The following is a 60,948-nucleotide window of genomic DNA, read 5'->3' on the forward strand; positions in this document are numbered from 1 at the left end:
GGACCCTCGTTCATCATCGATCCATCATCATCAGTCCATTCCACCCAGCGAAAGATGCGCGCTGGAACTAGAAAATAATGGCGTATGTAGCCATACTCTATTGGCTTTTACACCTGTCACCCGTGCCGCATGTTGGGAAATGAACGAGGGTCTAGACTGGTAATGCTCACCTTACTGATAGCTTCCGCCTAGAATGTAGTGACTACAGTAGTATTTTGAGTATTTGCATCATGTATTTTAGTGTTTTAGTATTTGCATCTTAATTTTGGCGACAAAATACATATATGCAACGCATGCACTCTTGTTCCAAAGAAAAAAAAATCAAAACTTCGAACACAACTTTTTACTAGGATTCTTATATTTGTATTGAAGCTAGAACCGGTTTCAGCTTAAGCCATATTTCCCCCCTTAGTTTAGAAACTCTCCATCAACTTTAGTTTAGAAACTGTTGTTCATCAACTTATATAGAGGCAGCTCTCAAGTTGTGCATATATATATATATAGTCTATTCCACTCGCAGTCGCAGCGTTTTGAATACTATTCAACTCACCGGCGGCGCCACCACCCAGAACTCCGGCGAATGGACATTATAACCCAAATCAGCCCCTAATTACTACTCCACCCGCAACACCACAATTAATGCAATTACGGTTGATTTTGCTTTAGCACGGAGGTGTGGTATTGGAGAAAATATCGGGACTGTTTATACCTCTCGGGAATTGAGCCATTAACTGCTATCGATTTTTCCTCCAAATCTCATCCTGTTCTTGGCCCTGCACACTGCCTGGCGATTTTGGTGGAACTGTGAAAGTGATCGGTTGCTCTAACCTAAGAGCGGGAGGGGGTAAATTAGGTACTAATAAAAAACTTGACCTATGGCTCCAACTAGATTGCACAAAACTTAAATTAATTCAAGCTATCTAGATGTGCAACTAGGTTGTTCTAGTGTGAAACCCCTATCCCAAAAGAATTATGCACCCTATAGCCTTTCCTAACAACAAATTATTCTATGAAAGTAAAGGCACAAATGTTGCAAGTATTAAATGCGGAAGCTTAAAGAGCGGGATAGGAGATAGCAAACTCTTGACGCGGGTGTTTATCCCGTGGTTCGGTTAGCCACAAAGGCGCACCTACATCCACGTTGTTGTATCACTCACTAAGAGTATTGCTACTCGGCCACAAAGTCTCTTCCGTGAACACAATCACGGTCACCTTGGTCCCAGGTTCCACTAAGGAGCTTCTCCACAAAGGATGGGGGTCTCCACGTCCCCCGCACAAAGATGTCGTCGCCGCTCCACACCAAGTCGGAGGGTCGATGACATTGCCGGCGAGCCTTCAAAGCTCCAAGGTGCCGGCGCACCGAAATCTTCTTTTGGTTCAGTTAAGAACCACAGCACAAAGGCTCTAGGCCTTGCAAACTCACTCACTAAGAGCTATCCTTTACACAACACTCTCAAAGTGTGCTAAGTGCTAAGGATATGATCACTATGCTCTTGTATGGCTTGGAGGTGTTCTTGAGTATGTGTGGGAAGTCTAGCAACCCTAGCAAGCTTCAAATGGACGGGGTGGGGCGTATATATAGGCCACCAAGTCTTGTAGCCGTTGCTCCAACAGTCAGCAGAAAATCTACGTATCATCGGATGAACCGATGCCTCTGGCTGGGGTAGCGTCGGTTCATCCGGTCACTCATAACCCGAAGTAGCCGTTGAACTCTTGACTGCTGACGTCATTACACCGATGGCATGCACCGATGATTCACCGGTTCAACTGGTGCTGAAGACTTGGCTCTTTCGCGACTTGCATCGTCTCTGGAACACAGTACGCCCAATGCACCGATGCCCCTTTTTGAACCATCGGTTCGACCGATGCCTATAAACTGACTTGGCTTCGATTTCCTTCTGCACCAAAATACCATGGCATCGGTTCTTCCGACAACCATCGGATGCACCGATGTTCATGCGTCGGTTCTTCCGGTGCCTAACTTTGCCTATCTTCTCTTTGTCATCACTTGAACCTAAAAGCTTGAAAATGATCATCCTAACAATCATATTAGTCCAAGTGTTGTGTGTGTCATCAATCACCAAAACAATATATTGAAATATGGCATAAGAGGTCATTTTCGCTACAAACTGCCCTATCCGCTTGACACTGGAGCGGCCACACCACCAGATTATCTCGGCACGGCGGATCCTGACCAGTTTGCTACCCGGCAGGCGGCAGCGGGCGACGCTCGCTCGACCCCTGCCCCGCCGCCGCCCTATCAGATGCGCCCGGCAGGATAAATCATCGGTACACCCAGCAACTGGGATGGAATTTATCCTCGCCATCCGTTCTGAGATCTGTGGTCTGCTGTGGATGTACATGAGATGTATTTTATTTTTTTTCTATACCGTATAGCACCCGATTTCTGGAACAATTCAGTTCGAAGGGACGTAAAGGTGCTTTTTCACCATGATGAGCTGACATAAAGTGCATCGACAAAAGGGAACCTGCATAAAGCTGCCCTCACACTCTACCATCCCACTTGCTCTGAGCACCCATATGGACCACTCATTTATATTTTATAGTACCGAAGTTACCGAAAATTTTCATGGATGTACCGCACTGCTACACAATAAATTTAGCCAACTCTCTTATACAATGAAATAAAAGGTACCACTTTGTTATCGCCATAAATTAACAGGGTTAATTAATGGGCCGCGAGTGAGCTGGGCTTAATGAAGAGATTGAAGAAGGCTTACGAATCGGCTCCTGCGCGAGCATTTGGGCCATGTGGGTCATGTATCCTTAGATTTAGTTCAGATTGAGTTAGAGATAGAGTCCGATATGGACACATTAGTTTAGATTGTTTCTCAAGTCTCCGGACTATAAATATGTACCTTATGGTATTCGTAAAAAGAAGAACGTCATCACGTCTCGCAAACAACAACTCTCGGCGCATCGCCACCCCTAATCTTAGGATTTCAACCAAGTAAGCGCCATGCTGTCCTGATCGCTTCTCGCGATCAGGGCGGTGTTATTCTTGCTTTTACCTTGGTATTACTCGTACTGAAGCGTTTTTATGGCGAGTAGTACTAGTTATCTCGATGTTCGTAGCATGGCATTTAGTAGATTCATTATGCTTTTGTTGCTTACCATCTACGAATATCATGTTGTCTCTGTGCAGTCATGTTTCAATCTTATGCTAATTCTTGTTGCATAGAATTAGTTGCATGGAGGCAACACCTTGCTTCTCTTCTATCCAGTAGATCCAATCTGTTACGGTTTGTTCTTATTTTATAAGGATTAGCTCATATCTGCTAGGTTAGGCCCTGCAAACGGATTGGATGTTCCGGTGATGTAAATGATGCTTTATCTTAGCCTTGATAGGGATTGTTCCGGGAATCGGCTCTTGCTAGTTCTTAGGCCTCTGTTTTCGGTTATGGTTTAGTTATCTGTTATGTTCGCTAGGCCTAGTTACGCATAGGATGTTCCGATCTAGCAGTGAGGCTTTTACCGTCGTGGATCGAGTCAGCTAGATTTAATTGAAGCAAGTTTTTCCATAATTATTTGCTTTATTCATCAATATCCGGATAGATGCAGATCCAATCTGACACCGGGACCCGATCGGCTCTTTAAAGCTGATGCAAGAGTCGTTCCGGGGAGCCGACCGCGGCTCGGACTTATATTTCCACGTGTTTGTGTATGCAGGCAAATCGTTGCAAGCACGTTCGCACCTTCCTGATCGGGTATAGGTCAGGTGGCACGCCTTACATTCTCCGGAATCCTCGGCGTGTGCTAGATTGCGGGCCGTTGACGAGGAAGCAGTGCCTGCCAGCGCCCCGGCGACCTCCCGGCTCTTCGTGTTGTCTGTCGCTACTCGCCGGTGGGTTTTGATCGACAACACACTTACTTCCAGCATAACAAATTAAAGGTATCAAAAACTATAATTCATCGGTACCACACTGTTGTCCTCTTGTTTTCTCGAAGTTACGAAAAACTTCCATGGGTGTACCGTCACTGTTATATAATAAATTTATCCAATTTTCTTGTACAATAAATAAAAAGGCACAACTTATTTCTAGCATGACAAATTAAATATATCAAAATCCATTATTCATAGGTACCACACTGTTCTCCTCGTCCTTTCTCATGCATTTATTTTAATATTAACTATGGTACTACACAGTATACAACAGTATACACTATGGTACCACACAGTATACTACAGTATACACTATTGTACCACAAAGTACCACATATTCATTCATAGGTACCAAAAAAGAGTTTCAGGTAGCTTGAAATGCACTTAAGTACAACAGACATAATTCATCTTCATGCTGGTCGACGGCAAGCCTATGAACAGGATGTTGGTCGACACTGGCGCCGCAGTCAATCTGATGCCGTACTCAGTACTGCGCCGATTGGGTCGTTCTACTGCTGATCTCATCAAGACCAACGTTATGCTCAATGATTTCAACGGTCAACCGTCAGAGGCGCAGGACGTCCTCAATGTAGAATTGACAGTTGGCCGCAAGACTGTCCCAACCTCATTCTTCATCGTCAACAGTAAGAGTACATACACAGTGCTGCTTGGGAGGGATTGGATTCACGCCAATTGTTGTGTTCCTTCCACAATGCACCAGTGTTTGGTCCAGTGGGATGGCGATGAGGTGGAGGTGGTCCGTGCAGATGACTCCAGCGAGGTTTCGCTCGCAGACATGAATGCCTGGGATGCGGTAGGGCAAGAGCCGATCTTAGGGATCGCGCTGGAAGATTGTGATCGGATCGAAGCGACAAAAAATGGGCTGAGGCTGGTCTTATCCACTGGCCTCACAGAGCAAAAACATCCTGGCAAGCTACGGAATCCAGCAAGATTAGATAGGCCAGTCCCAGCGACCGGCCCCAAAAAATGATGAGTAATATATGTTTGGAGTTAATGTTGTTACATCATGTACAAATAATGGCCTGTTCCGTTAGCTGGCCAGTTAATGTGCATTCAGTACCAAGGATTAATTTAGAAACGGCCGACCCGTGCGGTCGGCCAAAAATTTTCTTTTGTCATCTTCCCGTGTTTGTTGCCGACGTGGCAGATGGTGACGAGTCGCCTGCATCCACAGTCGATTTAACAGGCGACGGCAAGTTGGGGTATGGGTTTACATCAGCTGATGATTTGGAGGAAGTCGATATTGGTCCCGGGGATAAGCCGCGACCAACATTTATCAGCAAGAGGCTAGACCCGAGTCTGCGTGAGCCGATGATTGCACTCTTGAGGGAATACCGGGATTGTTTTGCATGGGATTATACTGAAATGCCTGGTCTAGATAGAAGCATCGTTGAACATCGGCTCCCGCTTAAGAAAGGATTTCGGCCGTTTCAACAACGGGCAAGGCAGATGAAGGCTGAAGTCCTGGAGGAGGTCAAGAAAGAGGTGCAAAAGATGCTGGACGCAAGGTTCATCAGGCCGTGTAGGTACGCAGAGTGGATCTCTAGTGTGGTCCCTGTACAGAAGAAGGATGGACGATGGAGAGTCTGCGTGGACTTTAGAGACCTCAACAGAGCAACGCCAAAGGACGAATATCCGATGCCCGTGGCAGAAACATTGATCAACGCCGCTGCCGGTCACAAAATGCTGAGCTTTAAGGACGGCAATGCCGGCTATAACTAGATCTTCATGGCCCTAGAAGAGATAAGCAAGACTGCTTTCAGAGTACCAGGTGCCGTCGGCTTGTTCGAGTACTTAGTTATGACCTTTGGATTGAAAAATGCCGGTGCAATGTATCAACGCGCCATGAATTATATTTTTCATGATCTCATCGGCAAGCTAGTAGAAATCTACATTGATGATGTCGTGGTCAAGTCCATGTCAGCTGGGGGGCATCTGGAAGATCTGCGTAAGGTTTTGGAGCGAACTCGGAAGTTTGGGCTCAAAATGAACCGAAAGAAATGTGCCTTTGGCGTGTCAGCCGGTCAGTTCTTAGGATTCCTGGTGCATGAGCGGGGAATCGAGATCGGCTTGAAGAGTCAGGAGGCGGTAAGGACAATGAAACTGCCTACTATGAAGAAGGAACTACAGAAACTCATCGGCAAAATCAACTTTGTCAGACGATTTATATCCAATCTGTCTGGGCGTATCGAGCCGTTCATGGGTCTGGTGAAGACCAAGTCCGATGATGAATTTCACTGGGGGGCAGAGCAGCAGCAAGCTTTCGACGAAATCATGGAATATTTGTCAAAGCCTCCAGTTCTGGTTCCTCCACGGCAAGATAGGCCTTTCTACGTGTACTTGTCCGTGGGTGACACTTCCATCGCCTCAATTCTGATACAGAAGCATGACGACCAAGAGAGGGTTGTCTTCTACTTCAGCAGGCGCATGTTGGACGCCGAGACCAGGTATCCTGAGATCGAAAAGCTTTGTCTTTGTTTGTTCTTTACATGTACAAAGCTTCGACATATTTTGCTCTCGGCGGAAACAATTGTCATATGTAAATCGGATGTCATCAAGCATATGCTGTCGGCTCCTATTCTAAAAGGCCGACTGGGAAAGTGGATGTTTGCATTGTCAGAATTCGATAATATCAACCTTCAAAGGCAGTCAAGGGGCAGGCACTGGCGGATCTCATTGCAGACAGAGTCAACACTGATGTATCTGCACTTTTTGTATGTGCCTGGGCCATGTTCTTTGACAGATCGGCTTGTGATGATGGGTGCGGTGTGGGAATTCTGTTGGTATCACCTCATGGAGCGACATATTCTTTTTCCATCAGAATGGCTACTCCATGCACCAATAATTTAGTAGAGTATGAAGCCGTTCGCAAGGAAATGGAATTACTCTTGGAAGCTAGTGCAGAAGCGGTAGAAATATTTGGGGATTCCAAGCTTGTGATTTCTCAGCTCACGGAAGAATATAAATGTGAGAGCGAGGCTCTTTTTCCGATATGGATGCAATGCCGTGAGTTGATGTCACAATTCAGGTACATTAATTTCCACTGGATACGGAGGACTTTGAACAGTGAAGCCAATGATTTGGCACAGATGGCTTCTGGATACAAGGAAACAGCCGCTGGAGTCGATGTAGAGGTTCAGTTTCTAGAACCCGGAGACTGGAGAGCCGATATCTTCAATTATTTGAAGGATTCAGCTCGGGGGCGCACTCAGAAGGATAAGACTCAAAGCCATGAAGTATGTTCTGATTGGGGATGACAAGTTCTACAGGACTTTGGAAGGGCTGCTGCTTAAATGTCTGGGACCTGCAGAGTCGAATCGGCTTTTAAATGAAATTCATGAAGGAGCCTGCGGCACTCATCAATCGGCTCATAAGATGAAATGACTGATTAGGCGATCGGGATATTACTGGCCTACCATGCTTGAAGATTGCTTCAAATATTACAAGGGATGTCAGGCATGTCAAAGATTCGGCAAGATTCAGATGGTGCCGGCTTCAGTAATGAATCCTATTATTAAGCCATGGCCGTTCAGGGGTTGGGCCATGGATATGATTGGCCAGATTAACCCGCCGTCTAGTAAAGGTCACCAATGGGTGTTAGCTGTTACAGATTATTTCACAAAATGGGTAGAGGCGGTACCCATGAGGTCGGTGGCATCAAAAGATGTGATCAATTTCATTAAAGAGCACATCATTCATAGGTTTGGGATCCCTCAGACCATTACGACCGATGGAGGTTCGGTCTTTATATCGGAGGAATTCAGGAAATTCGCTGATGACACGGGGTTCAAGCTGATCAGATCATCTCCATATTATGCCCAGGCTAATGGACAAGCTGAAGCATCCAACCAGAGCCTGATCAACCTGATCAAAAGAAAGATCGATGAATATCCTAGGCGCTGGCACGAGGTGTTGTCAAAAGCTTTGTGGGCATATCAAATTTTGTGTCACGGATCCATCAAGACGTCACCATACCACTTGGTCTACGGCCAAGATGCTATGTTACCATGGGAGATTACAGCCGGATCAAGGCGTGTTCAGTTTCATAATGATCTATCGGCTGAAGAGTATGCAGCCTTGATGAGCGACAATGTCAAAGATCTTACAGAGCTGAGACTTTGGTCGCTGAAGAGGATTAAGGAAAACAAGGCTAAAGTTGCTCGTGCATACAACAAAAAGGTCAGGCCAAAAGAATTCCAGCTCGGAGACTTAGTTTGGGAGGCAGTGTTACCATTGGGAACCAAAGATAGGAAATATGGCAAGTGGTCTCCAACTTGGCACGGGCCGTACAAGGTTGATCAGGTTTTGCCTGGAAATGCCTACATACTTGAGGAGTTGGATGGTGTCAAGGTTCCTGTGGCTGTTAATGGCCAACACCTCAAGAAATATTTCCCGAGCATGTGGGAGGGCGAATGACAAAAGCCGATGAAATCCATCCAGCTGTATCATGAGAGGCCAACACATTGAGTTGGTCAGTAAAGAAAAATATCATGAAAGGCCAACAGTTGAGTTGGCCAGTAAAAAATATATATATCATGAAAGGCCAACACGTTTAGTTGGCCAGTAAAAAAATCATGAGAGGCCAACACGTTGAGTTGGCCAGTAAAAAAAAGAGAGATAATATGTGATAAGCGAGACAGCCGGTGTGTGACCATCGACTTAAGATGTTTTAAACAGTTACAAGTTTAAGGTTAACAGGCAATACTAAATGTTCCTTGAGCTTATCCATTAGTTCAGGAATTCTTCTATGACATGGATGGCTTCTGTGCGGACGGCGTCTGCTCGTGCTATGATTGCTTCGTCATCCTTGTCATCGCCTGTTACTATCTGCCGACTCAAGGTGCTTATCTCTGCAAACTCTGTTTGTATCTGCTTGGTCATTTCCTGGGTTTCTTGCTTGGGTTTTGCAATGGAAGCTTCCTCGGCCTGGATGAGTTTCTTGGTGGTGCGGACCTTTTCTTCGAGTTCTGCCAATTCTTTCTTCAGGAGATAGAGTCGGTTCATGTTGGCAGACACGTCGGCTTTGATGTCTAGGGTTGCCTTCTTCTGGTTGAGGGCCTTGCACTTTTGAGCAATGTCAGCTTTTAGAGAGACTTGAGAACGACGTGCTTCTATTCTTTGTTGTGCTCTATTCACTTCTACCCGAAAGAATGGAAGATTGCTGGCTGGCCAAAGCTTGATTTGTAGCGACTCCGGGAGTTGGGATTCTATTTGCTCGAAGATGTTTTTTATTTTGCTGGAATCACCAACTAGAGCAGTAACTAGAGCAGAGAGCAGACGCTTGATATTCTGAAGCTGATTTGTAATTGTAATCGGCTGCTGTTGTGGCTGCACTTCTGCATCCGGTGCATTCAGACCCATTGATGCTGGGTCAAAGGAGAGCAGGTCTGAAATATTGAAGCCCTGCCGATATGGTGAAGATTAGTTGGGAGCGAAGTGCGTTAATGGGGTGATCAGCTGATTTAAATCGGCTCATGAAGTTACCTGTTCTGAACGAGGAGTGATGATCGGTTCAAGTGCAGCCGATCCGGCTGGTTTGGAGGTGATAACAGGGGCTTCGATTATATCAACCTGTTCATCATGCACGTCTATCAGAGCATTGGAAGTTTCAGTTGCTCCAGTGTCAGCTTTATGAATGATGACTTCGTGTTGTACTGAGCTACTAGTATTAAGGTTGTCTTCAGCTGCGTCCTGGAAATAAAATTACAATCAACCAGAGTATATATGTATGCAATAAGGGAGAGGTTTTGGTAAGATGGATTACCTGGTTGGTGTTAGACTCTGACGGACTCGGGGAAGCTTGTGCTGATTTCTTGATGACTCGCCTCGTGATCATCTTCCTTTTCTTAATTGGCACTCGGGGGGGCAGCACTTGCAGAAGTTTGTCTTCGTTTAGAAGCCGACTGGAGTAAGTCTGGCTGAACAACCATTATTACTTTCTTCAATGATGGCGAACCCTTGCAAAAGAGGACATTAGGAGCAGTTGGAAGAAAGTGGAATGGTTCCCCATTATTGGCTACAGGTTCTGGACCATCTTGTTGCTGTAAGTAAAGTGAGCAAGGATTAGACAAGTAAAAGGATAGAGGACTCAGAAGGGATAAAGTGCACAGATTCAGTACCTCTTCCTCGGGAATTACATATTCGGGATCAATTTGCTGCAGTCGATGACCTAGAGCTTTTCTGAAAACATGAGTTTTCCACATTCCCCACCATGTGCAGAAGTCGATTGATGAGGAAGTGAAGGACAGATCGGCTGGTATTGGAATGTAAAGGTTGTCAAACATGCTGTACATCTTGAACTGGTGAGACCGTCAGGTAGATCGGCTCTACTCTCCACCAAGTGGTGAATATGGAAGTGGGGAGGGACCTGTCCTAAGCCAAATTGCCGAGCTGCTATAACTGGTTGATAGGTTTCATAGCCTGGTTTGATAATTCTATTCGAAGTACTCATGCCAACAGGGAGGAAACCAGGTCGAATCATCAGGGAGTATAGATGCCGAGTGCTGTTGTCATCGGCAAAACTATCTAGTCTGAAGGCAGTTGGGTTCTCAAAAGCTTCAGATTCAGTGAATGGAAAATAAAGGGGATTCTCTAAGCCTTTATAGAAATCTCTGAACCAGTTTGCTGCATCTGTTGGATTCAGTTTGCTGCCAGGAAGGCTGAATAAGACTTGGCCATAACTAGTGCATCTAATTGGTTAGCCGTTTTCATCGGGAAAGGAGTTCTTGGTTAGGCTTTGAAAGTTTGGGATCTGATGCTGAAAATAAAGTTGTGCCCATAACTGAATGAACCACCAAGGTCCTCCAGTTCTGAGTTTCCTTTGGTTGAGCAGATTGGTTGTCATCAGGTGGAGATATCTGTATGTTTCTCCAAGGAAAAGTTTGCCTAGGCCAGTGCGGTTGCCATGGGCCAGGTGGTAGGCCAAAGGAAGGTAATTCTTAGTTGAAGCTAAAGAAGGACCACATAAGATGAAATGTTCTAACCAAAGATTTAAAAAGGCTGTGTATTCCTTTTCAGTCACTGGACCTTTTGCTTTCATATGCTGGCTCATATTAGTGCCCCAGTTTGTGCAGTTGACCTTGGATGAAAGTTTAAAGGGAACTTCTGTCATATTGTGGGCAACAGGATTAGGAGATCCAATGTCTAGGCCAGTGATCATGTTGGCATCTAGCAGAGTAGGGGTCATGGGACTGTGGCCAAAGAGGAAACAGTTCAGGGCATCAGACCAAAAATAGCCGATGGTTTTCAGAAGATTTTCATCTTTGTCAAGAGGTGATAATGATAAGCTAAGTGCATCGGCTATGTTCAATTCCTGCCACAAGGGCATGTAAGTTTTTGCTACTCTGCTGTACCATGTAATCCAGCTCTCAGGAGGGTTAGGCCAGGCTCTTAAGCAATCGGCCCAGAGGTTCAAATTAACATTTTGACTTACGAAAGGGATCCTATTTGCTTCACAAGAGATCAAATCTATGGGATTTTCGTAAGCTCGTGGGCCAAGACAGAAAGATTTTGGATTGGAAGGATGCGGCAGAAGGATGTCTGACACCTGAAGTTCAGAGATTTAGTAATTTATATATGGTGTCATGTTTCAGAGTTTAATTTGTTCAGAGGCTTAATAAGCTGAAAAGAGTTAAAAGGGTAAACTAAATATTACCTTCAGACCGCAGATTGCCGCATCGTCAATTGCAGAATTTGTTGTCTGAGCTGCAGAGTTTGCCATGGTTCAGATCTGCTGGCTTAGGTTTTGGTTGATTTTGCGGATTCTGGTTCGAACTTCGGATGCTGGCAAGTTTTTGCTCAAATTTATGGAGCAGGATTCTCGAATTACGCTCGGGTTTGGAGTGTTTAGTTCGAATTGGATTCAGAAGTGGAGGTGGTGTTCTGTTCTTATACGAGTTACTTCCAATTTTGAATTCTGTCGGCTCTTGGACATTAGTAAAGCCTGATGCGATGCCATCGGCTTTTTTGGGAATAATCCAAACAGACGAGATGAAAAGAAAGGACTTCATTAAAAATTGGATTTTTACAAGCGAGAAGCTGATTTGACAAAGGATAATTCCTTCGTCTTTACAGTCTTAATTCTACTCTACCACCTACACCTACTGCTCGTAGGTACCTAGTACCTACGGCGTTTGGGGCTTCGGGCCGGCGCATCCCCGTCGTCGCTGTCGTCGTCATCGTCGTCGTCGTCGTCGTCGTCGCTGGCGCTGTCGAAGGCGCTGCTACCAGCCGCCGCCGCTGCCGCTCTCTTCCTCGCTGTTCTCCTTGGAGGACCCGAGGAACCGGAAGGACTTTCCGCCCATCAGTTCGTCCTTGGAGGAGGAGCCGATCTCCTCTTCCGAGGAGGAATCGGCTCCATCCGAGGAGGAGTCTTCTTCGTCGCTGCTCTCCAACTCCTCCTGGAACAGGAGTTGGAGGTCTTCTCCTTCGGTCTCGGGCTCGTCGTCTTCAGAGACGATCCCGAAATCGAACTCCTCTGCATCCCAATGCAGAGGAGCCAGCGTCTCGTGTGCCGCCGCCGGGTTGTGCTCCGGCGTCGGCTCCCGACTCTATGGAATGGAGTCGAGGGAGGAGGCAGAAAGGTCCGAAGAAGAAGGGGAAGAAGGAGAGGAAGAAGAAGAATGGCCGATGGTGTTGGAGCCGGAAGAGGAGGAGATCACCATGGCTACTGGCTGCTGGAGGATTGGGGTTTTCTGTGCTACTTGGCTTTGGAGGAAGATGAATTTGTCGTGAAGAGAGCCGATTCAGGGTGAGATTAATTAGTAAAAAGATGGAAGACGGATGGGTAGTTTCACATTCTACGAGGAGCCAGTTGCAGAGACGTTGCGTCTTCCTTGGTGGTTGCAGCAGTTTTTAATGAGCATTAACGCGAAGATGAAGCGACGGAGTGGTTTTGGAATTATCATTGCCAAAACCAGGGGGGCATGTGTTATCGCCATAAATTAACTGGGTTAATTAATGGGCCACGAGTGAGCTGGGCTTAATGAAGAGATTGAAGAAGGCTTACGAATCGGCTCCTGCGCGAGCATTTGGGCCATGTGGGCCATGTATCCTTAGATTTAGTTCATATTGAGTTAGAGATAGAGTCCGATATGGACACATTAGTTTAGATTGTTTCCCAAGTCTCCGGACTATAAATATGTACCTTATGGTATTCGTAAAAAGAAGAACGTCATCACATCTCGCAAACAACAACTCTCGGCGCATCGCCACCCCTAATCTTAGGGTTTCATCCAAGTAAGCGCCATACTGCCCTGATCGCTTCTCGCGATCAGGGCAGTGTTGTTCTTGCTTTTACCTTGGTATTACTCGTACTGAAGCGTTTTTCATGGCGAGTAGTACTAGTTATCTCGATGTTCGTAGCATGGCCTTTAGTAGATTCATTATGCTTTTGTTGCTTACCATCTACAAATATCATGTTGTCTCTGTGCAGTCATGTTTCAATCTTATGCTAATTCTTGTTGCATAGAATTAGTTGCATGGAGGCAACACCTTGCTTCTCTTCTATCCAGTAGATCCAATCTGTTATGGTTTGTTCTTATTTTATAAGGATTAGCTCATATCTGCTAGGTTAGGCCCTGCAAACGGATTGGATGTTCCGGTGATGTAAATGATGCTTTATCTTAGCCTTGATAGGGATTGTTCCGGGAATCGGCTCTTGCTAGTTCTTAGGCCTCTGTTTTCGGTTATGGTTTAGTTATCTGTTATGTTCGCTAGGCCTAGTTACGCGTAGGAAGTTCCGATCTAGCAGTGAGGCTTTTACCGTCGTGGATCGAGTCAGCTAGATTTAATTGAAGCAAGTTTTTCCATAATTATTTGCTTTATTCATCAATATCCGGATAGATGCAGATCCAATCTGACACCGGGACCCGATCGGCTCTTTAAAGCTGATGCAAGAGTCGTCCCGGGGAGCCGACCACGGCCCGGATTTATGTTTCCACGTGTTTGTGTATGAAGGCAAATCGTTGCAAGCACGTTCGCACCTTCCTGGTCGGGTATAGGTCAGGTGGCACGCCTTACATTCTCCGGAATCCTCGGCGTGTGCTAGATTGTGGGCCGTTGACGAGGAAGCAGTGCCTGCCAGCGCCCCAGCGACCTCCCGGCTCTTCGTGTTGCCTGTCTCTACTCGCCGGTGGGTTTTGACCGATAACACACTTACTTCCAGCATAACAAATTAAAGGTATCAAAAACTATAATTCATCGGTACCACACTGTTGTCCTCTTGTTTTATCGAAGTTATGAAAAACTTCCATGGGTGTACTGGCACTGTTATATAATAAATTTATCCAATTTTCTTGTACAATAAATAAAAAGGTACAACTTATTTCTAGCATGACAAATTAAATATATCAAAATCCATTATTCATAGGTACCACACTGTTCTCCTCGCCCTTTCTCATGCATTTATTTTAATATACACTATGGTACTACACAGTATACAACAGTATACACTATGGTACCACACAGTATACCACAGTATACACTATTGTACCACACAGTACCACATATTCATTCATAGGTACCAAAAAAGAGTTTCAGGTAGCTTGAAATGCACTTAATTACAACAGACATAATTCATCTTCATGCTACATGAAACACCCAAAATTTTACGTGCTAACATATTAACATCAATAAAAATATAAATATAAATTCTTCCATGTATATCATATATTGTGCAAAAATCACTCTAATTTACATTCTGCTGGTTGAGAATATTCTACAAAAATCACTCTAATTTTCGTTAGTATGTAACGTGACCAAACCGAACATTTTGAGCAGAAGAGATAAAAGAAATTCTCAACACAAAGAGATAAAAGAAATCAAAATGAGATCAAGCAAACAAAAATCTTCTTTGCTGCCTCTGTTCGGGCCTCCTTTTTCCCAGTTGCTTGTGCTCATGCGGACGACGAAATCAGCAACCATCTCTTGCGCAAGCCACTGGAGCTCCTCCCAGGACTGCTGCACGGCGGCCTCGTCGTGCTTTTGGATGCAAGGAGTCAACTCACCTGGGGACTCCTTGCGGTGGCAGCCACAGGCGGCGCAGCGGAGCGCGTCAGCGGAGCCTGTATTGTTTTTGGATTTTTAAATTATTGGTGTTGCGATAACCAGTATTGTTTTTGGATTGTGCCGATCTATTTACTATATTCACAATTTGGGTGAACGTTTTTTTTTCCAATGAGCTCTCAGCGGATGGTGCTCGGCGAGAAAAGTTTTGTCTTGATCACATGGTGGGTATATGCTTCCTTGTCCATGTGTGTGTATTTGAATTGGTCTTGTGGAATTTGTTGGGCAAAGACTAAAAGCGACAATTTTTGCCGCAATTATTTCTTGGTGTCCTGGGAAGCTATCTCCTAGTTAGAATTCGTCTCGCGATTTCAAGAAGCCATCACACATACTAATCTAGCATCTTTTCCCTTGAGCATCTCCTATCACTTTTTTGGGTGAAAAATTGTTTTGCGCAAATATCATCGAGTAGCAAAATGTAGGTTAGATTGATTGGCAGCAACCCGTCTATGTATAGTGAGAATTTTTATATTTGTTCTTACTGTCAAGAACTTCTCGATTTTCTGGAATTATGAACACTCAAAAATGTGTTCAAACCTATGTGTACAAAGTAACGAGCAGCAATTTTCTATATTGAGGAGTACACCATGGTACTTTCATTTCATTAAATATCATAGCACTGTTGTTTCAACACCAAAGAGTATTTGTACAACTGAGTACATAGTGGTGTGTTTGTTCAACACCAAAGAGTATTGGTACAGCTGAGTATCTAGTGGTACTTGGATCTGATGAATATTATTAATCGGTTATCCTTGGTCGCAGTTAGCATTTTAAGATGGTGTACCAATATGTTCAAAACAATTTTTTTGTCTATTATTAGTAGTGATTGATATATTCAAAGAAGATCAATGCAATAAAAAACTTGTGACTTGGCGAATTCATGTGTCGTCTCCCATTGTATGGCATAGGGGTACCTTTAACGAGGTACAAGGATTTTATTAAACAAGGTACCTTAAACGAGGTACAAGGATTTTATTAAATTTGAATATAAAGAATTAAATGGATCAATCATATCTAATATTAGACAACAACAAAACATAGGGGTACACTGCCCAAAAATATTTAAAATAGTTAGATTGCACATAAATTTAAAGGCGCTAATTGAAAAAGAAAAGATTCAAATAGGAGTACGTCAAATGTGATTAGGGCGGCGGCCATGGCCATGGCATAATCATGTGCAATGTGATTAGGGCTGTGGTACATGTATATCATTTTTTTTTGAAATTTAGTTTTGTGTTATATTGGCATTTTTAAATAATCTAATATACTAAGGATGACTTGGTGTCTGGCATTTTTATCAGGCAGCAAGGATCTGAACCCATCCAAATGACATTAAGCGAAATCCTATTCTGGAAAGAAAAGGGTCATTGTACTCATTGGTACCAACATGATTTTTACATTCAAATTTCAAAAAAGAAATATTCTCCATAACCACACACCAATAAAATAAAATATTTTTATTTATAATCATCTTTTCTCTTATACAGTACAATAAATTAACAGAAACCTAAAATCAAATCATAACCACACTAATCAGGAACCACAATGCTCATTGGTACCACAGTGTTTTTTAAATGTATATCGTGGTACCTTAAACAATATACACTACTAGCAACAGACTCTATTATTTGAACATGCAGGTACACCATTAAAAAGATTTAAAATAGTTCACTGATATAACACAATAAAACATATTACATGTATCAAAACACACAACACTTAGCCAACAGTAAAAGAAAAGAAATGATAGAATTTGTTTGCATCAATTCATGCATAACTCTCTCCCTCCCCATTCGGCAAGAACAACAGCCAGCAACTCTCCTCCGTTACAACAGCTCCTCGTTTCCCAATAAAACAAAAAGCAAATCAAGAACAAAAAAAAAGGATGGAGAGGCATGAACAATAAGGGTGGCATGGAGACCTGGAGGCCGATAGCTTCTAACAGGGCATGGTGAAAGTTGAGGTGGAACAGGAAGTCCAGGTGGGGGCCGCGGTCGCCCTCGCTGCCGCACGCTGCTCCGCCACGGCACGAAGCTCCGACGGCCACAGTCGCTGTGGGTAGCCAGCGCGCAGCGGTCGGCGAGGCCTTCACCCTCCTCCGTCACTTGTACTACCTCTGCCTGAACTGAGAAGCTGTTGAGATGGACAAATTGAATCGAATATATGTATGAGCGCTACAGAAACAAGGATCTAACATCCAGAACATCTAGGTTGAACATCCAAAAAACATAGCAGAACAAGACTACAGTGCATCAATATCCAGAATCGGCAACAACCAGAATCGTCATCATCAGCAAAAGATTCATCAATGGGTGCAAAGACAAGCTGGGCACATGCACCAGCTGCATTTTCATCCACACCGCTGCACAACTGCCAAAGAACATACAATCCTGTGATGCCAATGCAATAGCATAACTGAAACTAATCAAAGGCTAATGGTGTCTGAAAATATACCTGCAGAAGATATGAAACTGAAAAAGTATTTTTTTGCCAGAAAAAGAACACATGCAGTAGTACACATGCATATTATGAAAATGAATAGACAAATAGGTAAACTGCCAGGGTTCTGCAAACTACCATCTACCAGCTTTCAAATTCGTTAAACATCCATGCTAGGTCATTTCGTTGAAACCTGAATCAAATAGGAGACATTAGGACACATTTGAATATCATACCAAGATAACAAGCAATATGAAAAAAAAAGAATTTACTGCATTCAGCTTAAACAAAAGGTAAACAGGAAGCTATGACTAATTCGGATTTGTTACTGTGTTCCATTGACTTGACTTGAGAAATTAAAAACAGTCCATTGACTTGAGAAACTAAAATAGCATGTTATTGTGTTTTGCTTATGCCTGATTCGGAAAAAGATTACACCACGATCTGTTACAAAATAGCATGAACATCATAGTAACCATCAACATTTAGCAATCCAACCTGCAGTATCAGTATGTCAAGAACTCAAGATAAGATAAGTTGTTCAGTGCCCTTAAGCTATTTGTAGCACCAGATATCTAGTTTGAGGGGGGAAATTTGTTGTTTCAAATGGTTATACAGAGTACTGAAAGTACTGCAAAGCTACTTGGCGCAATCTAATTTCAAAAAGTAGTTCATTTCAGGACTCCGAAGAAATTCTCAAACCAAAGCCACCACGATAATTTGATGATCAATTCAAGATCATAAGCATTGATCATACACTAGAAACTATAGTATTCTCAATCACGAACTGCAGTGGTAATAATCGACGAATTAGGGAACGTAGGAGTACAGGTTGAAGGAGCTCACTTCCAGGGGACGTCGCCGATGAGCATCCAGTCGCCGTCCGTGTCCTCAGGGGCGGGGCCAGTGGAAGCGAAACTGCCCCCCCCCCCCCCCCCTTGCGTAGAGCAAAATTTTAAGGCCCGTGTATTGCTCGCTTCCAGCCCACTGTAAGTCTTATATGATCAGCCCAAGGTCAAAACTAAGGAGCAAGCCCATCATCAGGCCACCTGTACTCAATAGTTCACCATCCAACTAGTTCCTAGCAAGCTCACGGAGCCGGACAGCCCAAAGCAGCAGCAACGCACGGATGCCAGTAGCTGAGGGCCAAGGAGGTGGCGTTGTCTGGCCTATGTGCTGCCCCGGCCACGGTGCTCTCGCTGGCTCACAACTCGGTATTACTGTAGCACCGCTAGGCAAATCGGCCCCCCCTCGTTTTACTTCACCATCCGCCACTGCGTATCCTTGTACGTGGGCACGTACCCCGTCCCGTTCACTGCGTCCACCTGCGTCCTCTCTTCCTCTCATCGTCGGCGAACTCCCCTGCGCGCCGTCCAGGCAAAGCACCCTCATCAGCTGGAACGCTCAACCAAACAGAGCAAAGTGCTGCTGCGGTAACCAGAAGCTGGCGAGGCAGGGGGGGTACTCACTGATGTTGAAATGGGAGAAGAGCTTGTCCTGGAGCGCGCGCCGAGGACCAAGTCGTAGCCGGCGTAGGCCTCGAGGTCCACCTTCCGCAGGTAGGGCGCGCCGTCAACGACCACCTTGACGAACTTTGCGGCCTGCTTGGCCTTGCTGGAGCCCGCGGGACCCCACCTCCTCCGCCAAGGGCAGCCGACGTCGTTGGAGCTGCTGTGCTTGGCCTGGCCGCCGTCGTCGCAACGCTGGATCCATCCTCGCCAGTGCCGCATCTGGGGCCCGGTAGGCAAGCGCCGCCGGCCACGGCCAGCGCCGGACCCGCCACGCCATCACCGGATCCACCCTTGTCAGTGCTGGATCTGGATCCGTGAGGCCAGACCGCGGCGCCGGGACGCCACGCTGGGTCGGTGCAGCGGGGCGAGAGAGGTCCCGGCACGCGGCGGCCACCTCGGCGAGCGCGAGCTCGAGCAGCCCGGCGTCGTCGTCGGCGAAGAGGCGGCGCACACCCGGCCTCGGCGCGGAGGCCATGGCAAGCGCCGGAATTTGCCACGCCGTCGCAGGATCCACCCTTGCCGGCGCTGGATCTGGACCCCTGGGCAAGACCGCGGCGCAGAGGCCGCCGTGCCATCTTGTACCCCGGACTGCGAGTCATCAGAGTTCGAAACCCGCTATTCGTTCACGGGAAGACGGTATGAGCCGCGTGCGAGCGCTCACCTGTCGTCGACGGCGGCGGGCCCCGGCTACGGCGACGGCCGCCGGTCGTCGGTCGCCGCTTCCACGCACCGCCGCGCCTTGTCCTTGCGCCGGGCCTGGATCGCCTTTGCCACCTCTGCATGCGCGACAGCATCAGAATATCAGTGGGGGAACGGATTAGCTCGCGTCTCCTCCAGAATGGAGGAATCGGGCCACGAGGAAGAGGGATCCACGAAAGGAGGGATGGCACGCACCTTGCAAGGTGACAGCAGCACGTCCTGGGGCTCGATGAGCTTCACCTTGGTGATCCTAGCTCCTCCTCTTCCGCCGCCGCTGGGATCAGTCTTGGACACGCGGAGGACCACGACCTGACGTAGTGCCCGGGGTTGCCGCGCATCACCTCGCCCGCCTTGGCCGGCCCGTGCAGCCGCTCCACCTTGCCGCCGGGGTGCTGGATCACCACGGTCGCTCCCTCCACTGCGAACTTCTAGGTACGGTTGCCGGCGGCGCACCCACCGGTAGTCCGCCGTTGCTCATCCCGCTGGCCTGTTTTCACCGAGAGAGGTGGATCTGGATCTGGTTTTCTAAATGCGAACCATGCCGTCCACACCATATATAGATCCGTTGGACGCCATGTCAGCTGTACATCTCGGGACATGTGTATACATATGTATACAGGATACAAAAAGTGCATACATTTTGCAGGTTTGTTGCAGGTAGAGAACACATCCCGATACACAAATAGAGGGTCCAGATAACACCTATCATGCTACCATGGTGTATATTATCTTGGTTCCGCCCGGCACCCCTAACTGCCAGCGGGATTCAGCGCCACAATTGATGAAGGCCATATGCTCGCTACTATACCAGGTGAGTTCAATCACCCACGTCTCTTTTTTTCTGTCCGCATGGTGCCTATTCCCACATTTTTTAGATGCAATCCATTGAGATACAACCACGGTTTCTCCCTCATCCATTAGTCCCATGGATCATAAGAACCTCGTTTCCACAATCTCTCTCCCCACACCGTAAACATCTTATAGCCAAACTATCTGATCACTCCTAAATGGTAAAACAACGCCATTTGACACAGAATTAGTGTAAAATTTTACGGTTTTCATATTACTGCCCTAGCATATCATTCCTCGGCTAGTTTATTTTCCTCAAATTTGGCAAGGGGAAACCAGAATATGTAATTATCACTACTACAAAAAGAATTTGTAGGAGCAGGTAAAAAACCATTTTTAAGGCGGCGTAAAAATTCTGAGTAGTATTTTGTTCATATTCAAGTAGTATTTTCACACTTCTAAGTAGTATTTTTTATAAATTAGAGTAGTATTTTTTTCCTACTCAAGTAGTATTTTCCTTAATTTTGAGAAGTATTTTGATAATTTCAAGTAGTATTTTTAAAATATAGAGTCGCAATTTTATGCTTCTCATAACTTGTGAATTATTTGGACTTTAGATCATGTTGCCGCATGACGACACCACCACTTCTTCTTTTTTTTTCTTTTTTTCTTTTTTTGCTGGTAACGACACCACCACTTTAGAAGTCACACCATCACATCGCAGCAAAATCACAGAGCACAAACGCGCAAGCACCCTTCAATATCATAATGGGTACGCCGATCGCACTGATTCCTCACAATCAAAATCTGACCCTTTTTGTACAGGTGCATAGCAAGCAGCACTTCTTGTGGCGTCCAACAATGACAATCGTATGGTGACACCAAGGGCAGCCCTATTCACAAAGGAGAAGCACTATGTAAGTTCATTGCGATTCACTCTTGAGTGTAGTACTCATATCACCCATCTATAATAAACAGAAGTTTGGTTTTTACTCATGAGCCATGTACATGAGTCTGCCAAAGAAAAAGGATTAGGAATCACAGATAGACAACGAACCTAATTCCATGGCAATTGCACTTGTTAGTATTTTTTACGGCAGCCACTCATACTTTTTTACTTCAACCTCATATGTGCTTCAACCTCACTAGTTAGTATTTTTTACGGCAGCCACTCATACTTTTTTTACGGCAGCCACTCAACCTCACTTGTTAGTATTTTGTATTTAGAATAGTATTTTTATTCATATCCAGGTAGTAATTTCACAATTTAGAGTAGTATGTGCTTCTAGTATTAGATAAGCCCCAAGCTACAAGGATTCAAGGGTAGTTGCATGCATGGGTGATTACTTCTTTGATTATTACTCCTCTTAATTTTAAAGAATTTTATGAAGTATTTTTTGTATTTAGAGTAGTATTTTTATTCATATTCAGGCATTAATTTCACAATTTAGAGTAATTTCACAGTGACTTGATCAGTGCCTTCCTCCATGCACACAATCAGCCATGTCGGATAGTAAGATCGACCACAAGCATCTCAGCGCGGCATGCTATGAGCACTTTATGAGGGACCAGCCACCATACCCACCAGATGTTAAGACACTTCAGGACCTTAGTGCATTTCTTCGATACAAGTCACTGTGCCTCATCGATGGCGAGGAACCTGACCCCGATGTTGTGGACAACAACGCATTCGTGGGGCAGCTATCACATGTTAGTCATTCTTCTCTATTCCTACTTTTTTTTTACTATCCACCGGATGCATATATCAATAATAGACTTTTGCTTTTCCATCGTCTCCTAATTTCTTGGGCAGGAGGCGACGAGGCGGACGATGACGATGAGGTCACCAGCACCATGTATTGAGAGATTGAGCAGGCTGATGCTGACAACGAGATAAACAGCAATATAAATTGAGCTCGTGACACATTTGCATCTGGGACACACTCGCAAGTTTTAGGATTCCAGTGCGTCGCACAAAGGCACTCGTCTGATTGTATTGCACGCAACTCACGTGCATACCATTCTACTATTTTACTGAAATAAAAATTGATGTCTTTCCATAGCATAAGTTCTCGTAGCTGCAACACCCTGAGGAACCACATTGTGTTTTACAGCTAACTGGAATCGCTGGATGCAAGTATTATCTTCCTTTCACTACGCTAAGACCATCGAATCACTACTTTTTACTTCCGTGCGCTCTAATTTATACTCCGGCGGTATACATGCAAGGCGGCCCATAATACACACATGTCGCCAACAAAAGAATACCTGTAACCTAGATTTTTTACTTTCACATATTCGAATTTATACTCCATCAGCACAATTACATCATATTCAGAAAGCAATGAACCGCTCATGGTGCCCTTTTTCCTACGTTGAAAGGATCTTAAGATGCCTAGAGGGGGGTGAATAGGCAATCTGCAATTTAAAATACTTAACAAAAATGTCAGACACAGACTAGCCCGGATACTCCGGGTATATGCCCGGATACTCCGGGTTTGGTGGTCCGGAGTATCCGGAGCTATATCCGGAGTCTCCGGGTTTGAACGACCTGAAATGAAACTGCAAGAAGCTCTGATAGAAAAGTAGATCGAGCTAGAGAATGAGTACCAGGGGTTCTTTAAGGTTGATATCCAACAAACAAAGTTCACTAGAAACTCGTGAGTGAGTAGATCGAGCTCAAACCCTAGAAATGAAGTCTCACAAGCAAAGGGCAATGAAATCAAGTAAACTAACACGAAGGAGACAAGGATTTGTTTCCCGAAGTTCACACCCGAAGGTGCTACGTCTCCGTTGAGGAAGGATTCGAGAGACGGTGCTCAAGAACCCCTATGCTCCTCTTCCAAGGGCGAGATCACCTCTCAAGCCCAAGGTTACTTACTATGGATTCCTCGACGAGGAATGGAGATTACAAACTTCTTGTGGAGCTCACAATCTTGGTTGAGCAATCACAAGCACGCCTAGCCGTCTAGGAGCACAAGGCTCCAAGAGTAACAAACTTGAATCCGCGGGCTTGACCAAAACCAAGTGCTCAAGAGATGGAAATGAGGCTCACTAGCACTAATCCTTGCTTTTGCTTGCTTCTCACTCAATCCCTCAAGGGAATCACTCAAGAATGGAGAAGGGAGAGTGAGAGAGCTCTTTTTGGCTTAGGTTTGAGTTCAGCTCGTCAAAGTGGCAAGAGTGGAGGCTGAAAGGGTATGGAGGGGGTATATATACTCTTCAGCCTCAAAAGAGCCGTTGGGCGAAGGGGTACCCGGAGACTCCGGGTATATGCCCGGAGACTCCGGGAAACCCTAGTTTTTCAGACTTTGAACAGAGCCCGGACACTCCGGGCAACGGGGTCCGGAGTATCCGGCCCTCTACCCGGAGTATCCGGGTATGGCAGGGGAAAAACTCCGGTTTTTGCTCCTTTGAGATGTTTTGTGGCTCACAAGTGTTTGTCTAGGTTCTCTTGAGCACTAGTTTCAAATCAAAGCCCTTGAATCAAGTCCCTCTGGATAGTACGGCGTTCCTATACTCAAAATTCAAAATATAAAATCTAATTCCATGAGTATCCTTTGAACTCTGCTTTTTCATTTCCTTTTTGAGGGGTCGTACATCCTCACTTGATTCACCTATACAAACTCACCACCTACACACACGCTCAATTACACAATTAAATGCACATGTGTTTTATCATTAACACCAAAACCCACTTAGGGGACTAGATCACTTTCAATCTCCCCCTTTTTGGTGATTGATGACAACCCATATGTAACTCATTTGATAATCATAAAGCGATAAACAACTAGCATATAAGAGCTCCCCCTTAATGTATGCCATGAACTTTGAATTTCAAATTTGACTTGATATGTCAACAATCTTGGCATATATATCAAGAGAACTACAAAAGCTCTTATATGTTTTACAGTGGGGTGAACAAGTGAGTGTAAAGACAAGTGTGATGCATACGACATGTTATCCACTCAATAAAATGTGTATCTGTCAGCTGGACCCGGAGACTCCGGGTATAGGTTCGGAGACTCCGGATAAGGAATCCGGAGAATCCGGCCTGTATCCCGGAGTATCCGGCCCTTCTGAACTAGAACACAGAAAAATAGCAGTCAGTGAGCTCAAACAAGACACATACTAGCAGAAATTTCTAAGAATAAACTCAAGTTCGATAGCTAAACACAGAGTAGCACACAATACAAGTTTCTCACACCACATAGTCCTTACAAAGGATCAAGGAAGTTCGAAAAGCGACATGAGTTCGAAACAAAGGGATACAAGGGCAACACATGCCCAAATGAGTACATAAATGGATGTCCAAATGAGTACATAAATGGCCTTTCACTCCCTCTTTGTCATCAAGTGCCAAAAAGGGAATGAAAAGAAGCATGAAGTTCATCTACTCATCATCTTCATCTTGAGCGGCATCCTCGGAGGTATCCTCATCTTCATCGGAGTCAGGGTACTCACGATAGCCTATGGGCTCATCTTCTTCGGTCTCCTCTTCCTCATCAAAGATCTCTTGGCCACTTGGAGGAGCACGGCGGGAGGAAGAAGAAGCACGGCGACGAGGAGAACGGGGCTGACGACGAGCACGTGGAAGTGGAGCATGAGTAGCGGCAATAGAAGCCTCATCGGCGGCATCCCACTCAGCAAATGGATCATCAAAGTCAGGAAGCTCACGGTGAGGATCCAAAGGAAGTCCCAAATGACCCCGAATCTCATTGATGGACCTTGTGTTCTCATGCACATCATTTGCAATATTCCTACACATCCCAAATAAGCTGCGGAGGGCCCTCTTCACAAAGGAGTCATGATGACGGTGACGAGACGATGAAGAGGCACCCACAGAAGATGGAGCAGGATCATGTCTTGGGTTCCTTGTTGCACCGGCATGAGCTGGTGGAGGAGGTGGTGCATCACCTGAGCGGGCACGCAAGTGAAGAGGCTCATGCTTAACTGTCTTTGGAAATGTGACCTTGGTCACTCTCTCTATCATATACATGATGTATGGTGCAGCAGGAAGGGACTTCTTGGCCTCAATCATAGTCCTTCTTAGCTCATTCCAAATGAAGTCCATAATACAAAAAGGTCTACCACTTGGCAAAGTCTGGGCTAGAAGATTTTAACTGCATAGTATCTAAGTGCCACGGGATCACCATCCTTTGCATCAATGGTTGCTCTAAAGAATTGGTTCATTGCATAGTAAACCGGCAAGAGATGGTTTGCCTTTCCTTCTTGAGCACAATAAGGATTGTAGAACAAGGTGGGTACTTGATATGTCTTGAGTTGTTCCTCAACATGAATGGGATCTCTCTTCTCATCCTTAGTGCCAAGTCCAAGTAACCTAGAGAAGGTCATGTAATCCACTCCATATTTTGCTCCTTCGGTGGTCCAATAAAATGCAATCTCATTTTCATCATAATATAAAGAAGAATGGAATTGAGCAAGGATCTCCTCATTCCAATCATAGCGAAAACCCATAATATCATAGAGACCCATCTCCTTGCACTTTTCCATAGCCTCATTAAAGAATGGATCCTTCATATTCTCATAATATTTCCAATCCACGTACTTGCAATGAACAATGGGAGCACGAGACTTACGCATCACAACTGAAGAATAGAAGTCTTCATGAAGCTTGCACCAAAAGCGCCGCTCAAGACCTTCACTCTTGTCATATCTGTAAACTTTCTCTTTGCGTGCCTCCCTAAGTGCCACATCTTGCTTGTAATAGTTTCTTTCCATCTCTACTGTGAAGCCAGGCACTATCCCAGGTCGATAAAGCCTTGGAATGTTAGGATAAGTGCGCTGCCCGGGAGGGTACTCAACTACCAAGCGAGGGGGGGTCTTAGGACATATGTCATGAGCAATACCCTTACTTGTCGGAGTCGGACGAGATGGAGGAGCCGCGGCTTGGCTTTGCAAAATGTAAGGAGCTTTCCTTGGCTCCTTTCTTGAACTACTGCCAGCGGGTTCCTTGCCCGCACGATGACGTGGACGCAACTCCCTTGGAGGATTTCGAGGAGCATCTTCCCTTTGAGAGTGAGGATCATGACGCCTCTTTTCTCTCCGTTGCTCTGCGTCCTCCAAGGACTCACCAGCGCGTGGCCTCACCATGCCTAAGTATAGATGACAAAGATCAAGACCAAGCTGGATAGAATTTGGAAGAAAAAGATGTGCTGGTGGTGATCAAGTCCGGAGACTCCGGATATAGCACCGGAGACTCCGGCCCAGAGGGTCCAGAGTATCCGGGTATATATCCGGAGTTTCCGGATAGGAGCACCTAAAACCCTAAGTTTCAAAAATCTAAGGATTTGACCATGGGATTTGAATGAAACTTGAGCCAAAGGTTCCTACACATGCTAGGAATAGATGCCCTAAAGATTTTTCAAAGAAACCTACGACATTGGGAGATCGTGCGATCCGAAGTTCAAAAGTACCTTTGAGACCGTTGAGAGCGCGAGAACTTCAAATCCAATGACTCCCCGGAGTTTCCGGAGGGGAGGAGAGCCTTCCTTCAAAGAATGACGAGTTCGTGATGGCCGGAAGGTAGAAATCGCCCCTAGGGCATGAGTGGGGGAGTAGTGAGAAGAGGGGGGCGGCTGTGGTAAAAAGACTGAAGTCAAACGTTTACCCCGACCCTCCTTGTGGTATATATAGTAAATTCCAAATATCCGGAGAATCCGGCCTCAGGGCCGGAGTATCCGGATAGTCCGGAGTTTCCGGGCCATGGGCCCGAGACTCCGGCTCCCCCTGAGATAGAACAGAAAGAAGTTCAAAAGAACTTGATTTAGATGGATTTGGTAAAGATAGATTTTGTAGATCTAATGGTGTGAGAGAAATTACTCAACTCGAGATCAGCCAACAATCAATCAAGGAGAACAATGATCTCAAGTGAGTAAAGTGAAGAACCAAGCTTTTTATAAAAACAAAAACACCCAATTTTTGAAAGTTTTCAAGATCTTTTTTTTTATTTTGAGAACCACTTGATCTATGATCACTCGAGTGTATGCAGTAATTCAAGCTAGGTTACGAGAATCCAAGATGTTTAGTTCACTTCTCAAAGCACAAAACCTTGACTGGAACAACAATTTTTTCTCATAGTATTATTTATATCAAAGCACTACTTTCTACTTTCACGCGGTCTAATTTATACTATATAGTTACGCGGGCAAGGTAGCCCATAAGACACATACGACTAGAACAACAATTTTTTTGGGTGCCAAGACCCGCACGTAACTATAACATAGTTTTTTACTTTCACATAATCCAGTTTATACTCACTCTTTACATCTACTTAAATTCCAAAAAGTAATGAAACGCCGATGGCGCCATATTAATTGGTCAACCAATGCTCAGAAAACATGCAGCAAATTGAAATTGTATTAAATACCACAGCACCGCGTCAAACCATGCGAATTTGACTAGGCCCACCACAATCTACATTAAAAGCAAACTCAATATTACATTTTACTCCCGTCTTTACAAAACACCGTAATTACCTCTCGCCGGAGGAGGGGCGGCGCTCCGCCAGAGTGTTGAATAATATTCAACACCCGGGGTGCTAAATAGTCCGGTTATATATATATATATATATATATATATATATATATATATATATATATATATATATATATATATATATATATATATATATATATATATATTGTGTGTGAGTAGAAACTTATATAGCAGCTTCAAATTCTATATTTGTAATAACAAAATTATATGGACACCGCGTCATAGTTTTACAGTGTTTGGTAACAACTTCGTGATATGTTTACACAAGAGGAAAAGAAAAAAATTTCCTAGACACGGAGCTAGATGAGCTCTCGCAGGATAGTAAACATCAAGAAATTAACTATTACATAAGATAGGGCATAGAGTTTATTTTTCAAATTCATTAGTAGACTTGTACAAAAGCTGGCAGTGCTGTAACATGTAACTTTTCATAATATTATAAAATGTGTCCAAAATATATGCAATATGGATCGCATTCCGTTGTGCTTGCCGTAAAGAGAACATTGAGATGCGAACTTAACAGAAAATTCATGGCTGATTGGCTGGTGTGAGATAAAACGAAACACAAACCTTTGAACTTACTCAAATGGCCACATGACATTAGCCCATGATCGAGCACTGTCCAAGGCTGGCCCAACAGGCCTCTCCTTCAAAGGGTTCACAAACAAAGCATGCGTACGGCCTCGCATGCAAAGCGCAAGCCCACATTTCGTGTCCCTTTTTTTGGAAACAAAAAGTAGGGACGCCGGCAACCCAAATGAAGCGGCGACCTGACCGCCTCTTCGTGCGAAACCCATGATGCAATGGGTTACTAGTATCTATCTTCCTGTAATATGGGGGCATGCGGAACATGTGGACCTTTTGTACAAAATTTTCAACTGTCGATCTAACTTGGTTTCCATCGGACTAAATATGGTGCCATGTAAATAGAAAAGGTGTAAGAGATTTAATGAGAAGAGAGAAACAAGATGAAGAAACCACTTTTCATGAAAGAACAAAACAGCTCCAAATGAGATCGAGAAAGAAGAAAGGGTACAGGGAGAGAAAAGGAGAGAGAGATGTGACTGGACAAGTGTTTGTTTTTAAATAAACCATCCATTCGATCTTATGGATTGATAGCCCTAATTTGACCATGCTAATCATCTGCACCCGAAAAGAGTTTTTTGACTATGCATGATTGCTTCACTTGCTACTTGTTAAGCTCTGTAAACTTCTTGTAGTTGACAACTTGATATGAATCCTATAAAAGTGTTAAGCTACTTGCAAAGGCCAGGTGGACATGTCTCAATGTTCTCTTTCCTTGAAACACAATACACATATAATTACGTATACCCATGCACATTTGCCGAAATAAATACATGTATGCACACCCTATCTCTATAAGCATTTCTGGGAGATTGGCCCAACATATCTTGAGATTAAGTCACCATATACGTCCTATAAGCACATCAGGAAGATAAGCGTGGTACCTAGAGTTACAAGTATGAGGCCGCACAGTTTCGGCGGCCTCTGAGCGTGTCCAGGTTAGTCTTGATAGTGATCTGAGCTCGTGCAAATTGATGGTGCTACGCTAAGCTAGGGTCGGCTCATGATTTTCAAGGGCCTAGAGCGAGCTAGACACTATGGGCGCTTTATGCCAACTATTTTTCATTTGATACGGTAATTAAAAAAAGATAGAAATTCTAATAATATATGTAATTTATGAAGAATAATGTCAATATTACAAACTAAAATGACATAAACATAAATATATTATTATGATGATGTGAATTATGATTACCTCAAATAAGAACCAAACTCCAATTCTTCTTAAAGAAATTTCTACCAGCATTTCTTGATGCAAAATCAATAAGTACAACATCAAGATATAAGAACCTAGCAATTAATCAAATGAGAAGGTGAGAACCCTAACAATTAGAAAATTGAACTTATATAGCTCATTACCTGCAACCTGCTAGAGCTCTAGTGCTAGCACCTTGGTTGTAGATGCTCGCGCGAGCCGCGGTGCCGCGGTGCCGGTCGGTGTGTGTGTGAGTGCGTCAGACTCTGGTCTCCAGTGTTAGTGTTTGGTTGCTTGGAAACGGAGAACACCCGACATCAGGTCCAGGCGAAAGCATATGAAAATGAAACGCCGAACCCAATCATGGCGCAGAACGACCAAAGTCCGGAAGACCTGCGTGACTGAATGCGTGCCTGGCTGCCTGCTAGTATACTCTGGGCTGGGCCTAGTATTTCTACCTACTACATACTAATCTTGGGCCCCCTACTCCGTGGGCTCCGGACCGTCGCCCTACCTGCCCTCCCCTTATGCCTGCCTTGCCAAGCCAGTGCATAGCTAATAATATTATCCTTTCTCTGGAGCTTGATAGTAATATGAGTTTGTGCAGGTGTGTTTAGATCCCAATTTTTTTCAGCACTACAGCAATTTCGAACGTTTAACCATTAATTAGAAGTATTAAATGTTGATAACTGACAAAACTCATTCCACAACCCCGTGTGTAATTGTGAGACGAATCTTTTAAGCCTAATTAGACTATGATTAGATAATGTTGTGCTACAGTAAATAACCTCTAATGATAAATTAATTAGGATTAATAGATTTATCTCGTGATTTCCCATTCATCTAATGTAATTAGTTTTATAGTTAGATCATATTCAGTTCTTCTAATCTTCCGTTGAAAGTTGCTATGGTGAATTTGGTTCAAATTTTTACATGATCTAAACACATCACGGTGGACTTGGTAGATCCAACGCGAAGAAAGGACACAGCATTTAATGACAGCACTATTGCATTGAGGATCCATCTTCTCACCTCGCTGTTCATCTTTTGTATTTTTGCCGTTGATGCCCAGCTCGTAGATAAGAAGCGAAGTTTGAGAGAGACGCGAGCGAGCCAGCCGTACAGGAAATCCAAATCAGCTCATCCTTCAAATATTGCTGAGGCAAGCGAGATTGCCGAGCAGAGCAAGTTTTCCTATCTTGAGCCAATGGTCGAGCAAGCGTTTCTGCGTTTGTTACTTGCAAGGGAGCCAGAAAAATATTCATTTGCTTTGCTTCGTCTCATTTTTGTGAATGCGATTGGGAAGGAAAAAACTAACAATTTTTTCCTTTTGTTTTGGTACTGTTGGTGGCCCTAACTCGTTTCCAGCCACGGCAGTCTTTCTCTACAATTTTGTCTCTTTAACACACGAGAAGACACGAGATTTCGGAGGCCAAAGGACAGCACGGCATCTGCATACAGGATTACAGGCAGGCCGCGCAAACGGAGACCGAACTCTGGCTGCTGTGGGCGACGTTCGCCGTCTCGCTCCTCTACTGCCTGAGCAGCCTGAGACGCGGCACCGGCGTTTCACGGCTGCCGCCGGGACCAAGGCCTCTCCCGCTCGTCGGCAACCTCCTCGACCTGCGCGGCGGCCACCTCCACCACGCGCTCGCTCGCCTCGCCCGCGCCCACGGCCCCGTCATGCGCCTCCGGCTGGGGCTCACCACCGCCGTGGTCGTCTCCTCGCGCGACGCGGCGAGGGAGGCGTTCGCCAAGCACGACCGGCGCCTCGCCGCGCGCGCCGTCCCGGACGCCGCCCGCGCCATGGGGTTCTCCGAGCGGTCCATGATCTAGCTGCCGAGCTCCGACCCGCGGTGGAAGGCGCTGCGCGGCATCGTGGCCGCGCACGTCTTCTCCCCGCGAAGCCTCGCGGCGGTGCGCGGCGTCCGCGAGCGCAAGGTGCGGAACCTGGTGGGCTACGTCCGCGGCCGCGCCGGGCGGGAGGTGGACGTCGGCCAGGCCGTGTACGGCGGCGTGCTCAACCTCATGTCAAGCGCTTTCTTCTCCATCGACGTCGTCGACGTGGGCGCCGAGTCGGCCCAGGGGCTACGGCAGCTCGTGGAGGCCATCGTCGCGGTGATCGCGAAGCCCAACGTCTCGGACCTTCTCCCTTTCCTCCGGCGGCTCGACCTGCAAGGATGGCGCCGCTGGACAGGCCGGCGCTACGAGGAGATCTTTCGTGTTCTGGATGGCATAATCGACCGCCGGCTGGCCGAGGCCTCCTCGTCCGGGGACACGCACGGCGATTTCCTCGACGCGCTCCTCGAGCTCCTGTCCGCCGGCAAGGTCGCTCGTGACAACCTGACGACCATCCTGTTCGACGTCTTCGCCGCCGGGAGCGACACCATCGCGATCACGGTCGAGTGGGCGATGGCCGAGCTGCTCCGGAACCCGAGCGCCATGGCCAGGGTGCGCGCTGAGCTCGACGGCGCTCTCGGCGGCAAAGAAACCGTCGAGGAGCCCGACGCAGAGAGCCTGCCGTACCTCCAGGCCGTGGTGAAGGAGGCGATGCGGCTGCACCCGGTGGCGCCGATACTGCTCCCCCATCTGGCCGCGGAGGACGGCGTCGAGGTCGGCGGCTACGCTGTGCCCAAGGGCAGCACCGTGATCTTCAATGTCTGGGGGATAATGCGGGATCCGCGGGTGTGGAGAGGCCGGACGAGTTCTTGCCGGAGCGGTTCTTGGACGAGGCCGCCGGCGTGGAGTTCAGGGGGAAGGACTTCGAGTTCATCCCGTTTGGGGCCGGTCGGAGGCTGTGTCCTGGCCTGCCCATGGCAGAGTGTGTCGTGCCGCACATAGTGGCATCGTTGCTGCATGGCTTTGATTGGCGCCTGCCAGAGGGTGTGTCCACGGAGCAATTGGACTTGAGCGAAAAATTTACCACTGTGAATGTATTGGCCGTCCCACTAAGGGCAGTGCCCGTTGTAAGAACCAAGTAGTTTACTTGTTTACGATCAATGCAAATAAGGGTGCAAATACTGCCCAAAAAATAAGGGTTCAAATAGGAGTATGTCAAATCTATTTTTTTAAGAAACATTCACCTTTCTATTATAAAAATATAGTCTAGAGTAACCCAAACTTACTTATAAATGTTAGAGAATATATATGTACATTGGAGTGGAATGTGACATGTGTATGGGCTGTGTTTTTTTTGATAAAAACCATATCTTACACTACGATTCCAGCACCAAACCAGAGCTTCTCATTGGGCCAGGTCGCTTCCTTTTTCCTCAAGCATTGGATGAAAAAGCAACGGCATCAAGCCCTGCAACGTGGCTCTCGTCAGAAAGTTTCTCAGTCAATTCCCAATCTAAAGAGGAAGCGTTTTCTACCATTGTCTCTTCCCTTTACCAGTTGCTTCTTCCCGACCCTTCCGCCGTCACAATCGTAGTGCAAGAAAATCTCCTGCCAGAGGAAAGGTGTGCGATCTCTTTTTCTCCATCGATGTCATCTCGTCGACAAAAGGGGCCGAGCCCCTTCCTGTTGGCCGACACGCTCCCGACGATCCCTCGTTCCACCCTTGTCCGCTCACAGCGCTCCGCCTCCCCTTCGTGCGCGCCCCCGCCCACCCGGTCTTCCCCGACACGACTACGCGCTCCCCATCTGTGCCTCCTCCCACCGTGCAGCCTCTGCTGCTGGCCATAAGGAAAGCACTAGATGAAGGATGAAGCTGCACGGGCCACACGCACCCAAATCCATGTGTCTGGCGTGGCCGTCCCCGCCGACGCCCACATTCCTTGCCTTGATGTCGCCGTGCACCAGTGACCGCACGTGAAGGTACGCCAGGCCTCCGCGCCATGTCCCGCGCGTACGCCCGGATGGCGGGCTCCTCGAGCCGGCCTCCGCTCCTGGCGGCGTTGTCAGCCAGCTACCCGCCGGGCGCAAACTCGAGGAGAAAGTGGTGCACTCCACTCGCAATGGCGCGCGAGCTGAGGCATGCCACGACGTGCGGCAAGCAGAACCCCTCCAGCACCTGCTCCTCGCGGCATAGCTGCGTTGCCTCCCCACCAGCGGCCGCCGCCGAATTGACAGCCAAGAGCTGCCCCGGCGTCGTGGGAGGCCAGCCACACGACGACGCTCGACGCGCGGCGGCCCAACATGCGGACCCGCCTGAGCTACCTCGCCCCCGAGAGATCCATGCCTCTCCTGTTCTGTCCTCGCCACCATGGCACCATGTACTAAGCTCGAGATGGATGCCACATCGACGCCCACCATGTGTTCGATGCAATGTTAATAAGAACAGAGATAGTCATGCAGTGAGCACAGTGAAGCAGCATGCCACAGGTCCAATATACCGGCGATGTAACAGCACAAAGCCTCTCACTTGCTCTGTCACTGACTCACTGCTCGTTACCACCACCTCCTTCGTCTTGCTTCCTGCCCCACCATGTCATGAAACATCAATGACCGACTACATCCTCTATATTTTTAAATGTCCAGAATATTAAGATAATTTGAGGCACATACATACATACAATTAGTATGTTTTAATTTCATAGCTATGGTTATTCATGAGTGCCCCAGTCAAATTAGTATACCCGGTCCTATGTTGATTTGCATTGCCTCAATTTCAGCACCACTTATTCTACAAAAAAATTATAATGGGTGTGTTTAGTTCCCACCAAATTTCCAAACTTTCCATCACATCCATCACATCTCCTATCACATCGAAACATTAAATATAGCAAATAATCCATGCATGGAGTACTAAATATAATTAAATAAAAAAAACTAATTGCATAGTTTTGATGTACGTTGCGAGACGAATCTTTTGAGCCTAGTTAGATCATGGTAAGACAATATTTACCACAAACAAACGAAAAGTGCTACAGTGTGCTACAGTGATTGATGTGACTTATTTCCATGGTACATTCAAAATGATATTGATATTACAAATGTTAAAAATATTGATAGAAAATGAAGATGGAACAAGTGGAAACAAAACTACAAATATAGTATATAAAGAAATACTGAACATGGACTAAAACATAGAAATATATGGTTCTACTTTTTTGTTTTTATAATAGTTCTTTACATTAATTATTACTGTTATGCTTTGACTTAATCTATTCCTTTTTTTACTCCTTACAGCTTCCCTTGCATTGTTGAAGTAGCAATGCAGGTAATGTATCCAGCTACATTATTGTTTACACTACTCTCCAAATTTAACAAACAATAACAATTTCTAGTAAACAATTTGCAGGGAAAAATTATCAACATATTATAATGTAATATAATATGTTGATAATTTCTCACTGCCCACAATGTTCCACATGCTTGCAGTTCAAAACTAAGAATACGAACAGCAGACAGCAGCAGAAGCTTCCAATGTATCCACATGCTCGCAAGTTTTACCTTCTGGGAACTGATATCTTTCAAAGGGCTCATTGTTCTGGAGCTTCTTTTTCTTTCTCTATCAAAACCCTTACAGCCTGCTAAATTATAATAGCAGATCTTCTCATTTGCACAAATCTATTCCTCTCAATTATGTAAATGAAGCAGACCACCCTCTGGTCATTCGCAGCAAATCTATTCCTCTCAATTATGTAAATGAAGCAGACCACCCTTTGGTCATTCGCAGCAACGCCGCGAGCATTTCTAGTGATATATTAAAAGAGCAACAGTTTTACAACCAAGCTCTCCATATAGGAGCCAATTACATTGCCATCCCTAAGAGGGACACTGAGGGTGGGTGAGTACCGCTAGTAGGGATTCAAAGGAACTCCCGTTTAGAGATTCGATCAGGGGTGTAACACGCAGCAAGATTCTGCTCGTATCGGATGGGATGGAAGGAGTGAGACAAGGTGGTTTAGACAGGTTCAGGTTGTCCAGAGACGTAACACCTTATGTTCTGGGTTTATTACTATTCATCCTCTTTCCTTGAGCTTGATCTGTCCCTCAGGAGTCGATTCCTTTAGAGTAAATTCCCTGTATGCCATTGTAAAATTGAGATGATCCCTTATGTGCCATTGAAAATTAGCTGATCCCTTCTATGCCATCGTTTTTAATTTTCCATCCCCTCAATGCCATTGCTGTTAACTCTCCCTAACAGATCCGTTAAAGCTTACGGCGAAAAGACCAAAATACCCCTCCGTCACCTTATCCCCCGATGCCAGCAGCTGCGCACGCAAGGGGAGGCCCGTGCAGCCGCGCGTGGAGGGGCCTCGCCGTCAGCAGATCCGCCCCGTCGTGAGCTCCCTGTGGCGCGCGGGGGCCCTTGCAGCCGCGCGTGGAGGGGTGCGTGCACGAGAGGTGCCCACGCGTCCTTGGCTCGCGCCGACTGTGGCGGAGCTGTCCCGCGCCGGCCACGGCGCCGCCTCTCCGCCCGGCCTCGGCTCCGCCTCTGCCCCGTCTCGCCGCACGCTCGTCCCCGGCGTGCGCACGGCCCGCACCGGCGGCGGCCGGCCTCTCGCGGACAGCACCGGTCCGCACCGGCGGCGGCCGGCCCCTCCTCTGCTCCCTTCGCAGGCAGGCGGGCGGCGTCCACGGCGAGCGCGCGCGGCCGGCGGCAACGAGCACGCGCAGGGGCGGCGAGCGCGCTCGGCCGGCGGCGCCCGGCGGAGAGCGAGTGCAGGGGCAGCGAGTGCGCGCGGCGCTCGGACGACGTCCTCGCCGCTCCCGGACATCGCGCGGCGCTCCTCGCCCCCCTCTCCGGCTCGCGGCCCGGCCTGCGTCGCCTCCCATGGCCAGCGTAGTGGCCTTCGCGGCGGCCTGCCCCGCCTGCGTGACGCGGCACGACCTGCGCGGCGCGTCCGGCGCGGCGGCGGCCGGCCTGCGGCGGAGGGCGGGCGGCGCGTGGCCGCAGCGGCGAGGTGAAGATGTGGCGGCGGCTCCTCCCTCCCCCTCGCCGGATCCAACGCAGCTAGGCGGCGGAGGCCCCTGCTCCCTCCATCGGCGCGCTCGATCTCGAGCTCGAGCTCGGCCACCGGCGCCCCTCCTCCCTACGTGGCGCGCTTCCTCCGCGGTGCTCCACCCTCTGCGGCGGCTCGGCTACTTCTTCGTGGCAGCGCCGGTGACGGCCATCTGCGGGGGCCTCCTCGACGGGCCCTGGGCGAGGCCGAGGTCCACGGTAACAGCGGCGTCGGCGGCGCGGTCCGTGGTGCCGAGGCAGAGCAGCAGCTGCCAGGGCCGCGCTCTGGAGGAAGGCAAGGGAGGGAGCACCACGGCGGCCGGCGGCGGTGGCCTCGACGCGGCCCAAGGCGACGACGGAGAGGACTAGCGGCGGCAGCCCACTCTCCTCCTCCTCTAGTGGGTTGCGGCGGGGGTGGGGCGGCCGGCGCAGCGAGCTCTCGGGACAGCGGCGGCGAGCAGCAACGACCACGCCATCGGTGGGGCAGCGAGCTCATTGGTCACTTTGGATAAGGTGACGGAGGGGTATTTTGGTCTTTTCGCCATAAGCTTTAACAGATCTGTTAGGGAGAGTTAACAGCAATGGCATTGAGGGGATGGAAAATTAAAAACGATGGCATAGAAGGGATCAGCTAATTTTCAATGGCACATAAGGGATCATCTCAATTTTACAATGGCATACAGGGAATTTACTCATTCCTTTATTTGTCCTACTACCCTTCTATTTATAGCCAACTTGCTTGATGGATACATTTGGTTGTTGGTGTGAATGCCCGCCCGCGGAGGAGGGCGCCGCCCGGGCCTGCAAACCGGTCAGGCGGGGACCACCGGCCGGGCCCGCTCTGTCGGCTCCCGGGATGTGCCCCAAGGCTTCCCGGGACGCCCTTTCCCCTTTGTGCTTCCCGCGCAGGGTCCTCCCGGGGTGCTTCTGACTCCACCCGGGTCGGCAACTTTGACCATTCTGGGATGGTCTTGACATGACGTGATGTGGCAGGAGCGGGCCCTGCTCCACCGTCCACTGTCAGTCAATGAGACGCGGCTCAGAGGTCCGTAAGCTGGCTTCTCCGCAATCTACGGGCACGGCTCTCCCGTAATCACGATGTTTTACGGGAAAGCTCGCGCACGTCACGCAAAATGAAGCTCGCGCTCTGGTTGATGTGGGCGACGGCGACACTCGATCTACTTTATACTTTACAGTCGTTTTAGTTTTTCTAGATTTATAGATCATAAATTTATTTTACTATACATATAAACATAATATATATGTAGATACATAGCAAAAGTTATAAATTTAGAAAAGCTAAAATTAATAATAATGTAGGACGGAGGGAGCAGTTGACAAGTTGACGCCGATGCAAGTGTTAAACTGCCTGCAAAGGCCATGTGGACATGGCACCGAGTTTATTTTTCTTAAAACGCAGTACACATAGATAATCACGTAAATACACATGCATTTCTGGAAGATTGGCCCAACATATCTTGATATTGAAAAGTCATTTTATACTAACTGTTTTAGCAAGATAAGCATCGTACCTAGAATAGATAAGGAGAAGCGAAGCTTGAGAGAGAGACGCGAGCGAGCGAGCCAGCCTTACAGGAAAGCCAAATCACCTCGCCTTTTATTAAAATCTTGCTGAGGCAGGCGAGATTGCCGAGCCGAGCAAGTTTTCTTATCACCAGTCAGTACTCAGTAGTCACTAGCCTATGGTCGAACTTGCTGAGAATCAAATACGTATTACACCATTAGTGTTTGTTAATTCCAAGAGAGCCAGAAATATATTATGGTATACTAGTTTCTTCCTCATCTTGCTTGGTCTCATTTTTGTGAATGCTATTGGGAAGAAAAAGCCAACATTTTTTTTGTTTTATTACTCAGGAGAGGAAGAGTTCTCAGTCTTTTATATCTCGCTGGGCCCCACCAATCGAACTCACGTCGGAGCCTTCCAACCGTGCTCGCCGTCGACGTTCACCTCTCCAAGATCGATGCAGACACTGGAGCTCCCACGATGGCGCTAAGGGTGTGTTTAGATACCCAACCCCCCCAATTTAAACTTTTCATCACATCTCTATCACATCGAAACATTAAATATAACAAATGACCCATGCATGGAGTACTAAATATAGATAAATAAAAAAACTAATTGCATAGTTTTGATGTATGTTGCGAGACGAATCTTTTGATCCTAGTTAGATCATGGTAGGACAATATTTACCACAAACAAACGAAAAATATTACAGTATGCTATAGTATTTGTTGTGACTTTTCACATCTCTTTTCTCTCCATCTAAACACAGCCTAACTCGTCTCCGAAGAGAGACACGTGTGGGAAAAAGGATGCGGCTTGATGTGGCCGGTCTTCATTTATTTGTTTTGGTAGAGCTGTTACGAGCCTTTCAAAAAGGCCTACCATAAGCATTAGGCTGTGTTTAGTTCGCGAAAAAGTTTGAATTTTGGTACTGTAACACATTTCGTTGTTATTTGATAAATAATATTCAATCATAGACTAATTGGGTTTAAAGATTCATCTCGTGCTAATCAGTTAAATTGTGTAATTAGTTATTTATTTCAACTGCATTTAATACTTTATGCATGTATCCAAAAATTTGATGTGACGAGTACTGTAGGAAAATTTTTGGGAACTAAACAGGTACTGTAAATTTTATTAAAAGTAAAAATGAATGGAATGATTGGTTGATAGAGATCACTGTTTCTGTACAAGACTAAGGAAGTCCGAAGAAATATGCCCCTTGGTATGGTCCTTTTGGGATGGCTTTTTCGTGAATTGACTCTTTTATGAATTGGTCTAACTATCTAATAACTAATTTAATTAATTATTATAAAAATTGATCACTAATTCTAATTTTTTCATAATATATTTCTAGGCAAAGAGAAGATACGTTTGAGCGAGACGCGAGCTGGTCGTCCTTTAAAATCTTGCTGAGGCAAGCGAGATTGCCCAGCGGACCAAGTTTTCTTACCACTGGTCATAGTCACTAGCCAATGGTCGAACTCGCTGAGAGGGACGAGCCGATTGGATGCCGCAAAATATCACTGCAATCACTTAATAGTATTTTTTCTCACGTCAAATTAGTATTAGCCACCAACCAGCCAGTAGTACTTTTCTCTTATAACAAATCAGCACCAGTCACCAGTCACAGCACAACAAACAGTCTCAAGGCACCAGCCACCAGCCACAGCACAACGAACAGTCTCAAGACACCAGCCACCAGCCACATTATAGTCTTAAGGTATAGTTACAAGATTGAAACTAGATAACCATACTATTTGGATTTTATGGTGATTAAACTCCTCTCACACATGATAAAACTCTCCTTTCTCTCTTTCTATAATAACATTATTAAGTCATCAAAATTGCTTTGTTTTTGAAAAAAAATCAAAAGTTGTTATATTTAGGGACGGAGGTAGTATTATTTACTCAAGAGCCATGAGGGATGTTGAGTATTCTATCCTGCTTCTGATGAGTGAATTGTCAACCGTGCGGTGTGATCGTGCGCTTAGTCTTTGGATTGCAGGTATACGAGCGTCAAGTGTCGACGGAGAGCTGCCGTGGAGGTGCTGTGGCCGATGGACCGTGCGGTGGATGGCGGTGAAGGGCAGCCGGGACCAGAGCTCGGACCGGGCGGCAGCTGTGGCGTCCACTCCTGGGTCGAGGGCGCAAGCGGCGACGGAAGGCGGGTTTCTTGGTTTGCGCCACAAAACCATGGAGGCGGATAGCGGTTGAAGACGCCAAGTCGTGGAGGCACGGGCGTCGGTCTCGAGACTAACGGAGGCGACGGGCGTCGACGGCGTCTAGGGCCTCGCTGCGGGCGAGGAGGTGAGGGCGTCGGACGGCGTCTAGGGCCGTCAGAAGGACGAAGCGGGAACGACGTCTAGGGCCACGGCGTGGAGGCGGGAATCTTCCCGCCCGTGAGGTTTTGGCGGTTTTCTCAAAACCGGTCACCTACCCGGGTTTCGCGGACCCTCCAAAACCGCGGACCTGATCTTCATCAAGATGGCGGCATCGCGGAGAAGACTTCGTTTCGAAGAAAGAACCTCGGCCGTCGGATGAGATCGAGTACATGGGGTGCTGCAGGCCAACCGGTCTGACCGGTCTAATCCACCGGTCTGACCGGTCCAGCGTACCGGTCTGACCGGTCCCGTGGGTATAAATACCCCTTCACTTGTGTTAGGTTAAATGCGGCTTTTGTATTTCGTCCGTAAATTGTTCTATCTCCCAGGCCGCCGCCCCTGTGTTCCTCTCCCTCTGTTCTTCTCTTTAGAGTAGATTTGGTTGATGGATTTGTGAGACCTTGTGTGGATTTGATTGGGAAAGGAGGCCCTAACCTCCTCGTGCCCTCTGGGCTTTTTGAATCAATCACATCTCCTCGTTTTGTGCCTTGTGCGATGGATTTTCGACTTTGTTTTTAGCGCACTTGATTGCGATGAGGCTACAAGTTCTTTGCTGTGATTCCCGTGCTTCTAGCCCTGTCCTAAACCCTCTGGAATCACTAGCTCGTTCGAATTCGATTTCTTGAGTTCTAGAGAAAACCCCACCCCTTTTGATCTCATCCCGAAATTCTCATGATATGGATATCTTTAGGGTGAGATCCCTTGGGGATACGTTCTTTGGGTAGGAACGAAGCTTTTCTCCAAGTTTCATTGAATTTGAACGCAATTTGCTCGAGATTCGCGATTTGAAGGTTGGATTTCGGGGTTTTCTGGTCGCCACCGGTCAGACCGGTAGGCGAGACCGGTCAGCCTGCATTTGAACTGTACGACCGGTCAGACCGGTCCAGTATACCGGTCAGACCGGTCTGTGTCTGCTGCGCTACGGTTTGAAAAGTTTTTCTCGCCTTTACTTCTGCGCTGCGACCTGGGCCTTCTGCTTCGAGATAGCTTGACTATAGTTATTCTCGCTGACCTAGGTTCGAGGGTTTGCGGTGATTTTGGGACATAGGCTGACGATTCAAATTTTAAAGAAATTTTGATCGGCTCCGATTCACCCCCTTCTGGTCGCCGGCTTCGGTCCCTCAAGCCACAAAAAATATTATGGTACAGTTCCTCCCTCATCTTGCTTCGTCTCATTTTGGTGAAAGCGATTGGGAAGAAAAAGTCAATACCTTTTTTTGTCTTGTGCTTTTTGATTGCGCTAACTCCTTGCATGGAACGGCTCTCTTAGTTGTATCGTCGATTTGGTGGCTAGCGACATCACTCAGCCGATAAGCTAATGCAAAGTTATTTTCCCCGAAAAAAAACTCCTTTCCAGTCGTGGCGACAGTCTTTCTCTACAATTTTGTCTCTCCAACACATGAAGACACGAGATTTCAGAGACTAGAGGACGGCACCGCATCAGCCTTGTTCGGCTGGCTGGTTCAGCCAGCCAGCAACAGTGTTTTCTTCTCACGCCAAATCAGCCCAGCCACCAGCCAGCCAGCAGTGTTTTTCTCTCACGCCAGATCAGCCCAGCCACCAGCCACCAGCCAGCCGAACAAGGGTTGGATGCCCACTCGAACAGGGTAGGCCGCACAGATGGAGACCGAGCTCTGGCTGCTATGGGCAATGCTCGCCGTCTCGCTCCTCTACTACCTAAGCAGCCTGAGACGCGGCGCGGATGCTTCGCGGCTGCTGCCGGGACCCAGGCCGCTCCCGCTCATCAGCAACCTCCTCGACCTGCGCGGCCACCTCCACCTCGTGCTCGCTCGCCTCACGCGCGCCCACGGCCCTGTCATGCTCCTCCGACTGGGGCTCACCACGGCCGTGGTCATCTCCTCGCGCAACGCGGCGAGGGAGGCGTTCGCCAAGCACGACCGGCGCCTTGCCGCGCGCGTCGTCCCGGACGCCTCCCGTGCCCTGGGGTTCTCCGAGCGCTCCATGATCTGGCTGCCGAGCTCCGACCCGCGGTGGAAGGCACTGCGCGGCATCGTTGCCACGCACGTCTTCTCCCCGCGGAGCCTCGCCGCGGTGCGTGGCGTCCGCATGCTCAAGATGCGGGACCTGTTAAGCTACCTCCGCGAACGCGCCGGGCAGGAGGTGGACCTCGGCCAGGCCGTGTATGGCGGCGTGCTCAACCTCATGTCCAGCGCCTTCTTCTCTATCAATGTCGTCGACGTGGGCGGCCAGTCGGCCCAGGGGCTACAGGAGCTCGTGGAGGCGATCGACGAGGTGGTCGCGAAGCCGAACATCTCGGATCTTCTCCCTTTTCTCCGGCGGCTCGGCCTGCAATAAGGATGGCGCCGCTGGACAGGCCGGCGCTCCGAGGAGATCTTTCGCGTCCTCGATGGCATAATTGACCGTCGCCTGGCCGAGGCCTCCTCGTCCGGGGACACGCACGGCGACTTCCTCGACGCGCTCCTTCAGCTCCGGTCCGCCGGCAAGGCCGCTCGTGACAACCTGACGACCATCCTGTTCGACGTCTTCGCCGCCGGGAGCGACACCATCGCGATCACGGTCGAGTGGGTGATGGCCGAGCTGCTCCAGAACCCGAGCACCATGGCCAGGGCGCGCGCGGAGCTCGACGGCGCTCTCAGGAACAAGGAGACCGTCGAGGAGGCGGATGCGGCGAGCCTGCCGTACCTCCAGGCCGTGGTGAAGGAGGCGATGCGGCTGCACCCGGTGGCGCCGGCACTGCTCCCCTATCTAGCCGCGGAGGACGGCGTCGAGGTCGGCGGCTACGCTGTGCCCAAGGGTAGCACCGTGATCTTCAATGTCTGGGCGATAATGCGGGATCCGGGGGTGTGGGAGTGGCCGGACGAGTTCTTGACGAAGCGGTTCTCGAATAAGGCGGCCGGTGTGGAGTTCAGGGAGAAGGACTTCGAGTTCATCCCATTCGGCAGATGGCAGAGTGTGTTGTGCCGCACATGGTGGCATCGTTGCTGCACGGGTTTGATTGGCGCCTGCCAGAGGGTGTGTCCCCTGAGCAACTGGACTTGAACTTGAGCGAAAAATTTATCACTGTGAATGTATTGTGTTGTGGTGTGGCAAACCACAGCCGGGTGGCGGAAGGCACCCGTCTAAGCCCAGAGGGTGAGTACTCGGGGGTTAGCTAGTTCAATCTCGCTCAAGAACACAATGAACACAGCAGGATTTAGAGTGGTTCAGGCCGCCGGAGCGTAATACCCTACGTCCACTGTGTGTTGTATTGCCTTGCCTCGAGAGAGTCTGCGAGAGCTTGTGTGCCGTGTGTTCTTGTGTGTGCCTGTTGTGTACAGCGAGCGCCTCCCTTTTATATCTCAAGGGGACGCATATATGGCCGTTGGGACCCCGACAGGTGGGCCCAACAATGTAGTACAAGATAACATACTGTTCATAATTATGGCGTCGCAGGCGAAGGAGATCTCTCTCCTGGATTCCATTGTCTGCTCTTGGAGTTCCCCATTCAGCGTGTCCAGGCGCTGTCTTGTCGGAACGGCGCCAGGCATAGCTAGCGGCATTGCCTGTCACGTAGCTGAACGGGCCGCGTAGCTTGCGGCGTAGGCGGCATGATGGAAAAGTGCCGTGCCATCGTATCCAATTAATGTGGCAGACGGGCTCTGCGCGGGTGCGGCAAAGGCGGCTGCACTGTGTATCTTGGTAATACGCGGTGCACAGTGAGGCCTGACAAAGGCTGTCCCGCGTGCCGCGGCGACAGAGCACGCCTCAACCATCCGCATTAAATGCGGTGGGTGGGCGAGTCTTCCAGCGGAAGACTCGCGCACGAGCCCGCGCCTGTGCCTCCGGGACACGTGGCGGCTCCGGACCCCCACGCAGTAAGGGAGGTCCGGATGGATGCAGGAGGTCCCAGACCCCTATGGGGAGTCCGAGGCCTCGGCTGTCAGCTCGGAGCTTCCCTTCCATAGGGACACGTGGCATCTCCGGACCCATCCCCAGGCGGGGAACGGGTCCGAGGCCGTTGGCCTGGTGAGGAAAGAGCCTGACCCGTGGGGCCTAGCTACTCCGTCCTTTGCGCGCAGTTACAGATAACGACACGGGTCCTGCCTTCCGCAGTAAGAGTGGGTATCCCTGCTACAGGGTACCGACAGTGGCCCCCGGGCCCACCTTGGGGGAGGTACGAACCCGCAGGTGGGGCCACTACTGCGATTTGGCTCTGCATAGCTTGAAGCTTCTTACTGCAGGGGTCTTGGCCGGCTTTGACCATCCATCGGGTTGTTTGCTGCCTCATCACATCGCAACGGCTTACTGACTCATGGCCCCCACGCACAGTGGTTCACCTAGTCACGCGCGCGACACTCGGCATTGTTGCAGCCGGAGTAAACGAAACTTTTACCACCGGCGCAGTTACCGAAAAGCTCGGCCACGCCAGCGCTTAATACACGCACATCAGCTCAGCTTCCGCCTCGCTTCGCGCGTGGGCGACGGTTCAGATCCCGCCTTTTCACACCTTTGTTGGTTACCCGCTCTCCCTGATAGATGGGCCTAGGCCCCCTTGTCATGGACCGGCGGTTAACACCAGGTGCGGGCGTCGCTTGGGTTCCAGCGACGGTTCCGGGGCGCGCCGGTTGAGTCAGGCTTTATAATGGGGCGAACCGCATACCGCGGTTACTTTCCCGCATTCGTCTTCTTCCTTCCAACCTTTGCGCCCCTTTGCCTTCGAGGTTTCCTTGCCCCTTGCTCCCCCACGCAGATTGTTCTTCACCTCTACAGAGAGATGGCATCCCTTGTATATCCCCGCCGGTTCCAGACCGAGGAAGAGTTGAACACGGTGCGCAGCCTGCTTGGGTGGAGTGCACAGGAGACCAGCTGGGGGGTCCGTGCAGGCTCGGTTCCCCTCGGCAACTTCCGCGCCGGGGAATTTGTGCTATTCACCTCGCACATTTCCACCGGCGTGGGGCTGCCGATCTCTTCATTCCTGCTGTTGCTGCTGGAAGACTTCGGTCTCCAACTTCAGCACCTTACACCCCACTCCCTCCTCCTGACGTCCATCTTCGTCCATTTGTGCGAGATGTTCCTGGGAGTACAGCCTTGCGTCATCCTCTTCCGCCATTTCTTCATACTGGTGAAGTCCGGGAGGGCGAAGGATGAGGTGGGGGCGTATTACTTCCAGACAAGGAGTGACCTGCTGACGCCTTACATTCCCGGCCTCACTGGCGGGAGGTGGGAGGAGTGGCGCAGGGATTGGGTGATCGCCACCACCGAAGCTAATGAGCACCTCGCCCAGCCGACCGAGGGACCCGCCACCGACTGTGCATCCTGGAGGGCCAAGCCGATCCTGCAGCCGGATTTCGACTCCGTGCTGGGCAAGATTAGGTCGCTTGCGGAGAGCGGCCTCACCTCGCTGCACGTGCTCGGAGATTTCTTGAAGCGCCGGATCGACCGCCTGAAGCAGAGGCCGCGCCCTGCTTGGAACTTCACCGGCCTCAACGACTGCAGCAGGACCCACCGCGGAGAGGGGAGCGATCTGACCCAGGAAGCCTTGGATGTCCTGGTGCGGGCGGTGACGGGGGATGCCTTCATCCTTGAGCAGCTGATCCTTCCCCAGAGTGTCGTCCCCCTCTGCGAGGACTCACGCCTTAGGACCGCGGTGCTGGCCACCCTGCCGACTCTCGACGACGGCGGGCTGGCCGCACGCCAGGCCGGAGGCGACCCGAACCGTGGGATCCAGATCCCTGGTGCGTCCGGGAATCAAGACGTGTCAAGCATCGGGGGGTCCGCCCCCATCGCGAAGGGCAAGCAGGCCGTGGCTGGTAGCGCCGCCACGAGCGGTCCCAGCCAGGCCCGGAGCAGCCCCGGCGCGTCGTCGGGGTTGACGGGCCGGCGCAGGTTGCAGCGGGACGACGGGACCCTGGTTGGGGAGCCCGCCGCGAAGCGCCAGAGGTCCGCCGAGGACGCGGGCCAGGGCAGCTCCCGGGCCCCCGGCCATCACGGGACCTCTGGGGTGGATGCGTCGCCACCATCACCGTGGAGAGACACTTCCCCCCGGCAGCAACAGCGGCTGCGCCAGCCACGGGAACAACAGCTGCAGCAGAAGTAGCAGCAACAGCAGCAGCCACAAGAGCGACAGCAGCAGCAGAAGCAGTCGTCGGGCCTCCGAGGACGCTGGGTTCCCGGTGCTTCAGGGTTAGTATTATTCTGGTCACACCCCTTATTCTCGGTGCTCTGCTTTACGCTGAAAGCTCCTTCTCTTTGTTGCCAGGGCTCCTCGCCCCAGCATCTCTTCCACCATCGCCGGCTCGTCGGCTGGTGCCCAGGCGACCGCGGCCTCAGCGGCGACATCAGCGGCGACGGCGGGTGCGGGATCCTCGGGTGCAGAGACCTCTGCCAGCCCAGTGGTGCCCGATGCGGTGGTGACGGGCGCGCCATCACTAGGCTCAGCAGTGCCCAACGCTGCATCGACGGATGCGCCTGTGGCGGGCGCGGCAGACGCAGCGGCGGTGGAGGCGCCGGTGCTGGGCGGTGCCGCACCCGACGCAGCGGCGGCGGAGGCGCCGGTGCTAGGCGCAGCCGCACCCGATGCAGCGGCGGCGGAGGCGCCGGAGACAAGTGCTGCAGTGGCGAGCACAACGGCTACTGGGGCTCCGATGCCTGCACTGGAAGCTCCCACCTCCAGCTCCGGTCCTGTTGCAGAGGAGGAGTTGGAGGTGGTCTTTGGCAGGCAGCTCCTGCAGCTCCAACTCCCGGAGGAGGAAGGGACTACCCTTCCCCAGGTGCTGATCTAGGTCCGGTGGTCGATTGAGGAGGCAACCTCCTCCGCCGAGGCGGCCTTCCGGTGGGAGTGGGCTGCTCTGGAGAGCGAGCGCCAGTGCCTTTCCGACTGGCACACCCGCCTGGAGGCGTATACGAAGGCTGAAGCCTCCCATGCTACGGAAGTCCGGTCCAAACTCAAGGCCGACCAAGAGGCCTACCGGGCCAACCTTCGGAAGGTGTTTGACGGGGAGTTCGCAGTATCAAACTGGGAAAAAACCTAGGCGCAGCGGGAGGAGACTTTTGCCCTGGAGGTGGTCACGTTTGCAGCTCAGCGGTCCAATCTCGAGACTCGGCTCGCTGCCCAGCAGTTCGAGCTTGAGACCCGCAGCCAGGGTCTCGAGATCTGCAAACAGGAGCTGGACGAGCTATCTGGGACCCTGGCTGGATGGCAGAAGCAGTTGGAGGAGAGGGCCAGCAAGCTGGCTGTTGCCGAGGCGGAGCTGGAGGAGGACCGGAAGTCCCTCTATAAGCGGGAATCCCACGCCACCAGCATAGAGAAGCAGCTTGGGATACAGCGCGACTCCCTCAAAAAGCAGAAGGAGTCGGTGAAGAAGAAGAAGGCTGAGCTCGAGGAGAGGTCCCGCGAGATGGACATAGCCAAGGCGGCTCTGGACACCCGAGTGCAGGAGGCGGTCTAGGAGGCGGTCCGGAAGCACCAGGAGGACCAGCGCGTGGAGGCCCAGCGGATCGCTGACTGGGCGACCGAAGCGAGCCTAGCACTGGTGCCACTTGGAATGAGCCCAATCTAGGTGGCGGAGCTGCCAGCTTCGATAGCTGACGCCCTCCCAGTGCCGAACTCCGCTTCGGATAGGCTCTGGCGTCTGGAGCCGGTCCTTGCTGGCCAGCTCGAAGCCGAGGGCCGCGAGCTGATCCGGATGGTGGCGGAGCACATCCTGACCTGCCTCCGGAGCCACGACCCGGCCATCTCGCTGACGCCCATGGTCGATGGCCCTGTAGCGGAGACGGAGGCCGCCGCTCGGGACAGCGTGCGGGAGGTCGTCGATTTCGTCGCTGCCTACTTCAAGCGGGAGCCTGCAGACCCTTGAGCTGGGCATTGTATCTTTTTCCTTTTGCGTTATGTAATAAACATTGTACTAGTTGAAAATTTTAAAATAGAAGAAAACTTCAACTTAGCTGTTTGTCAGTTGCTGGTTTGCGGTATGCAGCACCTCGGCGCCCTGGCCCCCTGGTGGATAGGTTCAGTTATTTGGACCTGTCTGCCACCTGAGCCGTAGAAGATACTCCGGACCTCCTTGGGCATAGGTGCTGCATAGTTTGCAAGCCGAGCGAGCGTCTTATTCCCTTCCCTGCGTAGCAGAAAGAACTACAGAGAGAAGAATCAACTTGTTCGCATGGTAGTAATGATACTGCGACTTAGCTGTTTGATGCCTGCAGGATCGATCGTTGGTGTCTGGCTCAAAGCAAACACCCCCGCCCCCTGGGAGATAGACTCAGCTATTTTGAGTCTGTCTACCATCAAGACTGGACCTCGATCTGCATGAAACCTTTAAAGCGGATACCGGGACCCCCTGGTAGGTAGGCTCAATGGTTTGAGGCTGGCTACCACCAGTCAGGGCTTAACCTGTGTACCACTTCAAAGTTACAGCTTAGTAGCAGGCCCGCGGGACTTATCCTGAACCGGCCCCAGACTAGTACCAGGTCCGGGGCTCTAGATGCACAGGTCCAGGTAGCTCAGTGCTTGTTACAGAGTGGTGGAGTGTGTAGGCTTAGGGTGCGGAACCAGGCTAAGGCGCTACACAGGGCTCCGGACCACTCCAGGAAACAACACGATCTTTCCGGACCTGGCTTCGACGCCCCAGACCCTTCCCAGCAGTGGGTGAGGTCATTTTGTTGTACTCGATCCTTTGAGATATGGAGCTGGACATGCCGTGTAGGACTTAGTAAGCCAACTCTTGGGCTAGAACGAGGTCCAGACCCCTAATTACCCAGCTCCAGGTACTAGAGCACTCGTTACAGGGTGGTGGAGTGTGTAGGCTTTGGGTGCGGAACCGGCTAAGCGGCTACATAGGACTCCGGACCACCCCAGGAAATAAGCACCCCCTCTCCAGAGCAGGTCCTTAGGAGTCCGGACCCCTCTCCAGCAGCAAGAGGGTCCGGATCTGGACTGCAGTCCAGCAACTCAATACAGATCTTAGGTGTAGCGACAAGAGTGGAAGTCCGCGCAGAGGTTAGAAAAGTAAAATCTTTGAGAATTGAAATGCGAAATTAAATTTTGACACAAAGACAGAACTGGGGTAAATTTTTCCTTTGCAACTTGACATACATGGCTTGCGCAATGGATGCCAGAGGCCGGGTTTACGAGGGCGGACCTCTACCGCTCTGGGCCGCGCGTTAATGCTAGCCGACGGTGCGATGGTTGCCAGATGTCGGGTTTACGGGGGCGGACCCCCAACCGCTCTGGGCCGCACGCTGATTCTATCTTATTACAAAGGAAAAGTTCATTTCCCGGCCCTGCCTAAGTGTAAAACTTACGCAGATGCTCTATATTCCATGGGTTGGGCAGCGGCACTCCATCTTCTGTAGCAAGGCGAACGCACCCGGGCCGGCACACCTCTGTCACCTTGAAGGGCCCCTCCCAGCTGGGGGAGAGTTTGTGCAGCCCTGCTCGGTTCAGGATCCATCTAAGGACGAGGTCGCCAGCACGGAGCTCCCTACTGTGCACGAACCGTTGATGATAGCGCCTGAGCGCCTGGTTGTAGCGTGCATTTCGGATTGCTGCTCGCCATCTATGCTCGTCGACGAAGTCGACATCGTCACGCCGCTGCTGCTCCTGCATGGATGAGTCAAAAGCCTGGACCCATGGTGAGCCCAGGTGAATTTCTGGGGAAGGCATGCTTCAGCCCCGTAGACTAGGAAGAATGGAGTCTCCCTAGTGGCTCGGCTGGGTGTGGTCCGGTTGCCCCATAGTACGCACGGAAGCTCGTCAACCCATTTGGCACCATGCTTCTTCAAGCAGTTGTAGGTGCGGGTCTTGAGTCCCCTGAGGATCTCTGCATTCGCTCTCTCAACCTGTCCATTGCTGCGGGGGTGTGCCACGGACGCAAAAGCATAGTTGGATGCCGATGTCCTCGCAGGACTCTTGGAAGAGTCTGCTTTTGAATTGGGTCCCGTTGTCCGCGATGATGCGGTTTGGGACGCCAAATCTGCACACAATGGACTTGAGGAATGCGACTGCTGACTTTTTGGTGATGTTCACCACAAGAGTAACCTCCGGCCACTTTGTGAACTTGTCGATGGCGACGTAGAGGAACCGGTACCCGCCGACGGCCCGGAGGAATGGCCCCAGGATATCCACGCCCCACACGACGAATGGCCATGAGGGTGGAATCATCTGCAGAGCTTGAGCCAGTGTGTGTATTTGCTTTGCATGGAACTGACATACTTTGCAGGACTTTACCAGCTCAGTCGCATCCTGTAGAGCTGTTGGCCAGTAGAAGTCATGGCGAAAGGCTTTGCCAACAAGCGTGCAAGACGAGGAATGATTTCCACACTCACCTCCATGGATCTCCGCGAGTAACTCGCGGCCCTCTCCCTAGGAAATATACCGCATGAGGACCCCATTGGTGCCACGGCGGTAGAGATCCCCTTCTACCACCGCGTAGCGTTTAGCCAATCGTACTATGCGCTCAGCGGACACATCGTCATCAGGGAGGATATTATCTTTCAGGTAGTCCCGGATCTCGGAGATCCATGCATCGGGAGTTTCCTGAGCAGGTGGGAGTGGCTCTATGAGGTCTCCAGGATCCTCAACAGAGCTCACAACCCAGGGCGGGCACCACACGTGGAATGCCACCGGGACAGCTAGCTTCGAGGTGCTAGCTTGATCCCCTTCACCCAGTTCGGCAGGCTGGGCAGTAGGTCTCAGCAACCGTCTTTCGAAGACGCTCACTGGCACGGATGCCCAGGTAGATGCTCTCACGGAGAGATCATCCGCTGCTGAGTTGAGTTCGCGGGGAACGTGTTGCAGTTCCAAGGCGTCGAGTCCTTCTCGAGCTTCCTCATGTGGATGAGGTATGCCGCGAGCTGGGGATTGTTGCAGCTGCAATCCCCTCGGACCTGCTTGATGATTAGCTGTGAGTCCCCCTTCACCAGAAGCTACCGGACCCCCAGAGACAGGGCATGCGTCAGGCCAAAGATCAGAGCTTCGTACTCCGCCATGTTGTTGGTGGCCTTGAACTCAAGATGCACCATGTACTTCAGCTGATCTCCATTTGGGTTGATGAGGACCACACCAGCTCCGGCCCACTTCTCGCGGGCGGACCCGTCGAAGAAGAGTGTCCAGTGGGGCTCGGTGAAGACTGGTGTCCTGATTTCCGGCTCTGGGGGTCCGGCGTTGAAGTCCGGACCCCCAGAATTACTTGGGGAAGGAGTCCATTCCGCTATGAAGTCAGCCAGGATCTGGCTCTTAACTGCGTGGCGAGGCTGGAAGTCCAGTTGGAACTCAGCCAACTCAGCTGCCCACTTGGCGATATTGCCCGTGGCGTTAGAGTTGTGCAGGATCGCTCTTAGCGGATAAGAGGTCACTACAACAACTCGGTGTGCCTGAAAGTAGTGGCGCAGCTTCCTGGACGCAATAAGTATGGCATAGATAAGCTTATGCGTCTCAAGATACCTGGCCTTCGCCTCGTGGAGGACTTCGCTGACGTAGTAAACTGGCTTTTGGATGGTCCGGACCCTGGTTACCGGGTCCGGCTCGCCCTTATCCACCACATCAGGTCCTTGGGCCCCCAGCGGCTCTGGGTTCCCACTGGAACGAGGCTCCTCTGGGCCCCCTTGTGCGGGATCTGGACCTTCAGGTAGAGGTGAGGCTGACGGGACCCCGTGTCCGGGGTCCGGCTCACCATCCTTGGCCGGGTAGACCCTGGTGTCCCCCCGGCGAGCCTACTCCGTCCTTTTGGCGACCAGCACCATGCTGACCACCTCTGCAAACGCAGCAAGATACAGAAACATCGGCTCACCGGGCTCTGGAGCCACCAATACTGGCAGTGAGGTGAGGTGCTGCTTCAGTTCCTGGAAGGCTTGCTCAGCCTCTTCGGTCCAAGAGAATGGACCGGACCTCCTCAATAGTTTGAAGAAGGGGAGGGCCCTCTCAGCCAGCCTCGATATGAAGCGGCTAAGAGCAGCGAGAGATCCAGTAAGTTTCTGGACGTCCTTGATGCGGCCGGGAGGCCTCATCGCTTTGATTGCCTTGATCTTGGCTGGGTTTGCCTCGATGCCTCAATGTGAGACCAGGAAACCCAGTAGCTTCCCTGCTGAGACGCCGAAGATGCACTTCTCGGGGTTCAGCTTCGTGCGCGTGGCGCGGAGCCGGTCGAAGACGAGGGACAGGTCCTCCACTAGTGTTGACCCTACCTTGGTCTTGACCACAATGTCATCAACATACACCTCAACAACATCACTAATTAGATTACAGAAGGTTTTGTTCATAGCTCGTACAAACGTGGGCAAAGCATTTCTTAGACTATACGGCATGACAATGTAGCAATAAAGCCCATCTACTGTTACAAAAGCAGTATGCTTCCTATCCTCTCTAGACATCTGAATCTGGTGGAAACCAGAGTATGCATCTAGGAAAGACAAAAGGTCACACCAGGAGGTGGAGTCCACGATCTGATCGATACGTGGAAGAGGATAGGGGTCTCTAGGGCATGCCTTGTTGAGGCTGGTGTAGTCGATGCACATCCGAAGCTTCCCGTTAGCCTTTGGGACGACGACCGGATTGGCCAACCACTCGGGGTGGTGGACCTCCTCGATGAAGCCAGCGTGCAGCAGCTTGTGCACTTCTTCGCGGTTGAAGTTCTGCCGCTCCACGGACTACTTTCGAGGCTTCTGGCGCACCGGTGTGGCATCGGGGTAGATCCTCAGATTGTGCTCGATCACTTCCCTGGGGATCCCGGGCATCTGTGACGGTTCCTAGGCGAACACGTCCACATTTTCCCGGAGGAAAGTGATGAGCGCGTCTTCCTATTTCTCTTCCAGGTTCCCCGCGATGCGGGTGGTCCTGAAGGAGTCCACCCCGATCTGCACCGTCTTCACGGGAACATCGTCCGGATCAGACGGCTGAACCCTGGGAGCCTTTGCAGGCGCCCTGGGTTGCGAGGTGGACGGATCCTCCTCGGTACGGGAAGCCTCTGCCGCTAGAGCATGCAGTCTCTCAACTGCAGCGACGGCAGCTGTGCGGTCACCCCGCACGGTGAGGACACCAGTAGGGGAAGGCATCTTCAAGACCAGATACCCGTAATGGGCAATGGCCATGAAGCGATAGAGTGCCGGCCGGCCAATGATGGCATTGAACGGGAGGTTCACCTCCGCAACATCGAACAGAACACTCTCTGTGCGGAAGTTCTCCTCGGTCTCGAACGTGACTGGCAGTGTGATGCTCCCCAGAGGGAACACCGGATGTGGGCCCACTCCGGAGAATGGGCGAGAGGGAGTCAGCTTGGACTCCGGAATCTGCAGCTGCTTGAATGCTGCATAGCTGATGACGTTGAGGCCAGCCCCACCATCGATCAGCACGTGATAGAGCCTCACGTTGGATATGACAGGAGTGGTGACTAGAGGTAGTACACCAGCCCCTGCCATATTCCCCGGGCAGTCGGATGGCCCGAAGGAAATGGTAGTGTTCATCCACCTTTGGTGCGGCGCCGCCATCGGGACCCCCGGCTTCACCGAAAGGACCTCTCGGCGAAGGGTCTTCACGTCCCGCAGGGAGACGAGCTCCCAGCTTCCGCCGTACATCACGTACAGCTTCTTGTGGCGGTCGCCGTTGTCGGAATCAGAGTCGTCGTCGTGGTAGACGCCCTTCAGCTCCCGAGCGGGGGATTGGTACCCCAGCTCCTTCTCCCCAGCAGCGGCCCCGCTGTCGGAGGCTTTCTCCTTGCCAGCCCGCTGGTGAGGAGGGAGTGAACCGTCCTTAGAGGACTGCTCACGCCGCCCACTGACCCGCTTCGCGAGCTTCTGGATCTCGCGGCAGTCAGCGGCGCTGTGGCGAGCGGTGGGATGCACTGGGCACAAACCTCCGCTTCCACCTTGCGGGCGAGGGTGTTTGCCATGCGCATTCGGGCCCCCAGCCGCTGTTGCAGTAGCTGGCGCTGCAGCTGGCGCCGCTGCTGCAACGACTGGCCCGCCAGAATGTGTTTCCCCGCGACTCCGGTTCTTGTTCTTCTTCTTCTTGCCACTGCCCTGAGCGGTAGCACCGGAGCCACCAGCCTTGGCGTCTACGTCTTGGGGGGCTGAGTGCCATGCACGGCCCTCAGCGGCCCTGGCACACTTGTCTGCCAGGGAGAAAAGCGTAGTAATGGTTTCCACCTCGTGCGTCGCCAGCTTCTCGAGCATCTTCTCGTCACGTACCCCCTGGCGGAAAGCAGTGATAATAGATGCATCGGAGATACGAGGAATGGTACCTCATACCTTGGTGAAGCGTGAGATGAAGGCCCGGAGCGTCTCTCCGGGTTTTTGCCTCACGGCGTGGAGGTGTGCCTCCACACCATGCTGCTGGTATGCGCTGGCAAAGTTCGCTGTGAACCTCGCACACAGCTCCTCCCAAGACTGAATCGTCCCAGGTGTGAGGTTCATGAGCCAAGTCCGGGCTGGCCCAGACAAGGCTACATGAAAGTAGCTCGCCATGACGGTGCCGTTACCACCAGCTGCTGTGATGGCGGTAACATACACCTGCGGGAATTCCGACGGGTTAGTGGTACCGTCGTACTTCTCCGGCAGGTGCGGGCGGAACTTGGACGGCCATGCCCACCCCAGCCACCGGTGCGCACGCCTGTATCCGGGCGTTCACCGGAGGCTTGGGTACAGCCACGTCCAAGTCGGCGTTGAGATTGCGACCCTCAATATTGAGACGGCGCTCTCGCACCCTCTCGACGGAGATGCGGGCATCCACTCCCGCACGCCGGCGGTTGAGCTCTGCCCGCAGGTCTTCTGTTCGTGCACCCCTCACGGTGGGGGAGCGCACGGATGCTGACGCACCGCCCTGGCGCTGGTGGTAAGGTACCACCGCATTGCCGGGCGGAGGTCGTTGCCCAGTCCTTGCAGAACTGGGGGAGGCCTGAGCCAGATGGAGGAGACGGTCAACGTCGTCCCGCCACTGCCTCAGGGCGTCTGGCGAGGCTGCAGCAGCGGGAGGGTTGCGAAACAACTCCCTAGCCGCCGCCAGCACTCCGCCGCTCGCAGCCTGCGAGGGGGCCCGTGACGAGTGGCGTGAAGCAGGAACGCGAGGGGCGTGTGGCGTGGAGGACGCCACACCCTCCGTCATCTCCACGTCGTCCACACGAACCATGGAGACAAGGAAGAGATGAACTGCGACCAGCTACTGCCCCTACCTGGCGCGCCAAATGTCGTGGTGTGGCAAACCACAGCCGGGTGGCGGAAGGCACCCGCCTAAGCCCAGAGGGTGAGTACTCGGGGGTTAGCTAGTGACTAGTTCAATCTCGCTCAAGAACACGATGAACACAACAGGATTTAGAGTGGTTCGGGCCGCCGGAGCGTAATACCCTACGTCCACTGTGTGTTGTATTGCTTTGCCTTGAGAGAGTCCGCGAGAGCTTGTGTGTCGTGTGTTCTCGTGTGGGCATGTTGTGTACAGCGAGCGCCTCCCTTTTATATCTCAAGGGGACGCGTATATGGCCGTTGGGACCCCGACAGGTGGGCCCAACGATGTAGTACAAGATAACGTACTGTTCATAATTATGGCGTCGCAGGCGAAGGAGATCTCTCTCCTGGATTCCATTGTCTGCTCCTGGAGTTCCCCGTTCAACGTGTCCAGGCACTGTCTTGTCGGAACGGCGCCAGGCATAGCTAGCGGCGTTGCCTGCCACGTAGCTGAACGGGCCGCGTAGCTTGCGGCGTAGGCGGCATGATGGAAAAATGTCGTGCCGTCGTATCCAATAAATGTGGCAGACGGGCTCTGCGCGGGTGCAGCACAAGCGGCTGCACTGTGTATCTTGGTAATACGCGGTGCACAGTGAGGCCTGACAAAGGCTGTCCCGCGGGCCGCGGCGACAGAGCACGCCTCAACCATCCGCATTAAATGCGGTGGGTGGGCGAGTCTTCCAGCGGGGTCTGGCTACTCCGTCTTTTGCGCGCAGTTACGGATAACTACGCGGGTCCTGCCTTGCCGCAGTAAGAGTGGGTATCCCTACTACATAGTACCGACATACTGGCTATCCCACTAAGGGTGGTGCCCGTTGTAAGAACCTAGTTTTTGTGATCCATGCAAATAAGGGTGCAAATGCTGCCTAAAAAATAAGGGGTGCAAAATAAGGAAAAGTTTAAGTATATGTACGTCTCTATGGGTTCAAGTCATGCCCCAATTGAATCTGATCATTTGTTTGTGTCAATCTATTTTGTTTCTAAGGATTTCTCTAGTCAAACAAAGAAATATTCCTTTGTCCTCCATAAAATATAATCTGAGTAATCTAAATTATTTGTTCATTTGATGGGGGTTTCGCTACTCAAACCAAAAATTTGTTTGTTTTCCTCCATTGAATAGAACTTGAGTTATCTGAACTATCTCTGTATCCATATGAATGTATGAGGAATGAAAATTCTCTAGTGACCAAAAAAAATATTCTAATGGGTTTTTTTCACACCTAGCCTTTTACTTACAGTAGGTGCGAATTATTTTGACAGTACAATATTAAATTTAAATTCTGCATAAGATAACTATCATTAGGTAACATGTGAACCATGGGATAACTGCGCCATCAATTTTTAGAGTTTTTAATAATATGCATCCATGTCTGCCTCTGAATTTCATTTTCATGATTTATGTGTCATTTTCTCACTCACAATTTCTATAAATGAGATTTGAATTTGACAATGTGTTGTTCCATATAATTTCTAGATTAAATAATAGTTATCAATGTGCATTATTATTCCTTTGGCATAATCACATATTCTTCTGGTTTTACCTACCTATCTAGCTTCATGTGTTTATCTATTTGACTACATCTAGAATTAGTTTGAACTTTTGATCACTCTAAACTTTTTTTTTTGAAATGGATATCTATACGTGCAGATTTCCTAGGAGTGGTTTATTACTTTATAGGTATATATATTAGGTATATTCAATGAATGGTTTTTCTGCTAGAACATGTCATATTTATTACTAATTGTCCATTCCATGTCATTTCTGTTACTATAAAAATCTAAAATAATTGAAAATGTTTTGTAGTCAGATAATTTTATTTTTACCTCTCACGTTGGACCCATCGCGCAGACCAACAAGGTGGGGCCTGGGTTGACGAAAGCCAGGATGACAAAAAAACGATCGAGGGAGAACGTTTCTGCCATTTTAGCGTAACTTTTCTCACCTGAGGATGCATCTTACCCGCCCGCGTACCCAAGCCAGCTCCGAGCCCGCCGCCCGTCAATCACACGGCTCAATCACCATCGCCTTCCTCCCCTCGACACCACTTGCCAAATTGTCTCCACCCTCCCTACTCTCGTGTCATCCCAATCTCCTACTATCTTCCGCGGCGGCGCCTCCCTCCTCCATCTGCATCGTCCCCTCCATCTGCTTCGCGTTGGTGGCGGCGGCGGTCCTTGGAACCAGGAGGAGGAGGCTATGCTGCGGGTGGGCGATGAGGGACTGCAGCGACGATGCGCCGCCATTTCCATCTGCCTCCAGCCTCGCCTCCCCATCCACGTCGCCCTTTTCTCCTTCGCCCCATGAGCGTGTAGTCAAGCCGCTCGACGTCTGCAACGCGGCTAGTGACAGCGTCGACCAGGTGCGCCGCTAGGAGCGCCTCGCCAACATCGCGGCCTCCATGCTGCAGGGGCCCACGGAGATCCACGAGGGCCAGCTCCTCGCGTCAATGACACCACGGCGACCGGCCATCGCCTCCACGAGCGTGAGCACGAGCATGCAGGTAAGCTGTTCAACAGAATGCCCCTGAAGATGGACAATGCACGTGGTGTCTGTTGTGCCATGAATTACATTCAGTTAATTGAAAGTTGGATTAGTTGAATTATATTCTCCATCGCCCTTCAAATCCATCAGTAGTTGGATGGGTTTCTTTCGCTAAATTGTGGTATAAATCCCTGATGACAACTACTGATGCTCATCCTTGAAGCCGAGGTCGACGAGCGGGGGCGTCCGCACGGCATGGATGAGTGGGCTAGCTTCTGTCCTCACCGGCAGGGCTCCTAAGATGCTACAGCGCGTCGTCCTGTGCAAGACAAATCACAACAATGTTGAGCGCTGAGTAGTGACCGGCCATGGCGGCAAGCACCATCACGGCGAGGTAACCCCCTCTGCGTTGCTCCGGCATCCTACCTACCAAGCTTACTCATGGATTCTTGTATTCATACAGTAACAACTTGCATCCCGTTCAAATTCATTCCCTGCATCTAATCTGGATTGCCCCTTTGTTCTCCATTGTGTGATTGGATTTGTGGCAAGTGCACCATGGTGTTTATGGTTTGATTAAATTTGCTTCAATTTATTGCGCCTTGGCCGACCCGGAAGGTGTTTGTCAGATTATCTATGTGAGGTTTTGCAGCTATTCACTCAATCTGAATTCTAATTGGCAAAATTAATTCCTCTAGAATACTTTTCTTGCAATTGTCTTCTAGGTTACCAGCAATTTGGCGATTTAGCGGTGATGATGATGCGGTGCCGCCGCTGTCCTCGTCGTCACATGCGCCGCAGATCCATGGCCATCCTCATGACATCATCCGCGCTTCAGCTGTGAGGATGCTTAATTTGGGGAAGACGCCACACGATCTGTGGGCTCCGTGGCAGCGGGCGGTGGCAGGATTCGATGGAGCAGTGGCAGAGCAAGGACCTTCGTCAAGGAGGCGCAAGGTTTAAATGATAGGTGATCATGGCAGCACGAAGACGGGCCGCCCGTCGATCCACTCCCCTTTCGTGTGTCAGGTGATCCGCCTCATGGCGCCTACTGGCCTTTTCGTCTCTGCGATCTACTGTGCACTGATGGATCATTCGTGTATATTAAGGCTGTGTTGTGTGATGTGATGCATCTTAAGAGTTGCACTAACAGCAGTGCGTACAGATAGGGTTCATTACTGTCAGGGTTGTTTGGTGCGTGTGGTTTCGTCCCTGCTACTTGAGGTTGCGCTACGTTTGGATCATACTCCCTCCTTCCCCGTTTATAAGGCATGGTGGAACATGACACGGTCTTCTAAACAACATTTTGACCATTTATTTATCATATATTATATCACTTTTGATTATAAATTTATAATCATTGTAAAATATATTTATTATAAATCCAATCATATGAAATTTGCATTATAAAAATAAAATTTTAATAGTCAAATTATTGGTCAAAGATGACAAGGTTTGAATCTTGATATACGTGTATGCCTTATAAACAGGGAAGGAGGGAGTAGGTTCACTTTGACTGATTGCAACTGATTAGCTCGTACTTGCGCTCTCCATCATTTTCTGTGGTATCTGCACCAGAGATTTCAGGTTCCAATCCTGGAATTGCATAATTTTGGAGGTTTCTTCTTGTGGTTGTTTTTTTTTCTTTTGAAAACTAATGCTTGTGTCCGTACATGGAAATAATGGAATAGTATGAATTATTTGTAGCATACAAGCATTCTGCAGGCTATATGTGTTCCCCAAAAGTATAACATATTTAAATTACTCCAATCAAATGCTCAGCAATATGAAATTTACTGTGTGGTGCTTGTGCCATGTGCCTCGACTTTCAGTGCAGAGCAGATGGACAACATCTACTAACTTGAACTGGATGATTGATTCTCTAAATCTTACTATTACTAATTGGAGGCTCCTTTTGAAGCCTACAGGCAAAGCCACCTAGGATCCTAGGTGGACAGTAAAAAAAAAGAAAATCCTACAAATTCTCACAAAAATCAGAAACATCCGGCCATCAATTCAGCAACTCTAATCATAATAGCCATTGGATCTGTTATCTTTTTAATAAATTACTCACCTTTGCCATTATGAAAATAGACTAAAGTAACCCCCTAAACATGTATCTAAATTACCCACCTCTGCCACTATAGAAAATAATCTTAAGTAACCCCCTAATCTTCATGTAAATTACCCACTTATGCCATTATAAAATAATATCAAATAACCCCCTAAATTTTCATATATATTGTCCAATGATAACATAATAAAAAGTTAAAATGAACCCAAATTTGAATCAAAATTATATTATTATAATAAATCTTGAAATGCATCAATATAAAATTCTAAATTACTATTTCCATTATTATTAATATATTATTCATGTTATTATTTATATAAACATACTAACCATAATGTGTTTCTCACCATATATTCATGTATAAGAGAAGAGATAAAAATACCAATTTTCATGTTGTTCACATAGCTCAAACAAAGTTTTCAATTAAACACATACCAAACATATATGGAGGTGTGATGCGAAGTGAGAAAAAATTGTTAGTAACTAAACCTATCACATTTATTACAATTACATAATGATAAATATGTATCTTTGCAGTACTGGATTAGAATATTTAATTAGTTAAATAGTGTGATATAGATAATTATTAGATATCTCTAACTAGCCCGTGCGAGAGCACGAGTTGATAGACTAGTGATAAAAAAACCATCAAAGTTGCTGAGGTTCAGGGAACCGAAATAAAGGTATGCTTCTCT

At 49.5% G+C, this 60,948-nt stretch overlaps 1 protein-coding gene, 2 long non-coding RNA genes and 2 pseudogenes across 4 annotated transcripts; 3 read left to right on the plus strand and 2 right to left on the minus strand.

Annotated features, from left to right (window-relative positions):
- Positions 1 to 16,580: 16,580 nt before the first annotated feature.
- On the minus strand, positions 16,581 to 17,599 carry LOC120639221. The gene is made up of 2 exons (XR_005661328.1): positions 17,444 to 17,599; positions 16,581 to 17,359 (listed from the first exon to the last, which is right to left on the minus strand). It is a non-coding gene; the product is annotated as an uncharacterized LOC120639221 (long non-coding RNA).
- A 276-nt stretch (positions 17,600 to 17,875) lies between these two features.
- Positions 17,876 to 19,414, minus strand: LOC120713475 (auxin-responsive protein IAA1-like). Its single transcript, XM_039999431.1, has 3 exons — positions 19,220 to 19,414; positions 18,898 to 19,131; positions 17,876 to 17,926 (listed from the first exon to the last, which is right to left on the minus strand). Exons 1-3 carry the CDS (start codon positions 19,412 to 19,414, stop codon positions 17,876 to 17,878), a joined length of 480 nt encoding a protein of 159 aa, XP_039855365.1.
- An 11,731-nt stretch (positions 19,415 to 31,145) lies between these two features.
- Positions 31,146 to 32,777, plus strand: LOC120712586 (annotated as a pseudogene).
- A 9,366-nt stretch (positions 32,778 to 42,143) lies between these two features.
- On the plus strand, positions 42,144 to 56,654 carry LOC120712587 (annotated as a pseudogene).
- Positions 56,655 to 57,619: 965 nt separating this feature from the next.
- On the plus strand, positions 57,620 to 59,284 carry LOC120712588. Of its 2 annotated transcripts, XR_005690943.1 has the most exons (3): positions 57,627 to 58,198; positions 58,403 to 58,573; positions 58,905 to 59,284. It is a non-coding gene; the product is annotated as an uncharacterized LOC120712588 (long non-coding RNA). The 2 variants fall into 2 exon arrangements; XR_005690942.1 differs by having other exon boundaries at positions 57,620 to 58,198; positions 58,403 to 59,284.
- The last annotated feature ends 1,664 nt before the right edge of the window (positions 59,285 to 60,948 follow it).

Source organism: Panicum virgatum, chromosome 6K, assembly GCF_016808335.1.
Source record: "Panicum virgatum strain AP13 chromosome 6K, P.virgatum_v5, whole genome shotgun sequence".
In the NCBI taxonomy this organism is placed as follows: domain Eukaryota; kingdom Viridiplantae; phylum Streptophyta; class Magnoliopsida; order Poales; family Poaceae; genus Panicum; species Panicum virgatum.

Excerpts from the sequence above, each read along its gene's own strand:
- LOC120713475 (XM_039999431.1), bottom strand. The coding sequence starts at position 19,414 with ATGGCCTCCGCGCCGAGGCCGGGTGTGCGCCGCCTCTTCGCCGACGAC. Across the intron at positions 19,132-19,219 it reads CACTGACAAGGGTGGATCCG|CGTTGCGACGACGGCGGCCA; the intron begins GTGATGGCGTGG and ends GGATGGATCCAG. Across the intron at positions 17,927-18,897 it reads CTTCTCCCATTTCAACATCA|GTTGGATTGCTAAATGTTGA; the intron begins GTGAGTACCCCC and ends CTGATACTGCAG.